At 40.8% G+C, this 72,089-nt stretch overlaps 1 protein-coding gene across 2 annotated transcripts; it reads left to right on the plus strand.

Annotated features, from left to right (window-relative positions):
* Nucleotides 1-13,727: 13,727 nt before the first annotated feature.
* Nucleotides 13,728-47,676, plus strand: LOC136860327 (F-box/LRR-repeat protein 2). 2 transcript variants are annotated; one of them, XM_068225410.1, is made up of 4 exons: nucleotides 13,728-13,865; nucleotides 18,792-18,999; nucleotides 33,816-33,904; nucleotides 46,127-47,676. In XM_068225410.1, the coding sequence occupies exon 4, from the start codon at nucleotides 46,141-46,143 to the stop codon at nucleotides 47,617-47,619; it is 1,479 nt and encodes a 492-aa protein (XP_068081511.1). In that variant the 5' UTR covers nucleotides 13,728-13,865; nucleotides 18,792-18,999; nucleotides 33,816-33,904; nucleotides 46,127-46,140; the 3' UTR covers nucleotides 47,620-47,676. The 2 variants fall into 2 exon arrangements, with proteins under 2 accessions (XP_068081511.1, XP_066994851.2); XM_067138750.2 differs by lacking the exon at nucleotides 18,792-18,999.
* The last annotated feature ends 24,413 nt before the right edge of the window (nucleotides 47,677-72,089 follow it).

Consider the following 72,089-nt stretch of genomic DNA (forward strand, 5'->3'; position numbering starts at 1 on the left):
GGGAATCGAACCCCCCTATACTCAGTTGACCTCACGAGGCTGAGTGTAACCCTTTCCAGCCCTCGTACCACTTTTCAGATTTCACGGCAGAGCTGTAAATCGAACCCGGGCTTCGGGCGGGGGATGGGAGCAGCTAATCACACTAACCACTATACCACAGAGGCGGACTGTTTAATACGTACCGCACGTAATGTAAGTTCAATACCCACATTCATGCAAATTGTGTGTGAATGAAAGGGCTGATTAGCTAACAGACTGGACACATACACACCGGAAATAATAGAAACACAACTTCCCTGACAATGTTTTATCGCAGCAAATGCTCGATGTGATGATCGTTTTGGTTTATGCACATTCGGGTTCGGTGTCCAACAGATCGTCTTGGGCGCTGAAGCATTCCAGGTGTAATTGCTGGGCAGGCGTCCGTGATGACTTGCCGCAGCTGGTCGGGGTTTATCGGCGCTTGAGTGTAAACGGTCCGCCTCTGTGGTGTAGTGTGATTAGCTGCCACCCCCAGAGGCCCGGGTTCGATTCTCGGCTCTGCCACAAAATTTGAAAAATGGTACTAGGGCTGGAACGGGGTCCACTCAGCCTCTGGAGCTCAACTGAGTAGAGGTGGGTTCGATTCCCACCTCAGCCATCCTGGAAGTGGTTTTCCGTGGTTTCCCACTTCTCCTCCAGGCAAATGCCGGGATGGTACCTAACTTAAGGCCACGGCCGCTTCCTTTCCTCGCCCTTGACTATCCCTTCCAATCTTCCCATCCCCCAACAAGGCCCCTGTTCAGCATAGCAAGTGTGGCCGTCTGGGCGAGGTACTGGTCATCCTCCCGAGTTGTATCCCCGACCCAGAGTCTGAAGCTCCAGGACACTGTCCTTGAGGCGGTAGAGGTGGGGTCCCTCGCTGACTCCGAGGGAAAAGCCAAACTTGGAGGGTAAACAGATTAAGAAGAAGAAGAGTGTAAACGACGTTCTTCAAATTCCCCCACAAGAAGAATTCTAACGGCGTTAAATTCGGTGATCTGGCGGACCAAGAAACAGGGCCTCCTCGTCCTATCAATTTCCCTGGCAGTTCCTCATTCAGATGGTTACGAACGAATAAAATCGAATGTGGCGGAGCTCCATCCTATTGCAACCACATCGTCAAACGATCGTGCAAGGGCACATCCTCCAGCAGCAGTGGGAGTTACTGACGCAAAAAGTGCAGGTAGCGTGGACCCGTCTGATGGTCCTCAAAGAAATAAGGTCCAATGAGGCGATCCCCCTAGATTCCACACCACACATTGACTCCCCATCGTACTTGATGGGCCGCCTGTTGCACCCAGTGAGGATTATCCGGACTGCAATAGTGTAATGCTGTGGCGATTGACGTTCGCATTATTGTGGAAGCGCGATTCGTCCGAGAACAAGATGTGCGATACGAATGTTGCATCATTGTCCAGCCTGCCTAATTGCACCGACAGAACTCCATTCGAGCTTCGAAATCCCACCCATGGAGCTCTTGGTGTAGCTCAAGATGGTATGGGTGAAATTTATGTTCATGCAGTATTCGCCAGACGAACGGCTGCCTGGTATTCACCTGTTGTGAAACCAGGAAAAAACACTTCGAGGATGGCTGAGGAGGGAATCGAATCCACCTCTACTCAGTTGACCTCCCGAGGCTGAGTAGACCCCGTCCCAGCCCTCGTATACCACTTTTCAAAATTTTCGCGGCAGAGCCGGGAATTGAACGCGGACCTCAGGGGGTGGCAGCTAATCACGCTAACCATTACACCACACAGGCGGACATTATTATTATTATTATTATTATTATTATTATTATTATTATTATTATTATCATCATCATCATCATCATTATTATTTGGTGGTGAATCAGGAAACACGGTAAGTGGTTGGAGGTGAGAAGAAGGAATGAGTGAGCATTTTATTCACTTCTTTTTCTTATTCTTATTCTTCGACCCACCCACCCACCAACCCAAGTCCCTTTAGCTGATAACCAAAAGATAATGAATATAATATCCCTCCACACCCTCCCAAGGGAGCAAGGGCTGATGATGCGTAATACATAGCCTCTCTCAGCCAAATGTCAAACCCAACCTTCTCGTGGTGCTCCCTGTTATCACAGACTGGGTAAATGGCGACCGAGGACCGGCGGTATAACCGAAGTATACACTGTTAAGAAGAGGAGAGGAAATGCTCTTTCTTCAGTATAAACACCAACATCCGTGTAAGGGCCTGTGCCTTGGCCTTAAGGTGGCATCCCCACCAAGGCACTCGGAGTTTATGGGCCAATAACTTGTAAGCTCTTATATAAACCTATTAAAGAAACAGAGATGAAAACTAGCCGGACGGACAAAAAGCTGACAACCTTTAAGGCCTTGGCACACAGAATGCGGGCTGCGACCACGGGCAGGACGTCGTGAAACCCAATGCGGTCTGGATCCGGAGATGTCACATACATTGCGGCAAGCTAGAGCGTGCGGACAGCTAGGAAGGCCACTTGAGTTTTGTCAGCAGAAGAGAAACATATTCAAATATGTGGTGTTCTTCTGATGAAGGGGAAATATTAGCATTATTTGTCCTTATGAGAAAGAATAAGAAGCGGAAATGGATTCACGAAATAAATTCGCAACGAGAACAATTAGGCGACTATGACAGATCACGTCGAGAATTAGAGAGTTTTGAAGATAGATTTTTTACTTACTTTAGAATGTCTCGTGAGTGTTTCGAAATGTTATATAATCTACTGGAACCGACTATAAAGAAATTCACAATAAACTGGAGGAGACCTATTCCTGCAAGAGAAAGGCTGGCAATTTGTTTAAGGTAAGTTATTTAAAATAATTAGAATATACCGTATGAAAAAAATTTATTATAAATTGTTAATGATAAAAATTACAAATATTTTGTCTCATGTCATAAAATGGAATGTTTAGATTGGCAAGCTAACATAGCTGATGTGAAGTAAGAGGGTTTGCAGTTTGCTGAGCAAAAAAATTAGCTCCACCTTCGTATATGACTCTTGTATTTAGATTTCCGATCATTGCTGATGTAGGAGGATCAGCTTCCTGCGGTTGAAATTGTTCCGTACAAACAGGTTGTTATGTAGCCGCAGAAGTGCTCTGACCATTGGAGAACCTACGAACCGTTGAACTGGTATCTCTGCTGCTGCTGTAATCACGATAGAATCTTTCATCTGAGCCCAGTGAACTCCAACAGGAAGTACTTGAAGAATATGAATAATGTTCATCGATTTCTTCCAGTTCAGCCTTACCAAATAGCCCAGTTTAACCTGTCTCCTCGGCAAAAAACGTTTAAATTATCTATTTCGTCAGATTAACGTTTTTCGTATCAAAATAATTTGTTAGTTGTTTGACGTCATCACTCTGCTCTTTAGAATTTTTCTTCCAGTTTAGGAGGTTGCGGCGTTTGTGTAGAGAGTGATTGCTGTTCTTCAGTCACAGGAACATTACTCCCTGAAGGGGCTGCACTATTCGTTTGGTAAACTTCCATAGCCCCGATTTCTGATGTTGGGTTTTGGGATGGAACATTTGATTTTGTTGAAGGCCTTACTAATGAATCATCCAGGAACTGAAGGTGGCTGCTACATGGCATTTTTTATTTTTAGTATATGCAGCAGAACCCGTACTTCCTTTATCCAGCTTTTTATATTTGATGTAGCAGTCTCTCAGATTTCTCCACTTGTTTTTTACGGAATCTCCTGAAACAATGGAAAATGGATAAAATTGCAATAGGGTAATTCATTTTTCGTCACATTTGTAAAGTTGTATTTCCAAAATAAATAAACTACCTCAGTCGCAAGTTTGGGGACCCTCAAACCCGCATTGAAGTTCTTGGGTTTTTGTTTTATCTATTTATTGCATGTTTTGTTTTCATTTAATTTGGTGGAGAGCAGACAAGACCCTACTTAAAAATTTTACTATTTAATCATTGATTGACTTCCGTCGTTTCCTGACGATTCATCTTATATTTTGTACGATGATGATATTTCTTAATATAATACTAAATAAACGAATATTTTGCCACTTCTGATACAGACTTTTTTCTTTCAGGTATTAGGCAACCGGCGATTCCTACCAAACTATTGCGTTTTCCTTTCGAGTTGGGCGTTCAACTGTCTGAACAATTGTAATGGAAGTCTGCAAAGAAATTTGGAATGTACTGCAGCACTTATACCTACCTACGCCAACCGACGAAACGTGGAAACGAGCTGAGACCGGATTTCGAGAAATGTGGAACTTCCCCAATTGTGTAGGGAGCATCGACGGGAAACATGTAGAAATAAAATGTCCACCCAACAGCGGTTCAAATTACCGTACTTCTGCTACAAACAATATTTTTCCGTAGTTCTTCTGGCTATAGTTGACCCCTTATACAAATTTCTAGTAGTGGATATTGGCAGCTACGGGAGGCTGAGTGGCCACGGTATTTTTGAAAACTCGTCCTTTTACCGTGATTTCCTTGTTGGAAAAACAATTCTGCCTGCAAAACCTCTACCAGGGATGAACTTACCAGTCCCTCACGTATTAGTCGGAGATGAAGGGTTTGGATTACACACATTCTTAACGCGCCCCTTTCCCAAGACTGCTGCTCACAACGACCCACATAAAAAACAATTCAACTGACGACTCTCTAGGGCTCGACGAGTTGTGGAAAACGGTTTGATATATTAGTTCAAAAATGGCGTATCTTTTACAGACCTATAGAAACTGACGTCGACAAAGCCTGTTGTTGTCTACATAATTAATTTATTATAAATATGACTTGGGACGTAACCGCTGAAGTACAAAATCAAGAGGAAAACGGACAACCACATGCTTTACTTCCTCAAACACCAAGTAACCGTAGAGCAAGCAACGCTGCCCTGGAAGTTCGCCAACACTTTGTGAACTATTTCATCAATAATTGAAAGACACGTGAACTATTGTAAGCAATAATGAAAGGAACAATATTTTTAAAAATGATTTGACCAAAGGGTTCGCTTTTAGATAACCTGGCAAAACATTGCACCTCTATCCGGTCTAAATTAAGATGTAGGCTACTTATAGTTAAAATAATTACATTATTAGTAATTATATGGTAGGACAATTTGCATACAATGATAATTAAACAAGTTGTTATGAAAATTTAAATTTGAAAATATAATACATTTTTTCATTGTACTTACCGTCTGAGTTCAATGCACGTCCTATCTCCCTCCACTTTTCTGTCTTCTTGTCGGCGTTTTTGTATTCAACATGTCCTCGCTCATATAAAAATGGGTATTTTTTCACCTCTTCGATAAGTCCTTCCGTGTCCATTTCAAGAAAGAACGCAATACACTATGCGGGCAACAGACTCGAAACACAACTGATCGCAGCCCGTTACGTCCTGGATGAGATCGTTGTCGCAGACCGGAGTGTGTGTGACGGAGATGATACAATATTACGAAACTCTGTTTGGCGTCCAGCCCGCTGCGGGCCGAGTTCGCAGAACGTGGTCGCAGCCCGCATTCTGTGTGCCAAGGCCTTTAGCGCGAAACAGGTAACACGATTTGGATGTTGGAATGTTCGTACAATGAGAGAACCTGGGAAGCTGAAACAGATCATCAGAGAAATTGAGAATTAACGACTGGAGTTTCTTGGTTTAAGTGAAGTGAGGTCTTTGGAGAAATGAAGTGCCGGAATGGAATGACCCTCTTGTACTCAGGGCGAGAACATGGAGAGGTTGCAAGGGACGGTGTTGGACTGTTACTGAGTAAGAACGCAAAGCAGGGACTCCTGGAATGGCACCCTATATCAGAGCGAATTATCATAGCTCGTTTTCAGAGTAACATATGGAATATCTGCGTACTGCAGTGCTATGCCCCAACCGAGCCGTCTGAAGAGACAGTGAAGCAGGAATTCTATTCACATTAACAGGCGTTTTAAAGAAAATAAAACGGAAAGAAGTTGTCCTGCGCATGGGAGACTTTAACGCAAAAGTGAGAAAAGATAATGAAGGAGTGGAATACATTATGGGAAAGCGTGGGCTTGGTGAGCAGAACATGATCTGGTTATTGGAGAGACGCTTTTCCCACATAAGGAGTGCCATAGAGTCACATGGGTGTCGCCCGACCATCGCACAGAGAATCAAATTGATCATGTGGCAGTAAGTCGTAAATGGAGGGGCTCGCTTCACGATGTGAGAAATAAGAGAGGAGCGGATGTTGGATCTGATCATCACTTGGTGATGGCTTGGTTTAAGATATCAGCAAACACAAGAATTTTCCAGAGGCGAAGTAGACTTTATGACATTGGCGAGTTGAAGAAGGAACCGATAGTAGAAAACTTTAAGTCACAGTTGAAAAACCGGTTTGAAGTCCTAGATCTAGAAGCAGTGGAAGGAGTAGAGGAAACATGGGAAGCCATTATAAAGACTTTAAAAGAGACTGCGAAGGGGCATAAGGTCATAGAGAGTTGCTGAAGAAAGACTGGATGTCAGAAGAGAATGGGAGAAGATTAAACAGCGGAGGGAGACGAAGCAACTTATCCTCAACTCTAGGACACGGCACATTAAAAGAGAACTTGAGAGGAAATACAGTGAGTTAGACAGACAAGTAAAGAGGAGTGCTCGCAATGACCGACGTAGGCAGGTCGAAGAATACGCAAGCCAAGCCGAAATAGCCGCAAATAAAGGTGATGTGAAGGAACTGTATCGGATAACGAGGACATTATCGAAGAGGAGTTATAGACAGAAGCGTCCCATTCGTAGTAAAGGAGGAACTATGCTTACTGGAGAACATGAACAATTAGCTAGATGGAAAGAGCATTTTGAGGAAATACTCAGCCCAGGAAATGATCAGGTAGATGAAGTCGAGGAAGAGGAACGAGACGGTGATGCTCGCATCTGTGTTGATGAGCTTTCGATAGAAGAGATTAGAAAAGCACTTAAACAGATTAAAAGCGGGAAGTCTCCTGGGCTGGATAACATTCCACCTGAAGCCTTAGAAGTTGAAATAGATATAACAGCTGCAGCATTATATATCTTATTCAAGAAAATTTGGCAGGAGGAAAAGATGCCAAAGGAACGGAGGAACGGCCTCATAGTTAAACTGCCTAAAAAGGGAGACATAAGTAACTGCAACAACTGGAGAGGAATTACATTACTATCTATTCCCAGTAAGGTAATCTCCCGTATCATCCTCAACCGCATTAAAACAACAACTGAGCAGAAGCTAAGGAAGGAGCAGGCTGGCTTCCGAGAGAGTCGTAGTTGTGTAGACTTGATCAACACTCTCCGGATCATCATTGAGCAGAGTTGTGAATGGAACTCTAATACGTATAGGCCTATGCTCTTTGTGGACTTTGGGAAGGCTTTCGACTCAGTCGACAGGGACGTCGTGTGGCGCCTGTTACTGAAGTATGGAATTCCACGGAAGATAGTCAACCTGATTAAGGAGACATACAATGGCTATGAATGCCGGGTGGTTCATGAAGGCAAGCTAACTGAAGCAATTGGAGTGACCTCCGGAGTTAGGCAATGGTGTGTCCTGTCGCCTATCATCTTCCCTCTGGTGATAGATGATATCATGAGGAAGTGTACGCAGAAAAGAAGGGGTTTACAGTGGGGACTGCTAGAGAGACTGGAAGATCTGGACTATGCAGACGATATTTGCTTGCTGACACACACCTTTCAGCATATGAAAGAGAAACTCAAAGAGTTAGAAACTGAGGCACGAAAAAGGACTCAAGATTAATTCCAGTAAGACCAAAGATATGAGGCTGTTCTCAAATAACCAAGAACGATTTTGTCTAGATGGACAGGAAACTGAAAATGTAGATCAATTTTGCTACCTGGGAAGTATGGTAGATAAACAAGGCGGGGCTATAGAGGATGCTAAGTCACGCATAAGGAAGGCTAATGGGGCATTTGTGCAGCTCTATCCACTATGGAAAAACCGTGCCATATCTCGACGAACGAAATTGACGATCTTCAACAGTAACGTCAAGTCAGTCTTCCTCTATGCATGTGAGGCCTGGAAAGTCACTACAGGAATTACTAAGATGATGCAGACCTTTGTAAACCGGTGTTTGCGCAGGATCTTAAACATTCATTGGCCAGACACGATTAGTAACGAAGATCTATGGGAAGTGACTGGTGAAACACCCATTGGAAATCAGATCAAACAGCGGAAGTGGAGGTGGATAGGACACACGTTGAGAAAGCAGGATGGAGTCATTGAGAAGCAAGCTCTGGAATGGAATCCGCAGGGACAACGAAAGCGGGATCGACCACGGCAGACCTGGAAGAGATCCGTATTGGAGGAGGCAAGTGAGGCAGGAAAATCCTGGGGAGAACTACGTCGGATGGCCCGCAGCAGAGTCCGCTGGCGAAAATTCATCGAAGCCCTATGCTCCTGAAGGAGCCACAGGAAATAAGTCAAGACACCCTCCCAGATTACCCACTTTACTTAGAAAAATTATATGTATGGATGGCTCAAAAGATGCTGTAAATAGAGCGGGCGCTGAGGTGAAGTACAGAGCTTAATTTATGACATAAGGGGCAAGGGTCTGGAGGAGGGGAGGGAAGGGGAATATTTTTTTATAACAGAGTTTCAAGCAGTGTGAAAGCGAAATGTGTATTCAGTCCTGAGTGCGATGTCCGAAAATGTAGATTCAAAGTCTGGTTGGCTGCTGCCTGTAAATGAGCGAGTACCAGGGGGTATTGAAATGGGTGGATGTTATACATGGCAATTGTAATAAATCTTATCATGTTCTCGATGGTCGGTGGAGGAAACAATGAACGTGTTGGGGTGGTGGATTTGTCAATGGTGCGCATAGGCGCTACGAGTTCTGGTCTGTCTCTCGGAGGGGTAAGGCGGGCTTTGCAACGCCTCGAGTTGTTCTCCGCACCGGGGTGCAGTGACCGCATACAAGATGTTCAGAATTGCAGTGTGAAGTGGTATGTCTGCTGTAAGATAAACAGCGCTCACAGCGAATAGGCTGTGGTGCAGGTGCACGATAGGCTTCCACTTTGCGGTGGTGGCGATGAATTGCAACCACTCGCAAGTGTGAAGATGTATCCTGGCCATATAAGTGGGCCCAGAGCTCCTCTTTATGCGGAAAGCCTTCCTCGCGGAAATTCCTTCCTCGTTGAGTTCCTTGAGAACGGTTTCTTCCCCGGATCACACAGTTGAATAAGTTCTGCCTCGGTGGTGGCGGTAGGTCCTGGCTGTGAGAGGGGTTGGAATGGTGCCCTAGAGCCCTGTTGTGCTGAGCCTATCGATTGAGTTAACTTCTCGGCTACACCTTCCCCAATGACTTTAATTATCACGCTATTGGGTGTTGGACGGATGTCAGCCACCTCCTCCCTCCTCAAATTGTAACGTACAAGGTAGTGAAGATCTTGGACGGTGAAGGGAACTCTGCTGTGAGGTTTAAGAGGAGGCAGGAATGAGTGCCTTCTGGAGTTAACTGAAGAGTACGGGGCTCTGAGACAGTGCGACCTGTTCCCCGATATCGAGAGTTGAGATGTAGCAGAGGAGATCGGAGTGGCGGAAGGGCGCTTATCAGCTGGGCCGGGGAATCCACGGCGAGGCGAAGTGTAGCGGGCTCTGCTTCGGGAGGAAGCTGTGACAAGGTGCATTTGTATTGCACCCGCAAGTCGTCACATTGGGGGGGGGGGGGGGAGGTACAGCTGGGAGATAGCGAACGTAATATGAAGGGTTGGTGTGAGGGAACATCAGAGCAGTGTGATAAGCAACAGCTGCTGTAATTGAGCATTGGCGTATGCTGGAATCAAGACGTGAGCTGGCAGTAGACTTAGGGTACCCTTTCTCGATGGTTGGTTTAGTGAACGTCAAGCCTTCAGCGTTTTGAGCTGCAGCCAAAAGCCAACGGAGGAGCCTGCTCTGTTGTGAAGGCTGCTTCACAAGCTACTGCCCTGGCCTCTGCTACTGTCAATGCTCAACACCTGATCAGTGGAGTTGGTAGCCGAAGGATTAGCAAATTAAAGTCCGGTTTTGTGGCTATATGGATAGAATGCTTGCCTTTGGAACCAATGGCCCCGGATCAATTTTCAGAATCAATCTCCCCTGGCTTGGGGACTGGATGTTTATGACGTGTTCCCCATTAATTTTATCCTCATTAGAACACCACCAAGTCTACACAGAGGCCATGCACCATTATTATTATTATTATTATTATTATTATTATTATTATTATTATTATTATTATTATTATTATTATTATTATTGAATAAAAACCTACAACCTGTTTTCCAGTCGTTGACCGGGTCAGGGATGTGATGAATGAAACATACATAGGTTGTTATTACAGTGGGGTCGCCACTCCCAAGGTGATTTATTAATGAGTGATAAATGCTATGAAATGATAATGGAGAGTGTTGCTGGAATGAAAGATGACAGGGAAAACCGGAGTACCCGGAGAAAAACCTGTCCCGCCTCCGCTACGTCCAGCACAAATCTCACATGGAGTGACCGGGATTTGAATCACAGTATTCAGCGGTGAGAGGCCGACGCGCTGCCGACTGAGCCACGGAGGCTTACAATATTATTATTATTATTATTATTATTATTATTATTATTATTATTATTATTATTATTAAATACAAATGCTCAATTTTACAGCGGTCGTACCCATCGTTCACTGGTTTATTAGCTTCCTCGGGAGATCAGTGATGGTGTCTGATCCATGCTCACGGGTTCGATTCCAACCAATAAAAGAGAACCTGAAAAACCGCATTTCATTTTAGCAATTGTACCTGTAAAAATAAAAATTATCTTGCTCCTATAATAGCAGCCCTGCAATGTCTTCCTACAAGGATATAGAAGGAAACGTGAGTGAAATGTTATCTATATGAGTAAGTCAGACGTATGAGATGAGGAAGCAAATACGATGATTAACGCATGGTTGATAGCAGTGGCGATCTGACGGATCGAAGCCTAGCACACCTATCCTCCCCCCCACCCCCCGGTCCACTTTCCTATCCGATACCAAATACAGTAGAGACAATACGCGACACTGAGCGAGATATCGAGGGACAGCTATTGGAGCTCACTCTAGCGGATAGACCTGAACAGTACTGATTCTCTCATAAGAGCACGTGTATTTTTGTGTAAAGTTTTTGGTGTTATTTATGCGTTTTCAGTGAGTTGGCATAATTAAATAGTAGCGCGTGTCATTCCTTGATATCTCCTCTCAACATGAGGGGAAAGGTATGTGCTGTGTTTGGCTGCAGTAATTACGAAGTAGAGAAAAATGCGCGGTCGTTCTTCAGGTTCCCTCGTGACAAGAACATGTAAGTAATATTGTGTTTGCATTCTTCGAGTGACAGAGATTTTTATAGTACTTCATGATCTTCTGACCTGCTCGACCCATATTTTGACTGGCATAAAATGTAATACCCATATTTTATTGTATAGTGCTGCAGTTAACCTTCAATACCGATGTGTTGTTGTAGGTGTGATCTGTGGGTTTTGAAATGTCACAGAAGTGATTTGGATAAGGTGTACAAGAAAGAAGGGACGTTACGCTTATATAAGAATTATAAGATCTGTTCAGATCATTTCCAGGCCAGCGACTTTAAAAATCCTCGACTATACAGCCAAGGGTATGTTACATTTTTACTCTAATTGTACGTAAATATTCCTCATAGCATCACTATCGACAACATTTTCATACTTTTCTTTCTTTAATCCCTCTTCTTAGATTAAAGCCGGAATTTTATAGATTTTCTTTCTGTTAGTAGGCTTCATGTTAAGAGGTAAATTGTCCAGCTTATTGCATCATGTGTGTAAGGAATGTGCCGTTATTTTTATTGACAAGTGTCTTAATGTGATCATACAATGTTTTTTAAATGAGAAAAAAGACCAATCCAACCGTAAAAGTACAGGCAGGAATGCTAAAGCTAAAAAAGTAATGCACAAATGAAAGATCAAGCCATTTCACAGCAGCCCATTTCATATCTTGTTTATGTGTCTAATTTCCGTCTTTGAATAATAACCTTTTAAATAATTCTTCATTCATTTATCCAGAATTGCTTTAGCAACTTCGAAGTTAATATCTCAGTACCACTTTCTTTCTAGACGTAATTTATTTATCCATTTCCGTATATACATTTCCATTGATATTTGAATTTAGCGCGATTTGTTCAGGTCAAGTCACTAGGAGCGCCACCATCGAATTGTCTCCCATTTTAGCAAGGCGAAATCCGTAAGTGCTCCGTATTGTCTCTACTGTATTTGCCGATACAAAGCAGCAAGCCGCTATGGATGAGAAGAGGGGAGAGGGGAGAGTCTGGGCTGCGATATCAGTCTCCGATGCTTAGCTCTCAGAAATACGAACGACGTTTTTTCTCCCTGCTTTCAAGTTTTGAAAATGGAACAACGTGTCAGATGTTTACATTATAATGTGCTTTAGACTTCCGTCATTCTCAACTGAGGTTTGGGCTTCACCGATAGCCTTGGTAGCCGTCAGTATACGCCACTGAGATTGAGGTCGATTGGTTAACGCGGGCAGTATGGGTACATCGTGAACAAAGACGTCTGGTGGAGGGGAGCTAGAACGGTCCTCAAATGAGCAGAAGTGTTCTATAGTGGAATTGGGAACTTCGAAGAAGAAATGGGGATTCTACCCTCGAACCTAGGCGTCAAGAAGAGATGGGGTGGAATCACCTAGCCTAGGCCCCAACAACAAATTGAGTGAACCGAGGAAAAGAGGCGAAGTCCCGAGGTGAAACCTTACGAGGCACTGCTCAGTCCGCCTGGCTGATCACGTTTTCAAGTGGCAATGAAATAGCCTATGGCTTTTAGTGCCTGGAGGTGTCCGAGGACTTTGGCTCGCTAGGTGCAGGCCTTTTGATTTGACGCCGTAGGTGACCTGCGCGTTGTGATGAGGATGAAATGATTATGAAGACGAAATTAAGCGAAATTAACCAATGATGGTTAAAATTCCCGACCCTACCGGGAATCCATCCCGGGACCCCTGTGACCGAAGGCCAGAACGCGTCTCTATTGTATTTGAGCACGCTAACCATTTAGCCATGGAGCCGGACAATGTACCATTGCCACCGTGACAGGATTCGGCGTTAGAGTGCTCGCTGGAATATAGCAAAGTAGTTCAAAGTAGTTACGATACGTAGCAACAGACGAAATAATGTGTCGTTACTGTCGTTAGCTATTTCTGTGTTTAGTCAGTCGTATTCCAGCCAGTGACTCGGTAAACCGCTATCAACGAAGCCCATTAAATTATAAATAAGAGTAGAAAAAAGAAGAAGCCGTATTCCAATGCAGACGTGGAGCGTGTGTTAAGTTAATTATTTTTAAATCTAAACTTCGAAATCGGATGCAAACAGAAACATTAAATGCTATTCTTCTTGAGCCTTGCGGCCTTAAAAAATCAACAAGTGCTGCTATTCCTACAACCTTTCGGAAAATGTGCTTAAACTGATAGGAACGAAGTCTATCTATTCTTCAATACAGTGCCGGCAATAATTTCCAGTTCTTCTGGCGGTCCAAATGCTGGTTTGGAGGGATAAGGCGACGAATACATATTCTTTTGACTTCCACTGGTATTTCATTTAGTTAGTTAAGCTTTTTATTTGATTGTATGTAATCTGCTGTTTAGCGGTTTCTAGCTATTTTTAACTTTGTGAACATGAGTTGGCAACGCTGCTGTTAAACAGCAGACTGGTGCATTGCGAGTGGTTGCATCCCAACGAGTTGAATGAGTTGTGTCAAATACAGTATTTGGTTGTGTTCACGAATTTTTCTGTGCACCGTGATTTTTGTCTTCAGGTATTGGTACTTATTATCCTGTGCTGAAACTCTTTCGCCCTTGCGTGATCAGATTTTGGAGTGTCAATATGTAAGTATTTTATAACCATTGCTTTATAAGTTTAATTTTCATTATTTAGTAGGCTGTTCTTGAACGATGTGTGATATCACGCTGAAAAAATTATCATAGCACAGCCGTTAATGATTGATGTGCCAGCAATCGGTGTTTTTCTTAAAGAGTTGTTCCCAGCACCCGAAGGACAGCGGTTTCCGCAGTATTCGGTGATTCGTGAAACTGATGAGAAAACCTGACAGGTTGTAAAAACACCGACATTATTTTCAGTGTCTGTATTTTTTGGGCTTGTAGGTCGATGTTACCGGTAGCGGAAACCTTAATGTAGACGTTAGGATTTTTTATAACCTGGCGATTGTCATAATGAGAAATGGATACGGTATGATGCATTTTTATTCATCCCTTCACATTTTGAACTAACCTAATTGAACACATGGTTGTGTTCCATGGAATTAAAGATTAGTGCTAAGACCACTTATCTGGATAGGTTACACCATTGGCCAGTGACAAGACCATTGGTCGGAGTTTTTAGACAAGTCAGGTTAGAGATGCAAAGCGGCCGGTGTTGAACCCAGCCACTTTCGCCTGGGGATGATATCAAGCTTAACATCTGATTCCATGGCTAAATGGTTAGCATGCTGGCCTTTTGTTCAAAGGATCTGGGGTTCAGTTCCCAACCAGGTCGCTGGTTATAATTTTTATTGGTTAATTTAGTTGGCTTGGAGAGTGGGTAGGGCCTCATCCTCACAGGTGCACAGGTCTTGCACCAGGCCTCTCCGGAGGCCATACACTATCATACCAACCTCAACAGGGGAGGGGAAATCCAAATGTCATAGGCATAAATTGTAATACTATCGGCACCGTAATGCCAATATTGTAAACATTTTCTCTTGCTATTGATATGTATTAAATGCATACTAAATCTCGGTGGAAAATTTAAAAGTCTAGTTAGATTAGAGACATTACTGGATTTTGGTATAAATAAATACACTGACTGACAGAGCAAATGCAACACCAAGAAGGAGTGGTCAGAACTTTTTTTTTTTTTTTTTTTTTTTTTTTTTTTTTTTTTTGCTAGGGGCTTTACGTCGCACCGACACAGATAGGTCTTATGGCGACGATGGGATAGGAAAGGCCTAGGAGTTGGAAGGAAGCGGCCGTGGCCTTAATTAAGGTACAGCCCCAGCATTTGCCTGGTGTGAAAATGGGAAACCACGGAAAACCATTTTCAGGGCTGCCGATAGTGGGATTCGAACCTACTATCTCCCGGATGCAAGCTCACAGCCGCGCGCCTCTACACGCACGGCCAACTCGCCCGGTGGTCAGAACTTTATGCCAATTACAGGGTAGACTGACGTCACTGAGGTATGCTCATGATGTGAAATGCGCCGCTGTGCTGCGCACGTAGCGAACGATAAATGGGACACGGCGTTGGCGAATGGCCCACTTCGTACCGTGATTTCTCAGCCGACAGTCATTGTAGAACGTGTTGTCGTGTGCCACAGGACACGTGTATAGCTAAGAATGCCAGGCCGCCGTCAACGGAGGCATTTCCAGCAGGCAGACGACTTTACGAGGGGTATGGTGATCGGGCTGAGAAGGGCAGGTTGGTCGCTTCCTCAAATCGCAGCCGATACCCATAGGGATGTGTCCCGGCGCAGGGACATGTGGCTCGTGCGAGGGGTCCAGGCGCAGCCCGAGTGACGTCAGCACGCGAGGATCGGCGCATCCGCCGCCAAGCGGTGGCAACCCCGCACGCCACGTCAACCGCCATTCTTCAGCATGTGCAAGACACCCTGGCTGTTCCAATATCGACCAGAACAATTTCTCGTCGATTGGTTGAAGGAGGCCTGCACTCCCGGCGTCTGCTCAGAAGACTACCATTGACTCCACAGCATAGACGTGCACGCCTGGCATGGTGCCGGGCTAGAGCGACTTGGATGAGGGAATGGCGGAACGTCGTGTTCTCCGATGAGTCACGCTTCTGTTCTGTCAGTGATAGTCACCGCAGACGAGTGTGGCGTCGGCGTGGAGAAAGGTCAAATCCGGCAGTAACTGTGGAGCGCCCTACCGCTAGACAACGCGGCATCATGGTTTGGGGCGCTATTGCGTATGATTCCACGTCACCTCTAGTGCGTATTCAAGGCACGTTAAATGCCCACCGCTACGTGCAGCATGTGCTGCGGCCGGTGGCACTCCTGTACCTTCAGGGGCTGCCCAATGCTCTGTTTCAGCAGGATAATGCCCGCCCACACACTGCTCGCATCTCCCAACAGGCTCTACGAGGTGTACAGATGCTTCCGTGGCCAGCGTACTCTCCGGATCTCTCACCAATCGAACACGTGTGGGATCTCATTGGACGCCGTTTGCAAACTCTGCCCCAGCCTCGTACGGACGACCAACTGTGGCAAGTGGTTGACAGAGAATGGAGAACCATCCCTCAGGACACCATCCGCACTCTTATTGACTCTGTACCTCGACGTGTTTCTGCGTGCATCGCCGCTCGCGGTGGTCCTACATCCTACTGAGTCGATGCCGTGCGCATTGTGTAACCTGCATATCGGTTTGAAATAAACATCAATTATTCGTCCGTGCCGGCTCTGTTTTTTCCCCAACTTTCATCCCTTTCGAACCACTCCTTCTTGGTGTTGCATTTGCTCTGTCAGTCAGTGTATATAAATACAATAGTTTTAGCTAGGAGAACACTTAATCATTACCTTGAAGAGGGGGTGTGGGGGAGATATTTCCCTCTGGTACCTTTCTTGGATTTATTACTGGAAGCAGTCCACATATTTCTAGTATCCACTGCGACAGTAGGGGCTGGAAACCAGACCATTGGTCTGGATAGGTTAAGCCATTGGCTAGTGACAATATGCTCGCTGTCAGTAGAAATTCGACTGGGGTCTATTTACCAGTAGGCTATGAAATGTCACTTTATGGGGAAGGTCACCCTCCAGAAATGTAGCGTTCTTGACAGAGTGCACCGGGCGAGTTGGCCGTGCTGTTAGGTCGGTGGCTACAATTAGCCTACGCAATGGCCTCCACGGTATGCACTAGCCAGCGTCTTGGTAGGTGTGGTAGGTACCAACTGATGAGCCCAGCCTAGCACACGGGGGCGAAACGCTGGCAACCAGGAATGAGTTAGCTGGAAAATTTATAATGTCCAATAACGGACCATTTATATTGGTATTATAAATTTACTCATTCGGGACAAATATTTCAGATTCCCTATGGGAATCAACATCTATATCATCTGATGGCCAGGCAGGCATCAATTTTTAGTTGCTAGTTGCTTTTTACGTCGCACCGACGCAGATAGGTCTTATGGCGACGATGGGACAGGGAAGAGCTAGGAGTGGAAAGGAAGTGGCCGTGGCCTTAATTAAGGTACAGCCCCAGCATTTGCCTGGTGTGAAAATGGGAAACCACGGAAAACCATTTTCAGGGCTGCCGACAGTGGGTCAATTTTTAGTAGTGAGACAGGGTCTCTCATAGTGCACTGGCATTGCCGGTGGCTACAATTAGCCTACGCAGTGGCCTCCACGGTATGCACTAGCCAGCGTATTGGTAGGTGTGCTAGGTACCAACTGATGAGCCCAGCCTAGCACACGGGGGCGAAACGCTGGCAACCAGGAATGAGTTAGCTGGAAAATTTATAATGTCCAATAACGGACCATTTATATTGGTATTATAAATTTACTCATTCGGGACAAATATTTCAGATTCCCTATGGGAATCAACATCTATATCATACCCATATGGTATCGTAATCTATAATCCTATTTCTAATACCCATGTGGGCCCAGATAACAAATTCTTCTTTCAACAGTATAAATACTCCCTCTCTACTGTTCGTATCCTGCCTCTGCAATAAACACTCCAATTTCATGAGAAAATTTCTGCATCGTATCTCTTCTCGGTCACGATTCAATACCTATTACAATGTCTAGTAAATATATATTAAATTACTTGCATCTTTACAGTTCTTTTTGGAGTTAATGATGTTTGGCTAAGGGGAGATAACGAGGAAGATAGACATTATAAAGTTTTCTTGACGAGTGTTAAGAAGGGAAGGGCAGAGTGTGAGGTAGGACTGTTCATCAGGAATACTGTTTCACGCGACATATTTTCTCTTAGGCATGTAAATGAGCGAATGATGTGTGTAGATTTGGCAGTTGGATGAAGTAGGATGAGAATTATCTTGGTGTATTCACCATGTGAGGTTGCAGACGAGGCAGAAGCTGACAAGTTTTATGAAGCATTGAGTGACATTGTAGTTACGGTCAACAGCAGGAGTAGGATAGTGCTAATTAGGTGATTTCAATGTGAGAGTTGGAAATAGAACTGAAGGATATGGGAAGGTAATGAGTAAATGTGGGGAAGATATGGAAGCTAATAGCAGTGGGAAGTGTTTACTGGACTTCTGTTTTAGTATGTGAATAGCAGTTGCAAATAGTTATGGGCAGTCTTAAACGGGCTCTCGAGATTTCTCAAAACTAGTGCAATCACTGTTTCTTGCAAGAAATTTCTAGAGATATCGAGACCATTATCCCCATATTCTGCAGCATGCAATGTGTCATAGGCATACAGGTAGACTGAGTTGAACATTGTTTGTGCTGAGCATGCAAATAGCTAACCACAGGCCTTCTCCATTCCGTAAATACGTGTCAACAAGCGACTAGGCTGTTCATTTCTACTGAGGTATATTATTGACGCAGTGCAACATAATGAATACGCATTCTGGAATTGTATGCAGCAGTAAGTACACGAATGAGTCGATTAAGTACAGCAACTGACGGCTACTGTAATATGTATCGCGTTATCACTCATAACTTATCAGACCCCCACATTCAATATCCATTTGACCAGTGCTTGCATTTACCAACATTAATATTTGTAATTTTTAATGTTACTGTATTAACGTCCTGCTAACTATTTGTGAAGGTTTTTGGAGACGCCGGGGTGCCGGAATTTGTCCTGCAGGGGTTCTTTTATGTGCCAGTAAATCTACAAACACGAGGCTGATGTATTTGAACACCTTCAAATACCACCAGACTGAGCCAGGATCGAACCTGCCAAGTTGGGATTGGAAGGCCAGCGCCTCAACCATCTGAGCCACTCAACCCAGCTTTTACCAACATTATGGTTGCAAGTAATCATGCTCATATTTGTCCGTATTGACTATATACCGTAATTTGATAAAAAATATTTTTAGTTTATCCACCTAATCATTACACAGTATAATCTAAAAAGATTATTTATCTAACATGTGGACATGCTTCAGCTCAGTGAGCTCTAATATTTTGTTTTGAAGTGTCTCGATCATCAAGATATGTCATTAGTACATTCATGACTTATTTTCAAATGTGTTTAAGACATGCACCAGTCTTTGACACTGTACCAGTAATTGACATTTTTTAGTATTTTGAGCTATACAAACATTCGAGTCTCCTAGGCCACATTGAATAAGTTGAGGTAACCACTTCTATTAAATAGTTCTACTAAAAATCGCAATAAATCATTGCAAATTTTAAAGTGATATGTGCATCAGGAGGTTACAGGTAAAGAATACCACGATCAAAATTTAACATCTAAACCACTGTAAGCTTCTTGACGGGGGGGTGTCAATGGGTACACCCTGTCAGTTCAAAATCAAATCAAAATCTCTTTATTTGCAAATGAGGTGTCTACCTCAGTGCAAATGGTACCCTAAAATACATTATTGTCAAGCACTAAATATTAAATTAACAAGAGAAGAAAATTTTCCTATAATACAATATTATACAATTTACGCTAACAATGTTTTCTATTAAACACACAGCTCACCCTTAATAAATTGATATTGTTTACAAAATTCTACTTATAATATCTCCTGTACTACTTACAAATATAGTCAACTGATATACAGTATGTGGAATTACTTCAGATGATACTATACAACTGGTATAAGATTAATTTTACATTGCATTTATTTATTTACTATTTTTTTTTTTTTTTTTACCCGTTCTGGATCCTAAGTAGCATAACGACCTGCTGCGTCTTAACCAGAGCCCCTTTTTCCACCACTTTTCAGAGTTCCTGAAGGGCCTTCACAGCTACCATAGCGGTCCCAGGGCCCTCGAAGTCCCCACTGTACTTCACCCCTACAGGCAGTCCCCTACTTTGGCTGTCCAAACTCCTTAGACCAGGGGATGGAATTAATTTATTCACACACATTTTTTTATTTACAATAACCTGCACTGGTCGAATGCCCTCTAACACTTCATTTATTTTCTCTGTTGCTGTTTATTCTCTTCTTGAATATCTGTACAGATTTTGGAAAAGGATCAAACACTACCCCTGGTAAACTGTTCCACTCCTTTACACCCTTCCCAATGAATGAAAATTTACCCCAATCGCTTCTGCTAAAATTCCTTCTAATTTTATATTTGTGGTCAGTCCTGCCGATATAATTATTTTCCAACTGAAGCCTCTCACGGATATCTCCCCATGCTTTTTCTCCTGTATAGGCTCTATATAATCCTGTAAGTCTAGTTTTCTCCCTTCTCTTACTTAAAGTTTCCCAGCCAAGTTCCTTTAACATTTCTGATACACTACTCTTTCTCCTGAAATCCCCTGTTACAAATCTTGCTGCTTTCCTCTGCACACTATCTATTTCTTTTATTAGGTATTCTTGGTGAGGATCCCAAACACTGTTTGCATATTCCAATAATGGACGAACCATACTCAAGTAACTTTTTTCTTTTAATTCTTTGTTGCATCCTTTAAGTAGCCTCATTATGACATGTAATGATCTGTATGCTTTCCCAACAATGTCATCAATATGACCCTTCCAGTGCAAATTACTTTCAAATCTCACACCTAAGTATTTGCACTTGCCATCTTTTGGGATAACTACCTCATCCAAAGTATATTCAAATTCAGTTTTAAAGCTCCTGTTTGTAAAAGTTGTAACAGTTGATTTGCCTCCATTAACCTTCATATTATTTTCTTCAACCCATTGTTGGATACTTTCAAGGACCCTTTGTAATTCTGAACAATCCTCAGTGTTGTTTATTTCCCTATAAACAATTATGTCATCTGCATACAATCTTATTTTTGATGTTATATTGTTCCCTAAATCATTTGCGTATATTAAGAAAAGTAACGGACCGATTATACTACCCTGTGCAATTCCCTTCCAAACTTTCTCTTCCTGAGATACATTATTTTCAACTTTGACTTTCTGAACCCTTGAATTTAGAAATGTTTTTATCCAACGTGTAACCCTTACATCCAGTCCTATTCCCTCCAATTTCTTTAATAGTATTCCATGTTCCACTCTATCAAAGGCTTTGGAAAGGTCTATGGCTATGCAATCTAACTGACCTCCTGAATCCAATTGATCTGATATGTCCTGTTGAAATCCCACCAGTTGTGCCTCACAAGAAAATTTCTTTCTAAATCCATACTGGCTCCTCATGAACCAATTTTTATCATCACATATCCCTCTGATGTACTTTGATATTAAACTCTCCAGTATTTTACAAACTATACTGGTCAGGCTGATTGGTCTGTAGTTCTCTGGTTTCCTTTTATCACCCTTTCCTTTATAAATTGGTATTATTATAGATTCCTTCCATTCCTTTGGTATTACACTATTATTTATGACATAGTCAAAGAGAAATTTTAAATAAGGCACTATGTACCACCCCACTGTCTTTAATACCTCCCCAGTAATTTGATCACTTCCTGCTGCTTTTCCTTGCTGAAGCAGTTGGATTTCTCTGAAAATATCTTCATTTGTGAATGAGAAGCTTCTTGTTTCCCTCTGTCTCTCTCCCTCTCTGTCTTCTGTTTCGGTTTCCAACTCTTGACAATCATCTACTGAATCTCTAAATTCCCTACTAAATAGGTTTGCTTTCTCACTATCTGTTAAATAGTGTTCACCCCCTTCTCCCACCATTGTAGGAATTTGGATTCCTTTTCCTTTTTGATTCCTGATATATGAATACAGCTTTTTCCATTTCCCTTTGTGGTCATTACCCTCTTGAAGTATGCCATTCATATAATTCTCTTTTGCTTCCTTTTTCATTCTATTCAGTTCCCTCATTAGCTGTTTTCTAGTTTCTCTACTCTCCCTACCCTCTTTGATTTTCCTGTTTACTATTCTACATTTTCTTTTTAATTTTCTTTTTTCCCATGTATAATAAACAGGGTCTGAGGTCATTTTACCCTTCTTAACAGGTACAAATCTCTTCTCTCCTTCCCAAATGATTCCTTTAAATTTAGCCCAAAGTGTATCCACGTTACTCCCTTCACTTATCCAACAACTGAATTGTGATTTAAGGTAAGTCCCAAATTCATCAACTTTAGTTTTTCTGTACAATTTCTTGTCTTGTGTGACCCTCTTATTAAGCCTTTTTGGTACGAGTCCTACATCCATTATTACAGCCTTATGGTCTCCTATTCCTTCATTTACCTCAGTTTTATCAACAATCTCCCATGGTTTAACCAAGAATACATCTAGTAAGTTATTGAGACGAGTCGGTTCTTGTACTACTTGTGTAAATCCTCCCTCCCAAATTAACTTATTTGCCAGTTTCTGTTCATGGGCTTCACTTGCAGCTCCATTCCATTCAACTTCAGGCAAATTTAGATCTCCCCCAATTATTACTATATCATTATTATTGTTTTTATGAGTATAATCTATTATTTTCTCAAAGATTTCCATGTCTCTTTCCTCTCTTCTAGGCCTGTATGTTCCTATAATTCCCACCTCCTTCATATTATCACAAACTAATTTTATCCCTAATATTTCATCCCTTTCATCGGTAAACCATTCATGTGAACAGTAAGTTTCCTTCACCAGAATAAACACCCCCCCCCCCCCCCCCCCTTCCTTTTTATCTCCTCGGTCTCTACGATAGACTGTGTACCCTTCTGGAAATACTTCTCTATTACCCACCCCTTCTTTCAACCACGATTCCACTCCTATCACCACATCAGTCTCATAAGATTCCATCAATGTACCGAATTTTAATTGTTTATTTACTACACTTTGACAGTTTACCAAGAGCAATCTCAGACCCCCTTCCTCCCTAAAACTTGACTGTTGCAATTGGGTAACTTGAAATTCCTTACTATCCTGAGTTTCTTTTTCTAGTTGACTGAGCCAGCTTGAAGTACAGCTGGCTCTTTCTACTAGTTTTCGTGGTCAGTATTATAACTCAAGGGAATTGCCTGTTTCACAGTACATATCTTAAGATTAATAAAATCTAGAACAATATTTGCTATCTTTCGTTTACCTGAATTGTTTAGATGGAGGCCATATTTTGTATAACAGTATCTCTCAAAACTGCTGCATTCAATAACCTGAGTATTCCGAAAATGTTTACAAATTTTAACAATATCTGTATTGACCTTGTCCACTTCAATGTTCACACACGAGTTTCTACTCAAATCATGCCTGTGGGGCACGTTCACTACAAAGACGTTAGTGTGGGTCAGCATCCCTAGTGTACGTTTAAGTTGTGATCTTACATTCTTGGCGTCGTCGTGAGCTACGTCGTTCGTCCCACCGATGATAAGCACTGCATCGCCGCCCCCGAAGTTCCTAGTTGCTGCTTCTACGTTTTCCAGAACACTGCTGATAGAAGCTCCTGGATATATTTCTCCGGTTGCTGCTATATTCTCGTCGTTAATCACTCCCGCAATTCCCCTTCCTTGGCTATCACCAAACACAGCTACCTTCGCTGATTTAGGCCTAACTGGGTCTTGAATCTGAATTCTAGGCCTAAATTTTAAACTTGGCACGGCAACGGCAGCAGATCGCGATGATTTGGTTTCACGCGCGGGATCACTTTCTTCCAGAATTAAATTATTTAGGGCAGAAAACCTATTTCTGATGTTTATTTCCGGACATTACTGGGACATGTCTTCTTAAAAAAGATGTAGACATAATAATGTACAAAAATGCCTTTTAATTGTATTTTATCTGTCTCTGAAAGTGCATTTCAGTGTTATTTCTCTCCATTGTTTGACACCATGTCAATGATCAGCTCAGACAGCTGTCAGTTATTAGTACCATTGTTTTTAATTACAGATATAGGGCCTAAACTTAATTCCACAGCCAGTCTAATGGCACAGGCTGTTGAATGAGTGAAGGCAGGCATGCCGGTAACAGCAGCAGCTAAACAATTCAATGTTCCTCAAACAATACTACCTTATAAAACCTCTGGTAAGAGCCCAGAAGTATGCAGAATCAGACCAACCACTATTCTAACTGCTGAAGAAAAAGTAGTTGTGTTTGAATGGTTGTTTTCAACTGCCAAATTACAGTATCCAGTCACGAAAGACATTGGGCAGTGTCAAACGTCTGATTAAAAAATTGAAGAGAGACCGAGCGACTTGGCCGTGCGGTTAAGGACGCACAGCTGTGAGCTTGCATTCGGGAGATAGTGGGTTCGAACCCCATTGTCAGCAGCCCTGAAGATGGTTTTCCCTGGTTTCCCATTTTCACACCCATGAACCTACTACACTGGCGTAGCAGGGGGAGAGGTGATATTCCCATGTGGCGCGTCCCAGGTGGCAGATAGGGGGGTCCTAACCGGCTTGCCGGCGGACTTAAGGGAAATAAAATACCTCTCGCGGACCAAACACACTACCCCCTGCGGGTGGGGGACGCACATGTAGAATACACCCGCGGTATCCCCTGCCTGTCGTAAGGGGCGACCTAGGCGCGGACATGGATTGCGGTTTGGTACAATGTGTTGGACCTCCTGTGGATGGGAAAGGCTGAATACATCCATAGGTAATCCCTGCCTGTCGTAGAAGGCGACTTAAAGGGTCATGTGGCCATGGTCCCCTCTTTATTTTTTATTATTTTTCCGAGGGTCAGATGTAGACCATTCCAAATTTTGATGTGTGTGCTGTCCGGAGATGGGCATCTTACGTGTGCGATTACGCCCAAAAGCCCGCAATTGCCCACCCAGGAACATTGCGGGTGGGAGCGCCATGTATCTTGGCAGTAGTATCCGCCTGACAACAGAGGTCCCTGCACAGCCGAATGCCAGAAGGACATTATTTTTTCTTTTTTTCTCTATATTTAGTGCTCTGTACACGCTTTGGGGTACATGCTATTGCGGGTGACTGGAGGAAGGGAGCCCTACTGCTCATTGCCTCAGTCATCCCGTATTAGGCATCGTCCAATATCGGACCCCAGGCAGTACCTGCTATGACCAGGTGGGTATTGCCTTGGCTGCTTGGTTCGGCTACAGAGACCCCTGATCGGAGTGGGTGGCATTCGGGGAGGAAGTTTTCGGTAATGGTTTCCAAACGAAGTTGCCCCTCTCAAGGTGGTCCCCCACCTAAGTCTTTAACTTTTGCTTCCCTGAGAGGTTCAACTCCCTGGGAACATGCACAGCGTGAAGGAATGGGATCCAGCTTCCCTAGGTTTCTGGTCGCTACCAGAACCGATGGGCATGATTTTAAGCTGGTGAAGTCGACCTTTTTTAGTAGGCACATCGAATGCATCTACGGCGAACTTGAGGACCTCAAGAAAATGCGCAACAGTAGTTTGCTTATGAAGACTCGTACAGCACTGCAAGCTGATCAGTTGCTTAAGTGCGACAACTTTGGCGAAATCCCCGTCAAAGTGGAGGAGTATAAGTCCTTGAATCTGGTTTTTGGAGTCATCTTTCACCGCGACCTTATTTTGAGCACTGACGACGAGTTGATGGAAGACATGAAGAACCGTGGCGCGACACACGTCCGGCGCATTACGCGCAAGGTCAACAATGAAGACGTTGCCACTGGTGCCTTCATTGTCTCTTTCAAGTTGTCAGTGTTACCAGAGAAAGTCAAGGTAGCAACTTATCGTTGCGATGTGAGGCCATACATCCCGCCTCCTATGCGATGCTATCAATGCCAGCGATTCGGACATATGGTATCTCGCTGTTCGAATCAGTCTGTATGTGGTACATGTGGACGAGTAGCTCACGGCACGGAGGAGTGCACAACTCTCTACAAGTGCACTAACTGCTCCGGTTTTCATTCTCCTCGGGATCGGAACTGTCCGACATATCTGAGTGAGAAGAAGATCCAGGAGATCAAGACCCTGGATGGTCTTTCCTACCAGGAAGCGTGCCGTAAGTTTAATTCTACGAATACACCTGCCAGTACACTCGACTATAGCTTGATAGCTCAGAGTCTTCCAGGTTCGTCATTTACTACATCGTCACCTGTGCTTATCGCTGCGCCCAAGGCGACTGTTGCTCCTCAGAGCAACGCCGCAAAAAGTAAAAGCTCGAAGGGGGGGACCACCCCACCTTCGACCAACAAGAAGTCTGTGCCGGCTGGCAGTTTCCAGCCAGAACAGCAGGGGGGGAAGGCTAAGTCTCCCCTCCCCCCTAAGAGGTCGACGAAAGCCGTGCCCCAGCCAGCGGAGGCGGCATCGTCGACAGGGCTGGGAAACCACCTCCCAGCCCGTCTAAACAAGAAAAGAAGGCGGCGAAGAAGAGCGCCCATGCTGAGCGCTCTCGCACTGCCCCTAAGAAGGAGGAATCATACCCCCCATCTGGAGGGTATGAGTCTGCGCCAGGAGGTACTCCTGCTCCAAAACCTGAGCGCTCTCCTCGTAGGGGACCTGGCCACCCCCGGAAAGCGTCGAAGTTCTGGGTGGCATCCCCGCCGTCTGTTGATGACGGGATGGATGTCACGCAGTCATCTACATCTACGGATGTAGATGTTGATAGTGCTTAGGCTTGTGAGCATTTTGTCGCTCATAACCTAACAGCCCTTTCATAGTCCACACTATGGCACTGTTACAGTGTAATTGTAACGGTCATGACAGGCATCTTGCTGAGCTACGGCAGCTCATTAGTGAGTACGTAGTGAGTATAGTCTGTATTCAGGAGACCAACTGGTCATCATGCGGTCTTGAGAAGTTTCAGACTATACTCGATAGAACGATATTATGCTCACCGAGCTTCCGGTGGCGTTGGCACTTTTGTACGTTCTGATACCTACAGCGAAGAGGTTCCATTAAGAACCCCGCTTGAGGCTGTAGCTGTCCGCATTCCGCTGCCTGTCATAGCAACAGTGTGTAATGTTTATTTTCCACCAGGCCAGGCTGTTAACTTAAATGATGTCACTGATCTTATTGATCACCTTCCACCTCCCTTCCTCTTGTTGGGCGATTTTAATGCCCATCATCCAATCTGAGGCTCTGAGACGCCTTGCCCCGGGGGAAGAGAGTTGGAAACATTAGTAACAGAGCTGGATTTATGTATTTTGAACAAAGGGGAACCAACACACTTCAGTGTACGTTACGGCACATATTCTCGCATAGACGTAAGTCTATGCAGCCGAACGTTGGTTCCGCTGTTTCGGTGGAATACACATGATGATCTCTATGACTGTGACCATTTTCCCATTATTCTTACTTTGTTGAAACATAATTCCGTCGAGGCTCCCTCTCGATGGATTCTATTGGCCAAAGTACACATCACTAGCTGTCTTTACGACAATACCGGGCAGACCATCGGCAAGGAATTAACTTACGTCACCCAAGTTATTCTTGCTGCTGCTGAGGAGCCCATTCCCTTCTTCTTGGGTCCTTCTTGTCGAAAACTCGTTCCTTGGTGGAACGAAGCAATAGTAGCAGCTATCAGAGAATGCCATCGAGCACATAAATGTTACTGTAGACAGCCTACTGTGGCCAAGTTGGTAACATTTAAACAACTCCACGCTAAGGCGCGAGTCCTTATTCGCCAAAGTAAGAAGGCTTCTTGGGAGAGATACGTGTCGTCTATGACGTCACATACTCCATCATCTCAAGTGTGGACTAAACTTCGACGTATTTCGGATATCCAAGGATCATCATCTGTACTGGGAATTTCCATTGCAGGCAACATCGTCACTGAACCACTCTCATTTGCTAAGCATCTAGCTAGCCATTTCGCGGATGTGTCTGGTTCCAGGAATTACCATCGTGATTTTCTCGCTCTGAAGCGGGAGGCAGAACGTCATCACCTTAGTTTTGTCACCCAAGCTTCAGAGGACTTCAACATGCCCTTTTCAGAGTGGGAACTCCGCAGCACCTTAGCGCTTTGCAAGGACACGTCTCCTGGACCGGACAACATCCATAACCAGATGTTGAAACACCTTAGTGATGAGAGTCTACTATATCTCCTTCGTGTGTTCAACCGAATCTGGATAGAGGGTGATTTTCCATCTCAGTGGCGAGAGGGCATAATCATTCCTGTCCTCAAGCCTGACAAAGATCCTAAGTATGCAGGAAGTTACAGACCGATTTGTCTTACAAACTGCCTGTGTAAGCTATTTGAGAGGATGGTAAATCGCCGACTCGTGTGGTGTCTGGAGAAACAAGGACTCTTGTCCGAGTACCAGTGTGGTTTTCGAGCCGCTCGATCCACCACTGACCACTTGGTACGCCTGGAGAGCTCTACCCAGGATGCGTTTCTCCGCTAACGGCACTTTGTAGCTGTTTTCTTTGACTTGGAGAGGGCCTACGACACCACGTGGCGATATGGTATCCTTTCAGTCCTGCATCAATGGAGATTCCGAGGAAACTTGCCGGTATTTATTGTAAATTTTTTGTCCCTCCGTCCATTCCGTGTCCGAGTAGGGAGGACGTATTTGCAATACCACGTTCAGGAAAGTGGAGTCCCACAGGGATTGGTCCTTGGTGTCGCAATGTTCGCGATTGCCATAAACGGTATTGTCGTTGCTGCTGGTTCAGCAATAATACCGTCGCTATATGTGGACGATTTTGCTCTGCATTATAGCTCGTGCAGTATGGCAGTCGCAGAGCGACAGTTACAGCAAGCTATTAGGAGGATGGAGCAGTGGACCTTAGAACATGGCTTTCGGTTTTCTGCCGCAAAGACCTCTGTTGTCCACTTTTGTCGTCAATGTACTCTTCACCCACATCCTGAGCTTTATTTAGGAAATGTCGTTCTTCCAGTTGTTGACACCGATTGGGCTCCTTTTCGTTGGTAAAGTATTGTGGGAGCCACACGTGCGGCAGCTAAAAGTGCAATGCACCAGGAGGCTTAATCTCTTGAAGTTTCTTAGTAGCACTAATTGGGAAGTAGATCGCACGGTGCTCCTACGATTCTATCGGGCACATATTTTATCCCGGTTAGACTACGGCAGTGCAGCATATGGCTCAGCAAGACCAAGTGTCCTTTCAAAGCTGAACAGCATCCACCACAGCGGGGTTCGGTTGGCGACGGGAGATTTTCGAACAAGCCCCATAGCTAGCCTGCTCGCTGAGTCTGGTGTGCCACCTTTACATCTGAGGCACCAGCAAATGCTTCTTACCTATGCTGCTAATTTGCGACAGATGCCACTTCATCCAAGCTATCCTTGCATGTTCAACAATGTGAACCGTTTGCTGTACGCTGCTTGTCCTCGAGCAGCGCGGCCGGTTGGAATACGCTTGGATAGCAGTTACAGATTATTTGACGTACCTTTGGTTCCTTGCCTTGTCAGACAACCCAGTGGGGTACCAACATGGGTCGTTCGACGACCTGAAATAATCCTGGATCTGCACACTGGCCCGAAGGAAAACTCGGACCCTTCGATTTATCAGAGACTCTTCCTGTCCGTTGTTGGCCGCTATCCAGGTTCAGTCGTCATCTACACAGATGGTTCAAGGACAGATACGAAGGTGGGCTGTGCATTCATTGTCGACAATGATAGGTTTCTCTATGCTCTCCCGGAAACCTTTAGTGTGTACACAGTAGAGCTCTATGCTATCTGTGGAGCTCTGCGGTATGCACTGTACAATGAGCGCCGACACTTTATTGTGTGTACTGACTCCTTGAGTTCGCTCCAGTCTATTGATATCTGTTTCCCTCGGCACCCTCTGGTGCAGCGGATCCAGAATCTGCTGACCGGGTGTTAGGTTGCCGGCACCAGAATCACGTTTCTTTGGCTCCCAAGCCACATGGGCATAGAGGGAAACGAGTTAGCAGATCAGGCTGCCAAGGAGGCAGTTACACTGCCCCCATTGCCTTTCAAGGTTCCAGCAAGTGATATTCGCTCTCAGCTGAGACATGTTCTTATGTCCCATTGGGAAATGGAGTGGCAGGCCATTCCACTTCCCAATAAGCTGAGGGATGAACAACGAAGGTATGGAGGACTTCCCTTCGGGCTTCACGGAGGGAAGCCATGGTATTATGTCGTCTTCGGATCGGCCACGGTATCGTGACTGACTTGCACCTTTTGAAAGGAGAACCCCCTCCGGTGTGTACCTGCGGCGACCATCTTACCGTGGTACACATCCTTACGGAGTGTATGGATCTGGTCGATCTTCGCCGTAGTCTTAACCTCTCGGGTACCATCTCCCTTATCTTGCGAGATGACGAGCAGTCAGCAGACCTCGTCATCCGCTTTATGAGGGATAGTGGTCTGTTTTATCGTGTCTAATGATGTCCTTTGTCCTCGTGTATTTGTGTCAATTGCGCTTTTATCCCATTGACTTCATTTTAGTTTGTGTCGTGTATTTTAATGTGTTATTTTAATGTCTAATGTAAATTATGTATATATATATATATATATATGCACTACCAGGCAATGCCTTATTCCTTTTTTCCCTGTATTTTCTCTTATTTTATTAGAAAATAAGGTATTGCGAATTAGATCCACTGCTGTTTTAATTTCATACTCATTTTCTCATCACCATTTTTTTTAAACTCTTGTCAGTGGATACATTTTAAAATTTTAAATATCATGTATTATGTCATCCACCAGGCAAATACTGGGGCTGTACCTTAATTAAGGCCACGGCCGCTTCCTTCCCACTTGTGGCCCTTTCCTATCCCACTGTCGCTATAAGACCTACCTGTATCAGTGTGACGTAAAGCTAATTGTAAAATTGAAGAGACAACAATTTCACCAATGGCAGACCAGGCAGAAAGTGGTATTCTTCCTTCCTCAAAAGACACCCTGAAATAAGAGAACACAAAATCTCACTGCTTCAAGGGGAAATGTCACAGAAGCCCAATTACATGCTTGGTTTTCTGATGTAAAAGATTATTCAACTGAGAATAATATCCTTCACATCACAAATGATCAGATGCGCATATTTATTTCCGATGAGAATGCTTTTTTTTTTCTACAACCCAAAGGAGACAGAGTTATCACTGTATCAGTTTACCGGGCGAGTTGGCCGTGTGGTTAGGGGCACACGGCTGTGAGCTTGCATCCGGGAGATAGTGGGTTTGAATCCCACTGTTGGCAGCCCTGAAGATGGTTTTCCATGGTTTCCCATTTTCACACCAGGCAAATGCTGGGGCAGTACCTTAATTAAGGCCACGGTCGCTTCCTTGCCACTCCTAGGCCTTTCCTATCCCATCATCGCCATAAGACCTATCTGTGTCGGTGCGGCATAAAGCCACTAGCCAAAAATAAAATATCTGTTTTCATGTTTTGTTTCACTGTTCATCTATTGGTAGGCCTACTACTTATGATTTGTTTAAAATTACTACAGTTATAACTAACATTTGATTATATCAGAACATATGTTGATGTTATCGTGATGCTTTTTGTTTATATATTTGGTTGTAAATTAACATTTTATCTTATATTATAGGAATCATTAATGTTGCTAACATTCAGAATGACCAACAGTTATGAACCATGTTATTCTTTTATATTTAATATATATTATACAAGTGTCAATTACTGGTGCATCAGAAGTCAATTAAAGGAACATGCGAGAAACTGAACTGTCAATTAATGGTCCTTTCAGATAGGTTTTAATAACAGCGTGTTATTACCTAATGTATTTCTGCTAATGTATGTTACTTCATTTGAACAAACAACACAGCAGAATGAGCTATGTTACATCTCATTAAAATAATCCCACATCCAGGACTTACATTGCATTCCGGACATACGAGGGTAATACCAAAAATAAGGTCTCCTATTTCTTTTATACAGAACTCTGTTCATGGGTAACTCAGCGCACCCTTCAGTTTGAAAGTTTGGTGCTGGATGTCATTATATGTGCTGACAGTAGTTGAGATAGCTCAGTACCAAAGGCTTGTATCACTTTAGTGCACGATTTCTCATATAGTTTCAATGTGTTGCTGGTTTTAAACATGGAAGTACAATATTTTCCTTGCGAAAATTTTAGGGATTCCTTAAATTGTTTTGTTATCTGTATTTTCTCAATTATATTGCATTTAGTAGTTTTAATAGACAGTACTGGATGTTGTGAATTAATTGAACCTTTATGTGCAGTCTAAATTCATTTGATATTTCTCAATGTTTTAGGAATTACCGGTACTGTTTATTATGATGAAAAGGTATCAAAATAATTATGGTAAATTTTTATTCATATGCTCTGTGTAATCCCGCGACGCTGTCAAGTAAACATGCAACGATTGCTTTTAAATATATTACACAACTTACACGTTTGGACATTTTTCACAAAATGTACATTTGTCCTTCTTGTAAACAATATATTAACATTACTAATAAAAGTTACCACAATTGGCAGAATTTAGAAAAAATGTAAAGGTATGCGAAGTTAAAAGTCCGTCCCATGTAAGCACCGTTCGCTACGTTTAAAAGTTTATAAAAACGCATGCATTAGGTTTATAACAAAGAAATTTGTGGGGTTGTTAAGTATCATCTAGACGTTATTATGCATAAATCTCAATTTGTTTATGTGGTAAGTTTCATATATATGTTAAAAAGAAATGTACAAATGTACAAATGTAGTGTACGGAATAGATTTTACTTTACAGTTATAACTTTAATAATGCCAACTATTAAAGAAGGGAAGGAGAAAAGCAACGTGGCCAATTAAAAAGTAATGTTTTATTATTATATTATCTGACTCCATGGAGAGTTTCTTTTTTCTTTCTAAAGAGTTTGAAATAGTCTGATCTCTTTCCTCTTGAGAGCATATAGACTAGAATTTCTGCTGAATTCTAGCGGGTGTATGTGTCATTATACAATGTTTCCTTATGGAGATTACTAGTATAAATCACCATCTTTTCACTGATATGCATGTTGAAACCTCTTAATTACTTGACTCTCTGTCACTTTGAAATATGATATTGTGTAGCGCAGAAGCATGGAACAGTGCAGTTTGAATGAAAGAGAAGTAATTAAGTTTTAATGAATCAGACGATAACAGCACCAAACCATACTGAACTGAGCGAAGTAACAGTGGACGCATAACATTAGGAATGGGAGTGCATGGTGCATGGGACCAATTAACGGACGACAAAACACGCCAAGGTACACACCCTCTTTCTCATGAACTAACCGTCCCATTAATCTGGGAGTTGTTCTGAATGAATTTTTGAACTATTGTTCCAGGTTCTTCCGCTCAGAGGTCTCCAACTTTTTATGAGGAGATGACCTTCCGATTATTTTAATGATTCATCAGTAAATTGCCTCAGATTGTTTGCAGGAATTTTCCTTTTAATTCAGTTCTTCAGCTTGGTACTCAAAAACACACAAGCAAAACATCCCTCTTGTGGGCAGCATTTCTTGTTTACTGTATTTGACTCTTACTGAAATTCCCCGTGTGGGGGTGGGGGAAGTAATGCCGGGACTCAGCTAAGGGCCCTGTGGTCGCCAACCCATGCTCCTAAGTTCAGAGCCTCTAGGGACCCTTTCAGTTACCTCTTATGACAGGCAAGGGCTACTGTGGGTGATATTCTACCACCTCCACCCACAGGGGTAAATATTCCCTGTGTTGTTTCAGTCCATTGTATTTATTCAGGGTAGGTAAAAGAAATTACAGGAAGAAAATTAAAAATAAGAGTCACGTAATCAGACAAACTAAATATTGATCCTGTTCTTTTGCTGATGCATTGTGATTTGTTGATTTTTGATACCATAAGCATTGTGTGTTTCACCATTTAATAATTTTTCATTTCCAATTTATGAACATAAATACATGATGATTATATAAATGTTGTGTTTCTTCATGTCTAGATGACCATGTCTTAATCACTCGGGATCCCCTGCAGATTCTACAGTACTACTATTATTTGCTCACTTGCAACATTTCACTGTTTTCGGAGGTGAGTGTGTTTTAGAGGTGTAATCTAAACTTGCTGTATATTGATAGAAATACTGATCTCTTTAATGATATGTGAATTCTTTTGTAAAAAAGAAGGCAAAGCTTTGCCAGGATGTTTGTGGGGGTGTCTGAGAAGGGGTTTGCGTTAAATAACACATGTATGTTTTATTATTCATCCACCTATTCAATACAATATAATCTTAAAAATTAGGACATTGTCCTTATAAAAATTGTTGACTTGAAATTAATATATTAGATGGTACATGTTTCGTCTATCAATAGTAGGCATCATCAGCCATATTTTTCATCTTAAGAATAGATCAGGTACCTGATTGGAAATAACTTATGAATGCTGTTAAAAACTGTGTTGTGTAAAATGTATTAGAGAACGTTAAACAACTATTACAATATAAAATGTACTATGCTATTATTCAGTTTAATTTCTGGGTTTAACCGTGTAGTAGTTGTCTGTACATCACGTACAGTTTGCCGACGTTTCGAATACATTGCAGTATTCTTTGTCAAGGCGACTGAAATACCCCTACTCGATCCGAGGTAATCAGTCTCCCAGGCAGCAGTATGTTATTACTTGACAATATTTGTGATAATATTGGAGTCTAAAAACATGACAATTGTTTGAGGATTATGACATATTAAAAGATATTACAATAAAGGTAAAAATCAGAAAACACATTCCATTTAGTTGTCAGGTTAAAAACTTGTGGAAAGTTGAGCAATGGTAATGGTTGTTAGTTCTTGAAGTTAATAAATATTGATTTTCATTTATATGCTTATAGATTTTTGAAGAATTTTCATATGGCCTGGTTCTTTTTGAGATAATATTAGTCGGAAATGTTGGTGCCGTAGGCTATATTGAAGTCTGTGTAGACGTCATTAGACCATCTTCTTTGATGTAGTAAGAGTTTGTGATTGGTGTGGCTCTTTGCTGTTAGGCGTGTTGAGGTGAGCGTATTAGTCGAAAGGGAACCAAGACTTCACAAATACAACACGCGTAGTAGGAGCTCGACGATTGCCAGTTGCTCTAAAACCCTCAACATAAGCTAACCTCTCAGCGGTCGAAGGGGTAAGTGTCAACACTCTTCATTTAACTTCCACTATTCAGCCCCTTAATTCCAATTATGGTCATTCATTAAATTTACAAATTATTTCTTTAATTACAGAATTCATCATATACTTGGCTAACCACTGAATGACAACAACGTTCCCTTTCGACTAATACGCTCACCTAAACATGCCTAACAGCAAAGAGCCACACCCATCACAAACTCTTACCACATCAAAGAAGATGGTCTAATGACGTCTACACAGACTTCAATATAGCCTACGGCACCAACATTTCTGACTAATATTATCTCAAAAAGAACCAGGACATATGAAAATTCTTCAAAAATCTATAAGCATATAAATGAAAATCAATATTTATTAACTTCAAGAACTAAGGACCATTACCATTGCACAACTTTTCACAAGTTTTTAACAACACGCCATCTGACAACTAAATGGAATGTGTTTTCTGATTTTTACCTTTATTGTAATATCTTTTAATATGTCATAATCCTCAAACAACTGTCATGTTTTTAGACTCCAATATTATCACAAATATTGTCAAGTAATAGCATACTACATTTTATATTGTAATAGTTGTTTAACGTTCTGTAATACATTTTACACGACATAGTTTTTAACAGCATTCATACGTTATTTCCAATCAGGTACCTGATCTATTCTTAAGATGAAAAATATGGCTGATGATGCCTACTATTGATGGGCGAAACATGTAGATCATCTAATATATTAATTTCATGTCAACAATTTTTATAAGGACAATTTCCTAATTTTTAAGGTTATATTGTATTGAATAGGTGGATGAATAATAAAACATACAAGTGTTATTTAATACAAATACTTTCAATACAGACCTAAAATTGAATTTTATCACATGTAATATCAAAGCCAACCAGGCAAATGTTAAAATGAATAAGTATTTGAATCTTAGAATAAAGATCGGTAAAATCTCAAAAGACATAACATTTCTTAAAGACTGCTTGAAACTAGGACTAATACCTAAGTTCCTCAAACCACTACAAAGGAAAAACATTCCATACCAAAAGTCAAATGGCACTCAAAATAAGATAAACAACATATGGCTGAGAAATGAAATTAAATGTACAAGAAAAAATCATTCCTGAATTTGCAATTATACCGGATGCATTTGACCATCTCACACTATTCATCTTCACTTGAATGGAGTTATTTTCTTAGACACACCAACTATAAACTGACCACTATATTAGATAGAAAACAAAAGACATTAAACCACAAGCTAACTTGTTTACAAAAAGTTAAACCCAAAGCCCTCAACCAGAACAGGAACACCAAGTTTTCAACCCCTTCGTTGACGAACATTTCCACTACAATTAACTTATCTGACACAGTTTTCTCAGATAATGAAATGAATCTCCTCAATAAAGGCATAAAATACAACTGGCCTAATCCACAAAAGGTCGAAGATGTAATCACCAATATCGCCGAGACTGAAGCTAATATTAACAAACAGATTCCCTTAGAGAAACAAAACGATGTTAAATACAAAATAAAAAAGAAAATACCTACACTCGTTAATGACTTAATAACTAACGATAATTCTAACCTTTCAAAGCAAAACCTAAAACTAAAAAGTAAAATTAACAACAATAACGTCATAGTAACAAAGGCTGATAAGGGCAATACAACAGTTTTAATGAATAAACAAGACTACATAAAGAAAACAGAAGAGTTTTTCTCCGATAAAACCTACACATTAATCAATAAAGATCCCATAGTAAAAACACAATGCAATCTAAAAACACTCCTTAAAAATTCAACATTCCTACTAAATGAACAAGACTATCAGAAAATGATCATTATGAATCCGAAATTACCTACAGCAAGATCATTACCTAAAATACACAAGAAAGATATCCCCATCAGACCTATAATCAATAGCAGAAACAGTCCCACTTATAAAACTTCTCAGTTCCTCCACAAGTTCTTAAAGAAACATTTTAAATTTCACAATGCAAATCCCATCAAAAATTCTATCAAACTTTGCGAAACTTTAAACAAATTCAATTTACAACCAAATCACGTTTTATGTTCCTTTGATATCATAAATATGTACTCATATATACCCGTCAACGAAACTTATGACCATAATAAAAAACAACCTTTCCAAACACAGCGCATTGAGCAAAATTGAAATAGACGAATTCATAAAGTTACTAAGTTTTCTTTTACACAATAATTACTTTACTTTCAACAACAAAATATATAAGCAAGAAGGCTTAGCTATGGGAGACCCAATCTCCGGCATTTTAGCGGGACATCTACATGGACAATCTAGAACACAACAAAATAGTAAAAACCCTAACGGACTCAGTTTATGGCTCCGTTATGTCGACAACACATTAGCAATTATCGATAAACAACTTAACAATAGTGATAACATCCTAACGTTTCTAAATAATTTAGACGATAATATAAAGTTCACAAAGGAAAACGAAAACAACAATTCAATCAATTTCCTAGACATCAAAATCACACGAGTTATGGACAAATTTGATTTCCAAATTTACCACAAGCCTTCATTTACTCCATAACTGTAAAAAATGAATCTTTGCACCCAAATTCCCATAAACAAGCCACTTATTACAGTTTAGTATACAGAGCATTAAAAATCCCTCTTTCATCGAATAATCTAAAAAATGAATTAGATTTCATAAAAGAAATAGCCAGATTCAACGGGTTCAATCCAGATATGATCAACAAAATCATTAATAAAGTCAGACTAAAATTAACCACAAACCTTTCTCCAATAAAATTCAACAAACCAAAATTCGTGAAATTCACATTTACCAACCCAAAAATCCATCAAATCACCAATCCCTTAAGAAAACATAAGGTAAAAAACGCTTACACAACTCAGAATACAAATCAAAATTTATTTTTTAATCATTACTCAGTCAGTTCAACCAATAATAAATATTCAAGCTCAGGCATATATAGACTCAAATGCTCAGTATGTAGCATGATTATTTGTAAGCAGAATTACGTGAAAATCCTGTGGTGTATTTTCTTAAGACTTGGTAGAGGAGACGTTCTTGTAATTCCCTACGAAATGACGTATCTCCCAAGGCAAAACGATTATTATTAAGGGAGTTTTAAAAATTTTCTGGATCGAAAGATCGAGAATATTTGACCGTGTTCTAGAACTTGTAGCACTTGCTGCGTGGCGAGTTGAAGAGTTGGGCGGGTAGTCTACCTCGCTCCTACAGCCGTTTGCGGTCTTGCTGGCTCGCTCTGCTACACGTAAACACATCGAGCTGATAGTTCTGAGCGCGCTTGATAATGAAATGATGTTGCTCCTTCAAAAATATGGCATGTACCGTGCATTCCTGGTACATAGGGTTGCCATAATTGTCTGCCAGAAAACCAGGACAAATACATATTAGCAAAGAAGTTCAAGTGTAGGCCTAGAATTTGGTTTACTTTTAATGTGAAACTCTTTACAATATATTACAAGTTATGTTTTATTATGGCAGTTGTACTGTTGTAGACTGTACAGAGTCAAAGTATTTCAACAATTTGACACTGGTGATTAATGTGTAGAATTCAGAACAACTTACATTTGCCATATTATATTGTATGTCAAGAATGGCCCTAATTGACAACAAATGTAATCTACTTCTTTCTTCACTCCAGTAAGCATTCATAAGTGAGAACACTCTCTCTACATTAGCATTGTGTGCAGGAAGAGAGAAGTAAAACTGGACTATTTTCAGCAATTCAGAACATTGCTCTTCTGACATACAGCTTTTAAAGAACAGTACCCACTTCTTGCTAGCTAAGAAACCACTGAATTCTTCATTTGATTTATTTTCTTTCATAGAACACTTTAATTTCATGACCTGATCAATCAAAATGCTCTCATTCAGTTTACAGTTACTATGCTCATGTAGCCATTTGAAAGAATATTCTACCTGATCCCATGTAATTGTCATCTGTAGAAGCAACCAATCAAAATGTTGCAATTGTGACAGAGGCTCGCTCCATTTCAACACATATTCAATAGTTGTTTCATAAAAAGACATACATTCATCTTGTAACGTCTGACATTGTGCTTTTGGTAGGTCAGGTAGGAAATCCTTCACTTTTGAGCTAACAAAACCTGCATTCTGTCTTTCTGTTAAAGTGTCAATTACTTCCTGTAGTACCATTCTAACCATATTTATTGACAGCTCTTTCGTTTCAATCCTGGCAATGGACTTCTGAAACAGATTCATTGTGACATGAGAAACCAGAAATAAGCCTCACCAACTTCATTTGAGAAAAAAGACTTAAGGAGAACTGGACATTTGTCTTGTGACATGAAATAATATTTCGATGACGGAAATATACGTAAAAATCTTTCAGTTGCCGGAAATAAACTTAACCATCTTGTTTTTACATGTCTTTGGAGGTCTTGATATGTAACATTAATTCACAAAACTCCATGAGTGCCAACCCCTACAATTGGTCTACTTCATTTCGACTTCAGTTTTGTGAAAACATTGTTTTCACCTTTCCCCAAAATTTGTATTTGTATTATCGCCCCCATATGCACTAATTTTCTCACTGATGTTATTATGTACTATAACATTGTGAATTACGGTAATTCAAAAATTGCATCAGAATTTTCATTGCTACCCTCAACAAGATCTAATAGTTTTGACTAGCAACCTTCCTCTGTATCAAAATATTGCACAATTACAGGAAAAATCTTATGATGCTTATGATTGCTAGCATCTGTACTAATGCTAACAAAATCACACTTGGAAATATTTTCTTTCACTTCTGCTTGTATTAAAGGTGAAATTACATTATTTACTACTGCTTCAGTTTTTGTCTTTGCACTGGAAAATGTCTTTGCAATTTTCGAATCGTTGAACATAGTTGGGAATAACTTGCTCGTATACGTGGTGGAGTTGTATGAGTGATGGTGCCGTACTGAATGAAAAGCAAACATTGCCTCTGCAGCAGCTACTTTTCTTTCTTCTGACTTATTGTTACTGAAATAATTTGTCAGTTGCTTACTGGAGGACACAGAACTTACAGAATTCCTGTGCTTCACTGTACCTACGTGATCTCTGATGTCACTTTCCACCCCATGTGCAATCGAAAAATAGTAACTGTAAAGAAAAATATTTTTTTAAATTACCAAGTCTGACTTCAGTTAAACGAAATTCTTTCACCAATCATTTGTTCTATTTCCTATATAAAAAATAAGAGAAACTTACTTGCTTAGTTTACATTCTGCCTCGTATTCACTTCTACCTCGTTTTATTGAAGGAAAATTGGTGTATTCATCTTTAAATTTCGTTTTCCGTTTCGATGCCATGCTTAAAAATGTTATTCACTCAGAATATCACACTGAATTTAATCAATTCCTATAGATTCTTCTTCTTCGAACATAGAATAGAACAAGATTCTTTCCAGTATTCTAATTGAAAACCATCTGTAAGAATAAGATCGATAGGTACAATTTAATGGATTCTTCTTGCGTCTCGACGATTCAATTTACTCGAAGTTTTAAAAGATTGAGCGGGCATTTAAATTGTATTTCCTCTAGGAGTAAAGGAATTACTTTTTAAAAATCTGGGACTTTTGGTCAGCTGGACGGGACATTATTTATACCACTCTAATCCTGAACAATCCCAGTTTTCCGGGACGTATGGCAACCCTACTGGTACAGTACATTGCTAAGAATTTGAAAAGAATGGTATTTCTGTATCAGTCATGTCCACAGTAACAAGGAAATGCACTTTTTACTTTTCCGTAATTCCTGTCTGTTAGTATGTATGTATGTATGTACACGCATAACCAGAATACGGCTGCAGAGAATTTGATGAAAATTAGTATGTCAATTCGGGGGATAAACCACTACAATCTAGGCTATAAATAATTTTATTCACGCTGTGTGAAATGGTAGTTTAGGGGAAGGCCTAAAATTTAATTCTCAAATATTTATATTATTAGTGGTCCTATCGATAAATACTAATACCTAAAGTTGTATAGAATTAAATTTCTAATTATTTATGTCTTATACATTTTTACCATACCGGCTATGATAACACAGATATTCATGAATTTGTATTTTTGTTGCTAGGCCTAAATCCATATCGGTGCGGAGCCACGAGAAAATGGGTTAACAGAATTGAATGAAAATCGGTATATAGAGTCGGGCAATAAGAAACTACAGTCTAAGCTATAAACAGTTTTATTCACCCTGGATGAAAATGTAGTTTAGGGGAAGGTGCCTAAAATTTAATTTTAAATACCTACGTTATTGGTCCTATCGAAAAGTACTGCATAACAAAAGTTATAGAGAATATAATTTCCGATCATTTATGTTTTATTCAGTTTTACCATACCGCCTATGATGAGTGGTATTTCTCGGAAGAAAACTAAATGTGAAGGCCTACAATATCGAAAGTGCATACATTGATCAACAATAACATTACATTGACCATTGTTTGTTGTGATGTTCTTTGTCTCTTATGTTGACATTCAACTCCAACAGATGGGACTGCTGCTGCGCACCGATTATAACAGCCTGCCTGAATATTGGTGGGAAATAGCTGGGGAGTTAGATAACTTTGTTCTTTAGCATGCCGTTCCTCTGATTCACATATTTCCTGATACTGCTGGTACGTAACACACTGGTTCATCGTACTATTCCAGCTATTCCATCCCTACTCTGACACGCTGTTTTGAATGAGCAGTGTGCACACTTAAGACAAAAGCTCTCTTAGTAGTAGTATATATACATTTCATATGGAACAAATGATCTACATTATTTAACACAAATATGTACGTAATAAGTTAAAGATGAATATCAAGACTCCTCAGCCAGGAGTTGGAGTTGATGCTTTCATGAACTCTTCCCAAACACGTGTGAAGCTACGCTGTGGACACTCCCGAATGATGTGGTTCATCGTCTGTTCTTGAGCTCTGCAGTCGCAAGCAGTTGAATCTAGCCATCCCCATTTGTGCAGCGTTGCTTTGCACCTACCATGACCAGTTCGTACGCGGTTTAGTTGGTACCATGTAGCTCTTGGTAGATCAGTTCCTGGAACATGCTGGGAAGGATCATCTAATTGGATTTGATGAGATGATGAGAAATCTCTCCAACCTTCCTTCCAGACTTTGTTGATGTTGAAAGGCCTTGGCTGCTTAATAATGTTATCATCCCAAATAGGCTTCCTGGATTTCAGACGCATGGTTGGTGGATTATTCAGCACTGAGTGAATCAGAAGGTGTTTAAAGTCAGGACAGATGTAAGTTTTCCAAGTTTGGGCTGCAGCTTTTTGTCTTCTCAGTTGTGGAGGAGATATACTTGCCAGTACGTGTAACCATGGCACAGGGGTTGATCCTAATGTGCCCGTTACGATCCTTAAGGTCTCATTGAGGTGAGTATCCACTCTGTGGATATGAGCACTTCTATACCATACCGGTGCACAGTATTCGGCAACAGAGTAGACCAGTGCAAGGCTTGCCATACCAAGAGTACTTGCATCAGCACCCCATGTTGTGCCAGCTAGTTTGCGAATGATGTTATTCCTGGTCCTAAGTTTTACTGCAGTATTCTCGAGGTGTTTTCTGTAAGTCAGAGAGCTGTCCAGAGTAAATCCCAGGTATTTGGGGTTAGGATTGTTTCTCACTTGTCGAGAATCTCAATTTAGGCCTATTCCAAATTATAACACCACATTTCACTAAACTCAAAATTCAACCCTGAAAAGAGGCGTTTCTTAAGAAAAGCAGCTTCCTCTTCACTTTTATTAACTTCTACTTTTGTTTTATTCCAAATTAGCAGTGAAGAGGGGTTTCTCCTCTGACTTTTAGGAAAAACTTTGCCTCCAAGTCAAATAGATTTTTCCACCACCAGTGTAGTGAATTGAGATTTTCCGACTCATCGAGTACTCCTAGGAAACAGATTAGTAAAAAGGCATAGTTTTTGCCCTGAGACTCTCCACTATTCGACCCCCACCCCCACCGAAAAAAGACTAAGGGTGTTCACGGATCACGGCTGTCTGCGGCTTGGTCATTCCAGCTCTGGAACTTTGGACTGTTAGATCGGCAGCATAGTACATTAGCCTGCTGTTTGTTAAAAGTGAGAAAATGTGTGGTTTTTCATTTGATCGAGTATTTCATATGAAAGCATTACTTTTAATCACACCATTCCTACTGATGTCATTGTAATGACCTATGTTCATTTCAGTTGGGAAAACCACTAAGACAGTCTTTCTGAGGATGTAAAAAGGCAGGAGAAGGGTGAGTGTCTGCCGTTATAATGAAAACTCCTCAACCTGATTGTGACCGCTGGCAGACCAGCGGGGCTACCATTACAATGAAAATTCCCTAATCCAGTCTTCATATGAGAAAAGACCTTTGGTGATTTCCCCGTTGCGTTTCTAGATAACCTTAAGAGCTGTGCACTTTAATACAATCTTGCTTACAATGTATACACTACCTAACCTAGAATTCTGTATACAATGTAGAATTTCATAGCGAAGCACGGGTACATCAGCTAGTATTTATATAAAGCTGTTAAACCTTGTTACATACATGAGTTTTTTTGTTATTTATTTACTCGATTCAGAAGCAATAACAGGCAATGCTGTAAATGAGTGTTACAGTTATAATTGACAAATAAATAAAATGTCTCAGATTAGATTATTTTTGCCCAGAAATGGGCCACTTTCTTAGCACTATCACAGCCTGCTATTAACTCTTGTCTAGGATAAAATTTTGAAAAAAGATTTAATTGCATTAAATCCACATATTCAATACAGATTTGCCATTTAATAAATGGTCTGTCTAAAAAGCTACATAGTAGGACACATTTCAACCTAGTGAATTGAATAGGTGAACTTAATACAATAAAATTATTTTCAGAATTTTATCATAGATATTTAAAGTCAGTACAGAACCAAAATTAAGTTCATTACTTGTAATTAACTCTTGTGTTGTGCAAGATTATCGGCATAGTTCACAGGTACATAGGTGTAACATTGTCTGTCCCTCCCCACACTTGCAAAGATCTGAACTCTGTAGATATCCCCATTTATGTAAATTCACTCTACATCTCCCCCAACACTCCGAAGTCTAGCGGATTGCCATAGCTGTGTCCTGGCTACTTCGTGTTTTAGAGTGGGCATTGCTGTTGTCTGTCAAGCTTTTCCTTGATTTGAGTTGTCTCCTTGGAGATTGGTGACCAAAGACAGTCTGAGTTTGGTCCTGTAGTACATTTTCAGTCTGTGTTAATACATGAGTTGATAGTGTATATTAAGATATGCTAAGCTGCAGTCATTTTTACAGGATGTTCTCTAACATGTGGGAAGTAATCAAGGGTCTATAGTACACCCCAAAGAACAACACAAAGTCCTTGTGTACATATGCCATACAGTCGATCATTTACAGGCTTCGTCTGTTTTAGTTATTGGCTGGAATAGTTCATATGTACGATGGAGTTTGCAGTCATTTCAATACTTTATGGAACGAGGTTGCTGTCAAATACGTGCAGTGTTCAGATCTGTCCGACAGTCAGTAAGGTAACTAAATAACCAAATATGAATTGTATTGATTAGGAGGAACATTCACCTATTTTGTTTTTATTTATTTATTTATTTATTTATTTATTTATTTATTTATTTATTTATTTATTTATTTTATTTATTTATTTACACACCATCAGTACGGAACATGAAGCTCATAAATTACGAAGTCAATAAGGACTTCTTGTATTAAAATACAGTACTCCTGCTAGTACAAAATATGGTGACAGCTACTCAATGCAAGGTCTATTGTGTAAGTTTATTTCCAGTACTTCCCATACAAAGTTGGAAAGTCTGTAACTGGTAATCGATCAATCACTTTTTTGTGTTGTTTTGGGGTGTACTAAGCACACACCACCAGTACCACCCCACCCCCCGATTACTTCCCCCAGGTTTTGGAACACCCTATATTAGATTAGACTTTATTTTAGATCCCCGTGTTTCTTTCGCACCTCCATAATTATCATGGAATGGGGCCAGTTATAAAAACCAATGATCGCTAATTATCATGATTTTTTTCTATCCTGAGGTAATTCTCATTTTAAAGGCAATGGCTTATACAAAATAATAAAGACTGAAAGTGTGTTATATTGTTACATAAGTATTGTATATACATCAAAGTATTGTGGTGTGTCTTAACAAGAAATCTTGCATTATTTTTTATCTTAATGAACTTTGAGTATAAGCTCTGTTCCAAAAAAATAACTGAACTTTGAAAATACTGCACAAATGTGACTTTTTAGCCATTTACAGTAAGTGCCACTATTGTGGCATCCTTCCCAAGTAATTGGCTGTTTGCTGTGCATATCTGAGACAGTTAGTTACCGCTCAGCATCGGTTAGTTCGAGAGGGTATTGCTTGCATTGTGATTGTCAAGATGTCTGAATATTACAAGGAGTTCGATATTTGCTTTTGCTCCAGACTGGGTTAAACTTTTACAGAGCTACAAAATGGTGTGGAAAAAAATTCAGAGACTGAAGGAATTTGCAGTAGGTCAGATTGACCGAAAACATGTCATTTTCCATCTTTTTATTTTGAGATCAGTGCTGTTGTGCACCACAAATTCGTACCCGAGGGTTAGGCGGCAAACTGCTGGCATTATCTCAAAGTCTTGAGATGTTCTTGATAAAATGTCAAGAAGAAAATAACAGACTTGTGGAGAAAGAACTCTTGGGGGCCTCCACCATGACAACATGCCAGCTCAATTGCATTGCTACTGATTTGTGAATTTTTTAAGAACACAAAGACTACATCCATCCTACTTATTTGAGCTCACTTTCTGTTCCCCAAATTAAAATTCACCCTGAAAGGACGATGATTTCAGTCAGTTGAAGACATCAGACTGAAGTTGCTGGCAGAACTGCATGGGATCCCCTAAATTGCCTACTAGAACTGCTTTCAATAGCGGAAATAGGCCTTAGGAACATTGTATTGATGTACGAGGGGAATAACTTCAGGAGACTTCATATAAGTCCCATAAAGAGTAATTTTCAAAGTTTGGTTATATTTTGAATTGCCAGCACATATGTGAATGCTGTGAAACTTAATTCCTCTTTTTTTCTCTCTTTTAGGATGCAGGGTGGATATGGAGTCATTGGCCACGGTTAATGACTTGCCTGATGACGTATTGGTAGAAATATTTTCATACCTCACCTTTAATGATGTGATACATTCTGTGCAACATGTCAGCTGTCGTTGGAAGATAATTGTTCAGTATGCAGATTTATGGAGAAATTTAGTGTACATTCCAGACTTTGGAGATAGTGATAGTCATATTACATCTACTCTTCAGCAGACACCGAAATTACAAACCCTCGTACTTAAACGTAGAGGAGTGTGTGCATCTGTGTTATATACTTTTCTGTATAACTGCTCTTATCTCAAGAAGTTGGAATTCAACAGTGAGCAGAAATTAAGTCCTAAATTTTTAAAGAAACTTGTCATAAACTGTCCAAATATTGAATATCTGCATGTTCCCAATGAGGTCTTGAGTAGAGTAAAATGTTCACAGGTAATAGCACAGTTCAAAAAGCTAAAGACTCTTGTCGTCGGGAAGATGTCGCATTGGGATTATCCGGCTGTGTTAGAACCACTTGCAGACGGTTGTGTAGCTCTCAAACATCTCGACTTGAAAAATGAGATGCATCGTCATGATGATATGGCTTACTTTTTGAAACAGAAGAGTGATCAGCTGGAAGTTCTCTCCGTAGGATGGGCAAGTGCTGACTGCAAATGTGTGGTCCCTCTTCTTGTCTCATGCAGAGCTCTCAAGAAATTAACAGTGGATAGTTTCTGTTGTGGTTTTATGAATGGCCTCGAGGACGTTTATATCGAGCCATACTTTGAGCCATTTTGGAGTTTGACGAGTGTTACCTCTCTCACGTTAAGTTCTTTAAGTAATGCTCAGCTATCTGATATTGAAAGGATATTTCAGAAAAGGGCAATGGGTCAGTTAGTTGAACTCCAGATTGTGAGATTTAAAGGGTACAAGGACAGATTGAGCAATGTGATCATTGAAAATTGTCCACGACTTCAAGTTCTGCATTTTAAATGGTGTGATCATTTCACTGATATGAGTGTGAAAAATCTTTATAATCTCCAAGAACTGAAGAATCTAGATATTTGTTCATCTGTTATAACATATCGTGGCATGGTGCATCTCAGCAAATGTGATAATTTGAAATATCTCACTCTCAGCCACTGCCGGGAGTTAAATGAAAAGGGTTTGATGCAACTGTTAAATTTTAAGAACCTTGAAGTTCTGAGGTTAGGAGTTTGTGATCTCCGAGGATTGCCGTTACATCTCTTCCCGACTCACCTTAAAAAATTATTTTGCCTTAATATAAACTTCTGTCGCAATGTAAACCGTAAAGCGCTTGCGCAGCTTAAGATTGAGATGCCACGTTTGATAGTTAAAGATAGGCTGTGCATGTCTGATGATGAGGACGAGCCTTCTGAAAAAGTATGGTGGTACGAACCTGTAAGACCAGCCTCAGAAAATTGTGATCTAGATGGCTTGCTGGAGGATGCTCCCTTTTTACTCAGACAGTTAAGGGAACACTGAATGCTGTGGTGTCAACCCCTTTTCCCTGGTAAATTTGTTTTTTAGATGCAAGTTGATTCAGTGAAAATGTACACAATTCAGCCAGGAAGTAGAAGGTATTCTGTTGAACAGTATCTGATGAGCCTAAATACTTGCTTTTATTGTAAAATTGTATAAGGTAAAGTCCACACCCAGAATCTGTCAAGTGGCAGTGAGAAAACAAGCCTTGTATGCAGGCAGTATCATAGATGGCTGGTCCAGGGAGTAGTCCTTGTGGAGGAAATAGAGTGGTAAAGGGAACAAACGTGTTGACACTTCATATTTAGATGTTGGTCTTGAAACAGAGAAAAAGTCAATGTGAAAATAAACTGCATACAGTACCAGTATTTAAAAAAGAACACGGTAGCCTATGAGAAGAGGGGTATGCATCACACTTGAGTTTGGTATGTGTGTACTGAAGAGCTGTGTTGTACACAGAATGGTATGTTGAGCAATCTTAACTCGCCTGCTTCCTTCATGAGACTAGCTAGGAGAAAGTCGAGGGAGCTAGTGCTCTTAGCCTCCACTCTCTCCTGAATGATATCATGTGTGACCAAACTTCACAGATTCTGTGTAAAACATGGTAATTGTTTGGCGACCTCGTGCATACAGCTGTGGAAGCGGAGTTGACTGTATTCTCAGGCCGACAACTGAGCATAATGATGATGTCTGAGACTGATAAATGAAGTACCTTACAGACTTCGGCAAAAGATTAGTATCATTGTGATTGCTCTAGTCTTAATATGTTTAGTTTTACATTGTGATAGTAATAATCATCATCATCTTGGTCTCGGCTACTGTGTGCAGGCATTTTAATTTAACACTGTGTAGGTTGCCTATACACCATATTTTGACATTCTGTTTTACTCCAACAGATGACGAGTAATCCAGATCTCTGTTAATTTTGTCGTGTAAACATCAAATTTGTTGCCGGAGATCTTTAGCATGCTGACATCATACAACTTGGAGTGTCAAATGGACTGTTTACAAGTAATTAAATTATTTTAGAATTTTATCTTCGATTGTTTACGTCACACTGACACAGATAGGTTTTATGGTAACACGTGGTCTTGATTAAGGTGTCTGGAGTGAAAATGGGAAACCACGGAAAACCATCTTCATAGCTGTCTCCCAAATACAAACTGACAGCTATGTGATGCAAACTGCACAGCCACTCACTTGGTAGATGTAGTTTATGTATGAATGTTTTCTAGTACAGTGTTGCTTGCATTACAACAGTTTGTTTCTGTTGTCAAGTTTCAATATCTCGATTGCGGATACTCCACTGGAACAGGTTGTCCACTTTAGGAGTTAGTTGTACAAACTTGTTGATGTATATTTTATATTAATTGCCAGTTTTTCATGACTTTCATGCAGCGGAAGATGGCGTGAATCAAATGCTGAAACTAGTACTGCTAAATAAAGTTAATATGTTGTAATACATTCAAGCAACATTGTTTTGTATTGAATAGGTGGAACCTCTAAAAACTTAATAAGTGTTTGTGATCTCCAGATCTGAGTCATATTGTCTATTGCCTTGTAGCCTCCCCATTATATCACCCCACAAACCTACTACGCTAGCCTAGCGGGGAGGAGAGGTTATGCTCCCACGTGGCGCGTCCCAGGTGGCGGATAGGGGGTCCTAACCGGCTTGCCGGTGGACTTGAGGGAAATAAAATACCTCTCGCAGACCAAACACACAACCCCCTGTGGGTGGGGGACGCAGAGGAAAAATACACCCATGGTATCCCCTGCCTATCGTAAAAGGGGCGACGAAAGGATAATTATATTAGAACCATGAAACTCCTTGTGATTAGTACCACCTTGCAGGGAACACCATGGGTCACTTTTCCTTGCACGTAGTACCGCTATGTTAGGTACCAAATAGGTTTGTGATTAGTAGCAAACGAGAGCGCGACGGCTTTTACAGTAACTGTGATTAGTAGCACTATATGAGCGACATCATGGGGGTGACGGAACTCATGGTTCTGGCTTGCCTATGATTAGTACCCACTATATGAGGAACACCACGGGATAGTACGAGTCCCTGTGGTTAGTACACTTCGGTGATGAACACCATAGGTTTGCGTTGCTTGTCAATGGCGCCGCAATGAGCGAAACACAGTAGGTCTGTAATACATGTGCGAATTTCCTTACCTGTGAACAGTACCATAATGTGTGGAAAACCGCTAGTCTACGCTACTCTTGATTAGTGCCGCAACATGACAAATGGCATGGTTCTACTTTTCTAGCGATAACTACCATTATGAGGGGTCGATGAATTGGATTTGGACTCCTTTTGACTACAAGCATCATCGATTCAGTATCGTGCTATATAAGCAGTCCCTTGGTCAGTAATACTATTGTTTTACGCCAGCTTCTGTGCATGTGAGGCACTGTGGGTTGGTGCCACTGATCGTTTTAAATTCATATCCATCCATTAATTCTTAGTCCTCACGTTTTGAATTGTGGTCAGTGGAGGATTTTGGGTTTTTAATTTGTCATTTCGTTTCATCTCATTTCATACCATTAGGGGCCAATAACCTAGATGTTAGGCCCCTTTAAACAACAAGCATCAGTCATCATTTTATCACCTCTACCAATATTCAGTCATCCCCAGTTGCCGTGTTATTCTTCAGGTCCCTTATGGCTTGTACAACCTCATCTCTGGTTGGAGGTCATGGCTGTCTCTCTTCTACATCTGGTTCGAGTTCCAGTTCTTCTCCAGGTGGTTCACTAATTCAGGATTCATGGAAGTACTCTCAGTATCCTACCGTTCACCTTCGCGCTTATGGCCAAATTATCTTTATTGTCCCTTATGAACAGTTCTCTGCCCATGTATCCTGTTTTTTTATTTATTACACAAGTCTCTGGTGGGTGCTGCAAGATTTCCTTTGAAGATCAAGCACAAGACCAAAATGAGACATGAAATCTGCACCCAATATCATTTCCATATGAAATTGGCAATTTGAATTATTCCTGTCGTGACCTACCTGTCCTGCGAGATGTTCTAGTTGGTTGGTCACCGGCCGCTGATGTTGGCGTATTACCTGTCCTGCCGAGCGGTCCTGTAGGGTGGTAAAAGGTGCGAACTCGGTCCCGGAACTCCCGAAATGTTAGACGACAAAATCAGATCAAAAATTAGGTGTATGGCTTTTCAGGCGTTTGCTCTATTAACCAGCATTTCGTCTTAGGTCTGACACTAGACTCGTCAGAGTGGGATGTGTCAGACCTTACCCACTTATGCTGGGGTGTATGCAGGTGAACTTATCAGAAGCCTCTTATGTGGCACAGTCTGATAACTGCATACGGGAGATAAAACTCCACAATGGAATTAATGCCCGCCTTCTGATAAGGCTTCTGATAAGTTCACCTGCATACACCCCAGCATAAGTGGGTAGGGTCTGACACATCCCACTCTGACGAGTCTAGTGTCAGACCTAAGACGAAATGCTGGTTAATAGAGCAAACGCCTGAAAAGCCATACACCTAATTTTTGATCTGATTTTTGATATGCTCTATTGGTGGAAAAATATCTAATTCCCTCCATGGAAATTTAGAATTACCATGTTAGACGAAGTAAAGCAACTGTCCTTTATTACTGAGGATGACTATACACACTATTTACAATAAATATTTACAAATTCAAACTATGTCAGTTTGACGGTAGCTTGCTTCATGAGCGTACCGCTATACACTTAAGTCCGAATTCTGCCTTAACGCAATTGTACAACTTCACTGTCAAGTGAATTCGAATGACTGATCGAGTGAGAGAGCCCCTCGCCATCGTGGTTTCGAATTTATATCTGCTCTCACTCAAGCAAAGGTCAGTCCCTTCCCACTACAATAGGGGTTGGACCATGGGTGTTACCTAGCTATTCGCCCTGCTAGGTGGTGCCCTCTAGTTGCTATATGAGCTGTCTGTCCCAGTAAGTGCTGCTCTCTGGGTACTAGTATATCTATCCTTTTACTTGCACTTTTGTCTCACTGTCTATGCTAGAGTACAACTGCACTGGCTTTGATCTTATTGTCGGCGAAGCCGAGTGCTTCGGTACTAACTATTAGGCACGGGTTTGTCAATAACAGACATCCGCTCTTGTAAACATGTTATTGCAGGCACGTGATGCAAGACGCCTGCCTGGCTAAGACTCTCCACTAATTCTAACTTACTGAAATGTTTCTTCTTCATTTCAACTATAAAAATATTAATAGAATTAATATACAAGTACACTGGCATTACAAGATGTCCCGTATTACTAATCAATATTCTTACACTAGTTTATTTCCCTTGGCCGGGCTGAGTGGCTCAGACGGTTGAGGCACTGGCCTTCTGTTCCAACTTGACAGGTTCGATCCTGGCTCAGTCCGGTGCTATTTGAAGGTGCTCAAATACGTCAGCCTCATGTCGGTAGATTTACCGGCACGTAAAAGAACTCCTGCGGGACTAAATTCCGGCACCTCGGCGTCTCCGAAAACCTTAAAAGAGTAGTTAGTGGAACGTAAAGCAAATAACATTATTATTATTTTATTATTATTATTATTATTTCCCTTGATACCTTGAAATCGTACCCCGGCTGCCGTTTATCTGATAGTCCGCCGGTTCGAGCCTTGGGAAGGTCAGTACATGATATCTCCCCCCTTAGGGAAGAAATGGATGCAACCCTACATTGCGTCCATTTCTGTCCTGTACTGTTCACACTCTGATGTCGCCTGTGCGCAAAGATCGGCGACCCTGTGGTGAAGGAGAAGGTTGTTCTCTAATGTGGTCAGGACTTGTATTTATTTCTACTGATTCTATAGATCTCGCAGTCGTATTAGGGCGTCCCCCAGTAGGCCTGGAGTGTAATTCTATGATTTCCTCAGACATCTCAGTGTGTTTCTGGATCCACCTGGGATGTTGTAATATAGCTAAATCGTCTGATGTCTTAACCTTGTCTCCCTTCGCAATGACTGTTTGTTTTATACAAATATTTGGGCAATGAGCCCGTGCATCATCGAACCATCTCTTTGCTGGAAACCCTAGTTTGGGACAGCAACAATAACATCCTAAAATTAAACTTGATACTAATGACAATCCACACAGTATATTTATACACATTAACATGTTGAAAGATCATTTGTTTCTGCATTTCTTATTCCTTTTGTTTCACTATTTCTTCCACTTCATCTGTCTTATGGGTAGCCCATTTTAAATCGTCAATGTGGTGATTCAACAGGTTACTCAACGACAACTTATTCATTTCAGGTATTTGTTCTAATTTGATTTCACTACCTATCCGTTCACAACAGTCATAATTGAGTGTTACTTCTGGTACGAAATCTGTATTCTGTGTAGTGTTTACTCCACCTACACCTTGTATTTTGCTATGCGGGCCATATACTGTACAGCCTGCACTTACCACAAGAATACCAGTGCCTTCTGACCTCATATCACTGGTGGTATCCTTACCTATACATGTTGCTTTGGTTTCTTCTGGGGATACATATATATATATTTATTCACTCTAATAGGTATCCAATGCCTTTGCTGGCGAGATGTAGTGTTTACAGTGCACTATGTCTTCTGATATGGGCTATATCAAATTTGTTACTTTCATTGACCTGTCTCAGTCTCATCCTTGGCTTTGAGAATATGAAAGTGACTGAGGTATGAGTGATGCTAGTAATACTATTCCTTATGCAGCCAGTCCCTGTTATGAATGGTGTGAAAATATCGCTCATAGTGTCGGTTGGTGCATACATTTAATTTAGCTTGGCAGACTGATATGTAATAGCAACGGCTGGCTCGGTGAGGAAAGCAACGGGAAACTACCTCACTCCTCATTTCCCTAGTACGCCTCTTCAGTAACGCCTAGGCTATTTATGACAGCTGTTGGTGGAGCTGCAGAGGCTCAAACCAGCCTTTGGGCTCACTAGCCTACAACAATAGGTATCCACACGAGCTGTTGAATGGGGAGAACACTTTTATCACAATTGTCTGAAATGTGACTAACTCCAATGAGTAATTTTATCGCACAACTGTTTTGGGCATATACCATATTAATGGGGAATTTAACATGACACAATTTCCAACTGGGTGTTACTATTTTACATTACTTTACCTGATCCTTATCTAATTCAACATTTGTTTTTCCTTGTCCATAAGGATATAATCCTTGGTCTCTTGAATATAAACAAAATGGTGTGGGTTGCTTTTCTTATATGTGGGAAATGGGACCATGTGATACAACGTATGTCACTATCTGTAAGGGGTGTCCTTATAATGTACACTAAATAATTCTTATTCGCGAACACTTCCACTATGGCTACTTTGTAAATCAAGTAACTGTAAGCTGATTTTAAATCAAATGGCAAGGACAATCCTTTAGGGAAATCTCCCTGAGCTTTCTTATAACCATTAGTATCATCATCTGGTGAGATTATCTGCACTTGAATGACTCCTACCTGTGCATTCATTATACCTGACAATACAACACTGTAATGCTCATACAGTTGTATGAGAAGGTCTTCAATTTCAATTAAATGGCTATTTACTGAATTTTCTAATTCCACTTGCTTAATTGCTTCTGCAATCTGAAGCGTGCTATTGACAAGATAAGATCTAATTTCTGCAATATTCTGAGTTAATCTTGGTTCGTTTGCTGTGACATCATAAATGGTGCTGTTCATAGATTGCAATGTAAATTTTACTACTATCATTTGGTCTTTTGCAATTTTCATGATTGAGAGTTGCTCTTGTTCTAATTCACTGATTTTTGACTCTTATTTGTCTGCGTCTTCCTGACTTAATGTTCCAAATAACGCCTTTCCGATGGAACCTACTGCGTTAATTAAGCCTCGCTTTCGCCTAGTGTTATCAGTTTCCCATATTGGTTTAGTAATCCAAGTAATTAATTCCTTTGATTCTTTAGTTCTTTGCAACCGTGCACTTAGCATTTTAACATCCTGCTGACACGTTAAATTAGTACTTCTTTCTAACTGTGTACATACTAATTGAGTCCAGTGTATGTGTCTTTTGACATTCAAAAATACATCATTCAATTTATTCAGATTCACATAGGTAACTAGTGTCCATTCAGTATGGTATAATTGTATCTCACCCTGATTGTCAAAGTATGTCCCAGGAGTGTTGTCATATGGTGTCACCTGGACATCCAGTACTTCTCCAGTTATTCCGTAGCTGGGTGACGTCATGGCTATCACTGCTACTATGATGGAGAACAATCCTTATATACAGATAAGAAAGATTTCCACCTTATCAAAACTGTTTATTGTAAAAAAAATTATCTTACAGTACCGGTTTCGACCTTATCTGGTCATCATCAGCCAAACCTCGTTTTGTACCTTTACATATATGTTAGGCAATAATTGACATTACTCTGTCTAAAGGGAGATGACGTGAGGAAACAACATATCTGAATGTGTCCAAATTGGGCATGCTAAATATAAACTGAATATGTATTATCATTCAGGGTACGTGGGTATAAAACTGTCTTCTTTAAGACTTGGAATTTGACTATGCAACCTATTCTAAGTCGTATGTACAAATACAATAAACACATTAGAATACACTGAACACATTAAAATACATTAAAATAACATGTGTAAAAACACTTCATAGGTTTGAATATGCGTATCTTGTGTATATCTTCATTTGGCTCCCGTGTTTGAGTTTTTATCCATAATATATAGGTAATAATAATAACAACGTAAACGTTTCCACCTTTTCAATACTAAAATATATTCACAAAATTGTAAATTACACGGTACTAGTTTCGACCCATCTAGGGGTCATCATCAGCCGTATTGGAGCAAAGATCACTTTTGGCGAAATCCTAAGAAAATGTTATTTTAAAGAATAACAAGTGAAATGAGATATTATGGTAATAACATTTTCTTAGGATTTCGCCAAAAGTGATCTTTGCTCCAATATGGCTGATGATGACCCCTAGATGGGTCGAAACTAGTACCGTGTAATTTACAATTTTGTGAATATATTTTAGTATTGAAAAGGTGGAAACGTTTACGTTGTTATTATTATTACCTATATATTATTCTCAGTTCAATACGGACCAAAAATATGAAATTCATAACCGTTAATAATTTTTATCCATAGTTGTGCATCAATTGGTGCTTATGATCGTAGGTAATGATGTGGGTGTCTTAAAATGTCCTATTATTTGTTAAAAGATGTCTTCATGTGTACGTATAATAAAACACTTCCGTTGTTAACAAGATCCGGTTATGTGGATAGAGGTAGGTATGTGCAGCTCTACTGTAAGTGGAGTCTTGTTCTTTAGGTTAAAAGCAGATGATGTGGTCCTGGTCATTCGTGGGTTGTTTAATAGTAGTTTATGGCAGAGGCTCCTTCCTCATCTATACCTGCGTGCTGGTGTTATAGATATCTGTGAAAGATAAACCAAAGTGTAAGTAATGAATTGTAAATTGAAGGAATGCCTGAGGGTATGTGCTGATGTGTACTTACTATTGTAGTCGTGGCTGGGTTGCGTTCGATCTGAGAGCTTGCCGTGTACTACTTTGCGTTCGCCTTGGGCTTGTGTGTGCTGTTGTGAGCGGAGGGGTTGGGAGAGTTGCTATTGTGATGGTAGGCGTGGGGCTGGGCATATCGTTCAACAATCCTAGCATTCGCGCCATGATCTGTCTACCTGCAAGGTAAAGACAGGATATTCGTTACCTTTCTACCTGTGGATACTTTCGCTTCCCAATTCCCATTTTACTCATCTACAAATAACAGTTTCAAACGATTTTTATGTACCTTAACCCTTCTTCCCCTCTGGTTCAATTGTAGGGTGCAATTTACCCCTGAAACTTCTGCTATCATGTAAGGACCCTCGAATGGTGGGCTTAGCTTCCTGGATTTTCCTCTTCGCAATGCTCATTGCGCAAGTGAACCTTGTCGCCTACCTGAAAAGTGACCTCGTATTGCTTTTTGTCATAGTGTTCTTTCTCTAATTCTTTTTGTTCAATTAAGGTTTTCCTGACAGCCTCGTGATTTCGCCTAAGCTGTGCCATCAGTTCCTCCACCACGTTCTGGTGCTCGTAACTCGTCTCTTGTGGCTTTTGCAGCACACCTGAGATATTTGGTTTCGTTCCAAAAATTAGTTCATAGGGTGTGAACCCTGTACTTGTGCTCTTCATGGTGTTATACACAAAGCTAGCTGTGGGCAGATATTTGTCCCAGTCAGTTTGCTCCCCTGAGCAGACATAATGCCTTAGGTACTCTGTGAGCACCTTGTGGGATCTTTCTACACTACCGTTCGACTATGGCCTAAAGTCATTAATCTCATTTTTTGGTCCGTATTGACAACAGTGATCACATTCAATTTTACAAAGTATACATTTATTATTCACCTATTCAATACTTACAATACCACGTTTTGTGGTTACATAATCATAAAAGATTAAAAAGTTGTGGACATGTTTCGCCCTTCTTATTGGGCATCATCAGCACTTTAGTTAACCCTAGAATCATTAAGTCCCTCCAGTGTAACACGAATCATAAACTTTCGTCTGTCAGACTACCAAAGAGAAAAGCACTTTTAATAGGTATAAACCCAACATTTTACACAAAATACGTAATGTTATACTTAAAAACTACCACACGTAGTGATGACAATACACTCTGATCAGTTTTTCTTCAGTAGGCATATTCAATGCACTGTTTCGCCTGGTGATCAAGACAAATGTTCCTTCAGCATGTCTTACAAATGAATCGGGTCATTCATCTTTTCTTTGATGGACAAAACGCACAAATTTTTCTTCCTTCAGCAGTACCTGATTGAGGCTCTTCAGGAATGCCATCTTTTCTAATAATTTCAGCGATGGTCCTCTTCAGGCTGCGCCTCAAAGTTGGTGTCTGAAGTCTCTCTTGCAGCTTTGGAGCCATTAGCATTTCGGATATATCCTATGCAAACTCTCGCCTTGAAAGTGGCTTTTGGCCTTTTTGAACCATCTTATACACATACATAATATATCCATTGACATGTGATGTATTAATCATACTATAAAAGATACACATTGGCCATCTTTTCATTTTTCTTGAAGAGGACATCAATGTTGACATTTCATCGAAAGTGTCCACGTCACCTTTAGTCCCATTGTAGTCTTCCGCCATATCTTTTTCCGACTGGCTGTTATTGTTCCTACTTCATGCCATGTAGAAAGGAGGATTATATTCTTGTTTGGTTTTCCTTTATAGGATACCATTGTTTTTATACCAGCATAAAAAACATGGAGGACGCAAGCTTTCTTCTTTTGACTGTTTTCATCTGTGGTGGTATATGTGGCTTGTCTTTTCTCATTGCTCCAATGATTGTCAGGTTATGGTCGCAATGCAGAGAATCAGTCAGATGAATTGAGATGAACCAATTGTCGATCGTAATATTTCTGTTTGATCCATGGATTGGCCGGGTAATTTCATTCACGAAATACATTACCACTAATGTCTCCTGAAGAGAGTGGTTCTCTGTCTAATTCAGAAAGAACTGCCGCTATCAATTCATCATCGTGCGCTAGATTCTCCATTTCAGTATCCTATTAAGCTTACGTATTACGTACAAAAAACATTACTGTAACAAACCAAATATTCACACTATTTACAACTGTAGAAATCATGAATACTTTCACAAATCATAAACTTTCGTCTCTCAGACGACGGTCATATCGCAGCGAACAAACAACTGGACCTTTATGCTTGAAACCAAGGTCAGCACTGATTGTTGATAGCTGGGGAAGAATAGATGGAGGGGGAAGGCACAGTTCATTAGCGTCTGGAAATTCCCGCAGGAACTACAGGGGTGCGTAGTCTGGGAGACGAAAGTTTATGATTCTAGGGTTAATTTTAAAACAAACAATTTTTTTAAGAATGACGATTTGGAAGAATTGGGTATAACTCGGCAACAAATCAAAGACAGAAAAGAGAAGAGGATTTTGAAGAACAAAAGCATAAGTCTCAAACTAAAAGCAGTTGAACGGAAACAATATACTATATCGGACACACAAAGGGCTTCCAGGTCGGAGAGGATGAAAAAGTTCTGGGAGAAGAAGAAGAAGAAATAATTAACTCAAATGTATTGATTTCAGTGCTCCAATGTGGGCGTAAAATATGTAAATAAATAAATAAATTGATTATGAAAAATTGAGATGAGATGTGTTGTGATATTCAATTTTTCTTTGAATCAGTAGTTAAGAAATTTGACATGGGAAGTACGAGCACATGATAAAATTATTGTAGTATATTTTACAGTATTGTCTAAAAAATTATTTGTAATAAGTTTTTAAAATCGGCGTGTGTCTGGAAACTGAAATGGATCCTGGTCGCTGCTAAGTAGATCAGAGGATGAAATTAATTTTAAATTATACGTTCCAACTGTTGAATTGGTATTGTAAGTATTGAATAGGTGAATAATAAATGTATACTTTGTAAAATTGAATATGGCCTAAAGGCCGTAGTATGCGTTTTCCGAATGCAAACCATTTTACACAGCACCTTGAACACATCACTCATGAAATTGCCCTGGTCAGTGAGAATCTGCTCTGGTATCCCATACATACTTATGACATTATTGATTAGCGTCCGTGCCATGGTTTCTGCCTGTAGATTGTGCATGGCGCTCGCCACGAGGTACTTTGACAGCTGATCCTAGCATGTTCAGAACGTACCTGTTTCCAGCCTCCATCACCGGAAGACGTCTAACTATGTCTAGGGATATCTTCTCAAAGACTGTGTGTCCATTATCACCATGGGGGCCCTGACATCTTGTCTGGTCCCCTTATTCATTTGGCAGGAGGGACATGTCCGTACATAGCGCTCAATGTGCCCTTTCATGCCCTTCCACTGAATTCGCTGATGTACCCTAGCGTACATGTGCACTATTCCTTGGTGGCCTCCCACCAGAGAATCATGACACTCTTTCAGAATGGCTAGCTTTTCAGCTTCGTCTAATTCGTTCCCTTCCTTGGATGAGCTATTCTCGGGCGAAATTTCCTCTGTGTTAGCGTCCTCGGAAACCTCGCTACCATCTGCTTCAAGTCCCTCTGCTGTAGCATACTCGGGTTTTGAAGACAGTACCTCCTCTCTACTTGTGTCTGAGGCCTGAGTTTCTACTGTTGCCTCCTCATGAGACCTGTTTTTAGCCAAGTAAACCACTCGCGCTTGGCACTTGGGTTTAGTGGGATTCCTACTTAGGGCATCGGCATTGCAGTTCCGCTTGCGCTGTTTATATACGACCTCGAAGTCGTATTCTGCCAGCTTCAGCCTGAACTTTAGCAGGCATTAAGATGGATCCTGTACATTGAAGACCCACTTCAATGGCTTGTGATCCGTCACAACAGTAAAATGTCTCCCAAACAAGTATTTCCTGAAATATTTCACTGCCCTTACTATTGCCAACAATTCTTTCTCAGTCACGCTGTAATTCATTTCTGCTTTATTAAGCGTTCTACTTGCTAGGCATTGGAAGATCTTTCCCGATAGGTCCTTCTGTCAGGACTGCCCCAGCCGCTTAGTTGCTGGCATCAGTGGTAACAACGAAAGGTTTTTTCAAAGTCCAGATACTGCAATATAGGTTCCTCAATTAACTTTTGCTTCAGTGTTTGCTTCGCTTGTTCGTGGTCGTCCCCCACACAAAGGGAACGTCCTTCTCTAATTGATATAGTGGTTTCGTGATTTTACTGTAGTTACGTATGAATTTCCTATAGTAACCACTCAGTCTGCAGAACTGCTTGATCTGGCGGCTAGTGGTCGGCCTCAGAAAGTCCTTAATGGCCTATACCTTATGTGAGTCTGGTAAGACACCTTCGTCAGTAATCGCATGTCCTAGGAATGCTGCCTTGGTTCATAGGAATTCACACTTATCCGGCTGGAGTTTCAATGTGTTCTCTCTCAGGCTTTGAAATACATCCCTTAACTTCGCGTTGTGCTCCTGGATTGAGCTACCGTACACAATGACGTCATCCGGGTAGCACAAACATTCGATACCCGTTGGTCGTGGAAGCACAGCATTCATCAGCCTCGTAAATGTAGCTGGCGTGTCTTTCAAACCCATTGGCATTTTTTGAACACATACTTGCGCCCTAGTGCAGAGAATGCCATCTTTGGCCTGTCTTCAGGTTTCAGTAGCATCTGGTGATAACCACTCGCGAAATCCAGAGTTAAAAAATATCTTGCCTTGCCAAGGGCATCTAATAATTCTGAAATGAATTGGAGGGGATAACTAGTTCCTATCGTTATCTCATTTAATTTTCTATTACAACCCTCCATATCTGTTCCCCTGAGGCGTCTTCTTATTTCTTTGGTATTAAGAGCAAAGGTGCAGTCCAGCCAGATATGCTAGGTGTGATTATCTCATCATTTAGCATCTTGTCTATCTGGGCTTGTATCTTCCCTTTTTGTGCTTCAGAAAGTCTATATGGTCATACACTAATCGGGGGTTAATCCTGGGGCGTAGGAATCTCATGCTGCAGTAAGTCAGTTTAACTCAGTTTGTCTCCCTCAAGATGGAAGATTTCATTGTACTCAGCACAGATAGCGTATATCCCTTCTTTATCTACCAGTGTGAGGTGATCAACTCGCAGACAGTCTATTACCCGCTGTGATCGGGGCTTCTGCATGGCCGGTTCTCTGTTTGCCACTCTATTGTTCTGCTCTACCTTCCGCACTTGTGCTAGGCAGGCCTTATTTACCTCCTGTATGTGCACTCGTAGACTGCATAAAGTCACCTCTTGTTCAGTGGTATTCATCATGCTAACCACCGCTTCATTGTGCTCTGATTTGGACAGGCACCCTGTCAGGTACACCTCTGGTATCACCTCTTCACTCTCAATAATTCCCAAAGGTAGATTTTGGTCTGCTTCTATGACAGCGACCTTTTGTGTCTTGGTTCGAGACGGATTAGCTTAGTCTCTCGCGTCCCCATTGGGTATTGTCTCCCTCTTATGGTGACATAATCCTCCTTATAATCTATCACGCCATCTGTCAGGATGTCTCCTCCAACTATACCATCCTGTGTTAATTGAAAGTCACTCTCTATGACATGAAATGTGACACTTGTATTTCCAATAGCAAAGCATACAGTACTTTGGATGTAAATTATCCCTTACATCCATTAATTCAAATGTTTCACCCCTGACAATCTGGCTGTCCTTGGGTGCCGATTGCCTCTTCACCAAGCTGACATCGGACACAGTATCTATCAAGAATCTCAGCGGCCTTCCATGGTTCGCAACCTGGATTAGCACTGTGCCTTCCACATCGGAACTCTTGGGACCTTTTGATCTGCGGGCCTTCGTAACTGTCCCCTTGCTATGGGCCCGTTCCAAACCAACAGTCCTGAGTTGGTGGGACGACCTATCACAATGTTTGCATTGGGCTAGGCATTTTATGGCCCTGCCCCCTATGCGATCAACCTGAGTTTATCCTTTCATGACAATATTGCCTGTGCATTTGTCTTGGGCTCTCCAGCAATTTCTTTGAATATGGCCCTGTTTGCCATATGAATAGCACCTACGACTATCCGTTCATGTAACTTATTGGTTGTGCTCCCTGTAGCTGTGTTGGAACTAGTGGTCAGTGTGGTGGGAGTCCCTTGCGTTCCTGTGTTCTTACAATTCCTTGCTATGTGGCCTCCTTTATTACAGTTGTAGCAGACCACCCTAACACTAGTATGTGTTGGCTTGGAATGCCACTTTGATGCTGCACTTCGCTCCTGTTCCGGCCTGTTCTTGCTAAACCCTAAGCTACGTTTGTGTTGTAGGCCTTCCCGTGCTTTCTTTGACATTATTAGTTCCTGCTTGTCGTGCGATTGCAACTACTTTTTCAAAAGTGATGCCCTTATATGACTGTACTCTAGCTTGTATTCGAGGATTGGCTAACCCTTGCACGAAACTAGCTACACATATTTTTCTAGTAATTCTTAATTGTGTGTCACGATCTTCTTCCAGTTCGTCTTCAAATATTGCCTCTCAAAAAGAGGCTGACATGTGTCTACTTAATTAGCCCAATTCGCGACCGTTTCTCGTGGGTACTGTGCTGTTTGGAACATTTGACATACATACAAATCTAATGTGCCCTGCTAGCCATAGTATTCCGTTAATGCCCGCTTGGCTCTCTCCCAATTAAGTATATCACGTCTGACCAATAATTTATCCCGGCCCTTCCCCGTAATCTATGTTAATATATTTTTTTTAAACTCTTGATCCTCATCCTTAATCATACGAACAGCAGCATCTACATTTGCTATAAACTCATGCAATCTGTCTGGTTGACTGCCATCAAACGCTCATCCAATAAGGCAATGTCCTTCTACTACTGTTACATAAGGCCCACTCGTACTTACTGATTCCTCATCCTCGAGCATCTCAGTGCCTTGGTTTGCTGGCACTGAACTATTTCAAATGGTAATTCTAAATTCCCATGGAGGGAATTAGATATTTTTCCACCAATAGAGCATATCGTCGTGCCATTTGAATTATTGTTCAGCTTACCTTATGTCTTCAATGCTGCTTCACTGCTGGGCTGGATGAGTAGTCAGCTGTAGTGCTGCTTCGTCCACTGGATAGTGTCGCCTACTGCTGGACTGCTACCCCTCTGCTGGGCTGGCTTAGTAGGCTGCGGTAGTGATGCTCCAGTGCGTGGCACCCGAACGAAAGCTACGTGGTAGCGCGGTTCAGACAATCTTCTGTGAAGTTGCGGTTTTCTCACAGACAATCTTCTATGAAGTCGCATTTCTCTTGCGGACAATCTTCTACGAAGTCGCAGTTTTCTCACTTTATTTCGCTGAGTTGACTCTGTTCGAGAATCGAACTCGGGACCCCACACCTGCCACCAAAATTAGGCCTGTCGTGACTACTTGTCCTGCGAGACATTCTAGTTGGTTGGTCACTGGCTGTTGGTGTTGGCGTATTACCTGTCCTATCGGGAGGTAATAGTAGGTGCAAACTCCGTCCCAGAACTCCCAAAATGATAGACGAAGTAAAGCAACTGTCCTTTATTACTCAGGATGACTATGCACACTATTTAAAATATATATTTACAAATTGAAACGATGGCGGTCTGACGGGAGCACTCTTCACGAGCCTACCACTATACGCTAAGTACGAATTCTGCCTTACGGCAATTACGTACAACATTACTGTCAAGAGAATTTGAATGACTGATCGAGTGAGAGAGCCCCTCGCCATCTTGGTTTCGGGTTTATATCTGCTCTCACTCAAGCTAAGGTCAGTCCCTTCCCACTACAATAGGGGTTGGACCATGGCTGTTACTTAGCTATTCGCCCTCCTAGGTGGCACCCTCTAGTTGCTATATGAGGCATCTGTCCCAGTAAGTGCTGCTCTCTGGGTACTAATATATCTGTCCTTTCCCTTGCACTTTTGTCTTACTGTCTATGCTAGAGTACAACTGCACTGGCTTTTATCTTTTTGTCGGCGAAGCCGAGTGCTTCGGTACTAACTATTAGGCACGGGTTTGTCAATGACAAACATCCGCTCTTGTAAACATGTTATTGCAGGCACGTGATGCAAGACGCCTGCCTGGCTAAGACTCTCCACTAATTCTAACTTACTGAAATGTTTCTTCTTCATTTCAACTATGAAAATATTAATATAATTAATACACAAGTACACTGGCATTACAAGATGTCCCGTATTACTAATTAATATTCTTTTACTAGTTTATCTCCCTTGATACCTTGAAATCGAATCTCGGCTGCCGTTTATCTGACAGTCCGCCGGTTCGAGCCTTGGGGAGGTCGGTACACGGCATTCCAAAGATGAATCCTATAATTTCTAAAGGAGAAGAGTTGGCCGAAACACATTTTACACTAGAGGAAACACATTCAGCAAATTTACAACAGGTCTTCTGATATAATGGATACGATACTTCCGGAATCTAAGAGGGCGGTGACGGGTTCATTTTTTTTTTCAATTTTGAGGAAAAGCACAAACCTGGAGCATTAGAAGCAATTTTCAAACCTTCTCTAGAACATTTAAAAATAACCTTAGACGGTATTTCTTCACCAACACAAGAGATCGGATAATCTAATTTAACCTAGGTTGAGCTTGGAGACACTGACCGGGAACAAGACTCAGCCCTGCGGTCTAGTCAAATTTTATTACTGTTACTGCTGGAAGTTGAGTAAGAAGGTGTAGTGGTTGGAGAGTTACAGTTCTTTTCCAGATGCATAAATGACCCACATTTAAAACAGCCTGAACATGCAGAAAATCCATTTTTACAACCTTTGGAATTTAACAGGGGGCACTTATTCCGTAAGTGGTCCGCAGACTCACAAGCGTAACATTTATGAGGAGAGAAAGTTGTGCACAGGGGTGGCCGAGAAACATTAGAAGAAGGTGGTGGATCGCGCACAATTCTTAGGGTGTCGGCATATTTCACTCCCTCCACAGAAACTGATGTCACCTCTAGTTCCCTAAATGTTTGAGGACAGGAAGCAAAGCACAAATAAGAGGGTAGAAATGTACAGTTTACTCCGCAAGGATTATTACATAATATGTTAGTTTCAATGCTGCTATTCTTACCTACAAATGATTCTGGAGGAGAGATGTGTTCATTACACCTGCCAGGTCCAACCCACCCACCCCTAGAAGTATATTACTTTCATAACCCAAAGTAGTGATCCAGGCTCCATTATCTATTGTTTCTGCCAAGAATCACGAGCCTTGGCCTATGTCAATTGTGTGTTTTTACGTTTGTTTAGTTATTAGATGTTTTACATTAAGGCTGAAGATGGCCAGCCAAGGCCGAAACTAGTCCCTAGTTTAGTTATGTAATTTAAAATATTGCATATTACAGTATTGAAAGGTGGACCAGTACGACATTAATTTAATAATTATTATTATTGTGATTTTTAACTACAGCTGCAAATATACAAAAATGTATGTTCTGATGCAAGTCCTGAACTGGCTGGCAGCAAGTGGAATGTTTTGTTCATTATTCACAACAGGACTAAAATGTGTTGTTTTTTTTTTTTTTTTTTTACGTTGCACCGACACAGATAGGTCTTACGGCGACAATGGGATAGGAAAGGGCTAGGAGTGGAAAGGAAGCGTCCGTGGCCTTAATTAAGGTACAGCCCCAGCATTTGCTTGGGGTCAAAATGGGGAAACCACGGAAAACCATCTTCATGGCTGCCAACAGTGAGGTTTGAACCCACTATCTCCCGATTACTGGATACTGGCCGCACTGCAGCTATTGAGCTCGTGGGGGCTAAAATGAAAAGGCATCTTTCCCTATAATCTGACTCAACCCTGCACTAATCAGATAACTCGTAGTCTGGTTTTAATTTTAACTCTGTTGATTATTATTAACAAATACATTGTAATTGGAAAATACTTTAGTGGCAATGCTTGTTTACAGTGATACAGCAACAAAATTAAATTAAAACACAACCAGTAATTGCATGAAAAAAGAATATTACAAGCTGTTGGAGGTCCCGCATCTCTTGATCAGGTATAGGAACGTTGAAATTTTGCCGGCTGGTTTGTTTATTTGTTTCTTTGTCTCTGCTGTGGCATCAAAAACAGTTGAACATTATTCTACATGAAACTCTGATGTTTTAATGTACTCTTTTTTTGTTTTGTTTTTCTTCTTTCATTAACATGACATTTCTTGCAGTGAATTTAAATTGTCAGTTTTGATAAATACAAGACAGCAATGAATGTCAGCAAAGGAAAAATTTAGAGGAAAGTGTATTTAATTTAAATGATGTTATGCTTCACTTGATTTCTTTTTAGATTATTGCTTCATCTTTTAGGTAAAGGTGCAAACTGTATGTAATTGTACCAACTTCTGTTCTTAACATGGTTTCACATGAGATGAATTTTCATAAAGTGCCAACCCTACAATCATTAAATTTAAGTTTTGCATCAAGTGACTAATCACCTATTTCGGAGTCTGAATTATGCATCAGAAATGCAGGCATTTATGAACGAGGTCTGTAGACGAATATGATCATTAAAACACACAATATCGTATTTAACAGAATATAATCCTGCACTTCAATGAGCAAAAAATTTGTTAAAAAGTACCATATTGTATACTGCACTGAATTTGTTGAAGCCAAATTGAATCAAAAAATGACAAGTTTGTTGGTTATGATTATTATTTATTTTCCTCAAATTGTACATGTACAATTCCGTACCTGAGAAGCAAAAGGGCTTATGTCCATTTTGTTAATTTTTCAGTATAAGCTAAAAATAGTACCTGGCTGCAAATTTATGCCAATTTCTCATTATACAAATGCGGTAGAATTGTACATGTTTTATATATATTTGTTCTGCATATCGTATATTTATGTAGATGTGAAATAAATTCATATTCATAAATTCCAATCTAAATTTTCTTGGGAAAACCATGAAAATGAACATACGCCTTTTTTCGTCTTAATTCCGTATTAAACTTCTAGATGCTATAAAAGTAAGTTAATAGGTAAGCAACTGATTTTAATATCAATTTATATCTGTTATGTAGCTAAATGAACAAGAAAAACATAATATAAGCACACACAAAACTTTGTAATAATTATCTCATGAAGAAAATCTTCACTTTTTTAACATTTCCATATTATTTTTGTACAGAAGTTCCGTGTAAGATAATTATTGTAATTAATTACTTTTCCCTAATGAAATGTACTCCAGAGTATTTCAATTTATGTCTGTAGAAGAGTCACTCATAAGTAGGATATTCTTCTTCTTCTTCTTCTTCCTCCTTCTTCTGCTTCTGCATAAGGGAGATCACTGTAAAATGCACTGTACTGGGTTGGAATCCACTGAGTTAACATTTCCAGGTCTGTGTATTTTGCTGAACTAATGGGTTGGATCCGCTTTGTTTGGTCAGAATTTTCTTTGGTAACAGGAGAGTATTTCTATGATGTCTTCTGATATCAGTTTCTTGAAAACAGGTGCCAATGAAGGTTGTCTTGTAGGCAATAGTTCTAGGTTTGTCAGCTGAAACTTTAAACCTTACAACTTTTGAGATTAGAAACATTTCACTTGTAGTAGATTTCTTGCGATTTGTGAAAGGGTATCCAGATTTTTCAGTTAAGGATGTGAAATTTTTGAAATCGCTACATTGCATTTCATGGACTACTAGCAACTTTTTTACCTGGCATGTTCTGATCAACTGAGCCCAATCCCCACGTTGGCGAGTTTCAACTTTTTCCTTTCAGTGGTTGAATGAATGCTGTCGACTTCCATGTGTGTGTGGCCTTTCAGAAGAAATGTAAAACAGTTTTCTGCAGAAAGCGGATGTCCCACATGTGCCCTTTCCATCCTAAACACACTCTGGACTACCGCCTTTATGCCACACTAAATCCGCAGGGAATGGCAACAGGACAACTGCCTTAACTCCACAGATGCGGTCGATTATACCGAACACAAAAATGGCCGTAACTCAGAATCGCAAAAAATGGACATGCGCCCTTTTGCCTCTCAGGTACGGAATTTAGGGGTGGTAGATGGAGAAAGGGCAAGCAAGCCCCACATACACGGAAGTCCCTCTATCCCCACATGTATGTGTACATAAACTCTACTGAATATTTACATATATGCAGACAGTTTTAAATTTACATATGTACAGTCCAAACACTGTACTCTTACAATAATAATAATTATCTTGATTTATTCTATACATATTAGAGTAAGAAGACTCAGCCATTTATACTCTCACTCATTCATAACCACTCCTACACGTGGACTCATACACATTCACACCCATCTTTGTTGCAATTCTAATTTATACAAGTTATATACATCACATATGGATTTCTATTTGCATGTACATTTTCTTTACCGTGCAGAGGAAGAGGAAGCAGTTTTACCTCAGATGGTAGAATATTCCAGATACAAGCAGACCTTGCGTAAAAGCCATTTAAATATGAGGTTGTTCTAGCGAAGGGAGGGACAAGAGTAACTCCTTGGCCTGTCTTAACAGAGCGGTAATTAACCTGCAGGCGGTGGAAAGGGGAGATGTGTTGTCTGTCAGGGATGTCTTAACCCTTTCCAGGTCACGGCGCAATATATTGCGTGTCGAATTTCCGAGCATCATATCTTCGCTTCTCTCTGACTTTCAGCAATGATTGAAAAATGTATTGTATCTGTCATCTATCGGCTACATAACGGAAGCATGTGCTAATTTGTATTCTCTTTGGGATCACTGTTAACTTTAAATTTTCATGTGAATGTCTACCACACTTGGGAGTCCATGCGGTCTGATAAACATGGCTGCTCGCAGGCATGCAGAAGTTTTGAAAGGTGATAGAAAAGTGTTTGAAATGTTAATGAATGATGAAAGTGAGGGTTCAGATTTGTGTGAAAGTGATTTAGAAAGTGTTGAGGATATTATACCCGAAGTTTCAACTGTCAACAATGAAGGTGTAAGTGACAGTGATGAAGAATTACAACCAGCTACCGCGAAAAGGCAGAAACAAAATGTATCAACTGATCACCAGGTCTGGGAAAAGGAAACAGGTAATAATAAATTTTTACCTACTGATTTCAGCTATAAGCCTGATCTAGCCGGAATCCAGGATCAATCTTTGACTGAAAACTCTCCAGAAGTAGACATTTTCAAAAGACTTTTTCCGCATACCTTAGTGAAAAAAATAGTCATAGAAACAAACTTGTATCACGCTCAACACGTAGAGAAAAATTTGGTCATTTCTCCCACATCCCGAGCGTCAAAATGGACTGATGTTACTGTCAACGAAATGTATTTATTTTTAGCAATAAGTATGCTAATGGGTCATGTAAACAAACATAGCTTAGAAGAATACTAGTCTACCGATCCTCTCATTCACACTCCTGCATTTTCACAGTTCATGTCCTGTAATCGGTATAAAGCAATTCTACGGTTCCTTCATTTCAATGACAACAACTTCCAAACTCGAGGCGACAGACTATACAAAATCCGGCCTATTATTGAGCACCTGAAACAAACTTTCCCTGCCATATTTCAGCCTTTTAGAGATTTATGCATCGACGAAAGTCTAGTTCTGTTCAAAGGACTCTTAGCATTCAGGCAATACATTCCCTCAAAAAGAAGTAGATTTGGTGTGAAGTTATTTGTACTTTGTGACTGTGAGGCTGGATACATTTTAGATATTATTGTATATACTGGAGCCACAACAGAATTTGAAGATTCACAGATATGGTTTTCTGCTTCTGTTGTCCTCACTCTCATGAAACCATATCTCAATCGGGGACATACACTTTATATTGACAATTTTTACACCAGTCCAGAACTTCTAGAAGCTGTGCATGCACAGCGTACTCATGGCTGTGGAACAGTGAGGAAAAACAGAAGGGGAATGCCAGGGTCCACTACCAAACTACGAAGAGGTGAGGTAGAAGAGAGGCATACCTCATATCGTCTTGCTGTCAAATGAATGGATAGAAGGGAAGTAAACATGCTCACAAGTGCTCATACTAGTGGAATGGTTGATACAGGCAAGACTGAAAGAGCCACAGGACAACGGAGAATTATCCCAGTGTCTGTTGAGGACTACAACCAGAAAATGAGACCAGTTGATAGATCTGACCAGATGATTATGGGTGTGCAGCCATCACGAAAATCCATAAAATGGTATAAAAAGCTATTCTTCCACCTGTTGGAGATTGTAATTCTGAACAGCTTCATTTTGGAAAGGGTTTTGAAAGGAATAAAGAGACCTCATAAGGCGTTCAGAATGGAAGTCATCCGATCACTAGCAGAGACTGCTCCTCCAAGAACCACACGACCTACTGAAGGCTGACCTTCAAATGGTGATACACCTGCAAGGTTAACCCAGCAACATTTCCTTTCTGTTATTCCCCCAAACCAACCAGGAGGTAAACCGCCATCCAGAGTGTGCCATGTGTGTGCACACACTGCAAGAAGAGAGAAGAAGACCAGGAGGACAATTTACCAGTGCAAGGACTGCAACAAAACTCTGTGCCCAGCCCCATGCTTTCAGGAATATCATACAAAAAAAAAAAAACTTTTAAGCAGGTAAATTGTGTGATATTGTTGTTTTCAATTTCATTCATCTGTATTATATCCATTTTTGTGAATATAATGTCCCATGAGTGTGTTTAGCTATTTATAGAGAGGTTTTGTTAATGTGCCTGTAAAAACCTAAATTGTGGGGTATGTCCGTGTTTTAAAAACCTGACCTTGAAAGGGTTAAGGAAGGCTACGTCTATTTGTGTAAGTGGTGCAAAACAAAGCCAAAGTAACTGCAGTAACTCATCAAATTACCAGGTGCCATTAATGTTCCGCAGCGCTCACGTCATGCATAAAACTTTCTGAAATATGGATTTAATTGTGATTGTTCATCGTTATTTTTATTATGACCTAATCTGAGTTAACTAATGCCGCTTGCTCGCTGTGATCATCCCTTCTGTGGCAGCCATCGCCCCAAAACATGCTAGCCAGGACGTGACAAGAGGTCCATTGTTGTTTGTATGTATGCCGTGCCACAGAAGGAGCACATATTGAACTGCAAAATGAAACTTGACAATATTAGCTTCTAAACAATGTATAACACATTATCCTTAATTTTTTTATTTAATTAAAATATTTAACTTCAAAAGCCCGGGGTTCTTTTATGAATACCCTGTATACTTAAAATATCACTAATGTTGATTCATTAAAAATAAAATTCACGTTTTTAACTTCATTTTATTATATAATACTTTACATTTATCAGGAAAGATTAATACAAAGGATTTTGCATTCGTGTAAATATCTCAGAATCTATTTTTAGTGCTTGGTTAAGTGATGCAGAACACCATCTGTTTGAAACAGTTTTTTTCTTCTCTGGTAGTGAAATTGATGAGTACTGTTTAGAAGACTTGCATGAATATAATCCTAGCCTTAACTTGATTGTATATACTTACAGTCTACTCCTGTCAGGACTCAAGTACCTTTTGATGAGGAATATGTTGTCAGCAATGCATTTTGGCTTATTTTACCATTGTTTTTATCTTCTTAGTGTTTCAAAATGTTATATTGTAAATATGATTAAGCATGTAATAATTGTTACCACTACATGAATGTTATAATTATTTTTGAATAAATATTAACAGGAATAAAAATATATGAACCTAACGAAGTGCTTTTATAGTTTCTTTAAATATCTGTGCATTTTCCCCTTTTACATGCTTGTCTAAGTTTAACACATTTTAATGGTGTGGGATTCTAGCAAGATATAGCAGATATGTTGGATTCAGGAAGTCAAATGGACTGTATCGCGATTGACCTAACTATGGCATTTGATAGGATTGATCATGGGAGACTATTGGCAAAAATGAGTGCAATTGGACAAGACAAATGAGTGACTATATTTCTAGAGAATTACAATAGAGTAGGCAAAACTTTATCTGACCTTGTAATGATTAAGAAGGGAATTCCTCCAGGCAGTATTATTCGACCTTTA

The sequence above is a fragment of the Anabrus simplex genome, chromosome 1 (genome assembly GCF_040414725.1).
Source record: "Anabrus simplex isolate iqAnaSimp1 chromosome 1, ASM4041472v1, whole genome shotgun sequence".
Classification (NCBI taxonomy): domain Eukaryota; kingdom Metazoa; phylum Arthropoda; class Insecta; order Orthoptera; family Tettigoniidae; genus Anabrus; species Anabrus simplex.

Coding starts and splice junctions, on each gene's coding strand:
- LOC136860327 (XM_068225410.1), top strand. CDS start 46,141: ATGGAGTCATTGGCCACGGTTAATGACTTGCCTGATGACGTATTGGTA.